We start from the raw sequence: 72,089 nt of genomic DNA, 5'->3' as shown, positions 1-72,089 counted from the left end.
GATTTCATTTCCTTTGTTATTCTACCAATGAACTGCATTACGCCACGTGCTTTACCTCTGACAGGTTCTGTTTCATATCCCTTCAGATTGTTTCACCCAGGTGTCTGGAAGAGTTGACTGATCCCAACTGAGTCATTGATATTACAGAATACCATGTTTTTCCTACTTGTTCAGTGCACAATTTTACATTACTGAATATTCAAAGTATGTACCAAAGGTTTCATGATTTTGAAAAGATTTCAGGATATGACTGAATACTTCTACAGCTTCTTTCAGACTACTTAACTATAGATAAATGCACAATCTGACGTTAATACTGATAACACGTGACAGTTAATTAGAATACAACATTAACAGCGAGCTAACTTCCTGTGTTGTACCTACCATAAAATCCCTAATCCAGTCATAACCTTTTCTCAGTTCCTCACATGTTCATGCTTAGATATTAAGCTTAGATGTGGTATTGAGTCAATAACTTCTCAGAAATTCTGCATCTACCTGACTTTCTTGATCCTTGGCTTGCAGTATGTTGGTTGCGTAAATTGTGAGTTGGGTTTCATATGGTCACTGTTTCTGGAATCTGTGTTGATTTTCATGGAGGAGATAAGTCTATTAGAGATAATTATTATGTAAGTCAGAACATGTTCTAAGATTGACAAATGGCTGTACATTGAGCAAATTGTGAAGGAAATAAACAAGAAATTTGAAAAAAAAAAAAAAAAAAAAAAAAAAAATATAAGTTCAGAGACAATAAATAAAAATTTGGAGGTTTGCATATGACACGGTCATTGTGTCGGAGATAGCAAAGAATTTAGAGATGATGTTGAATGGAATATTAAGGTCCTTGAAAAGGGATTGAAAGTTGAACATCCACAAAAGTTAAACAAGGGGAATGAGGTGATGTTGAGTGAGTGAGATTAGTGAATTTTTCCTAAACGTATGAATTTGTTTTGCAATTTTGACAGAAAAATAAATGACCACAATAGAGAGGATATAAGATGCAGACTGGCAATAGCAAGATAAGCATTTGTGAAAAAGAGGAATTTATTCACATCTGATGTGAGCTTCACTGTTAGGGACTTCCATGCAGATATTATTCTGGAGTAAATGGAAATGAGGATGATAGGCAGTTAAGACAAGAAGTGAACAGAAGGTTGTTAAATGTGGTGCTACAAAAGCATGCTAAAAATTAGAAGGGTAGATCGAATAACAAATGAAGCATTGAATTGCATTGAGTAAATGAAACTTATGGTATAATTTGACTAAAACAGTTCAATATTATCAAAACCGCTCTTTGGGAGACACTGATGCAAAGAAACCTATTCTAACAGAAAGAGAATGTGTCATATAATACTAACATTTCATTTTGCTAAAGAGCGAGATATCTTGAAGAGAGCTTATGAAGTTGGTCAATAATAAATATTTACCAAAGTGTTGTCAGCATTGTAACAATGGTTTGAGTTATACAGATACAGTGACAAGTTTGAAAACTATTTTTTATTCACTATTACTACAGTGATAGTGTCTTCTACTATTGACACTTTGTACAGTACCTACATTGAAACTGGTCTCTGCGATTACAAGGCACTAGTACAAACAATGGTCAGCAAACTACAAAGGGCAACAAAAATAGGTACAAAACTTTTTTCATACAATGGTAATCCAGGACTGGGTAACAACTACGTTATGAAAAGGATGGGTTGCTACTCACCATGCAATTGAGGTGCTGAATCACAGATATGCACAAGAAAAAGACTACTAAACACACAAGCTTCCACCAGAAGGCCTTCTTGTGAAGTAGACCACATGCATAAGCACGCATGTATCTGATTATGCAAATGCTGGTCACACACGTCTCTGGCTGCTGAACCATACTGCGAGTAACTGCTCATGATGGGAAATCAGTCTGGGTGGTAGGCATGAGGAGGAGGCTGGGGCAGGTAGGGCAAGAGGGAGAGCAGAGTACAGGTGTTGGATGGTAAAGTGCTATTTGCAGGAGCATACAAAAATAAGGTGATGAGGGGGTAGGGCAGTTATGTGCAGTAGGAAGTTTAGCTGGTGAGTGGGAGGGGGTGTGGGGAAGGAGAGAAGGCAAGATACTTTGGGTGCTCTTGAGAAATAGAAGGTTGTGTGGAGATGGAGTGGGAACAGGGGAGCAGTTAAGTGTGTGAAGGACAATGACCAATGAATGAAGGTTGATTGCAGGAGAGTTATGGAAACATAGGCTATAGTGGAGGGAGAGTTCCCACATGTAAAATTCAAAAAACTGGTTTCGGTCTGGTGTCCTGGTCTGAAAGTTTGGACAGCCTTCCAGACGACAGTTGCGAGGCAGTGCCCTTACAATGTGCAAGCTTGGCTGTAACCACCAAAGCACTGCGTGCTGGCTGTACCTGCTGCACCAGCCTGTCTGCACTGTCCACTGAACGTTGTCAAAGTTCATTCCAATGGCAACATTTTTAGCCTGGATGCTTTTTCAGTGTACGGGTTCTCCATCACAGATAAAGTACACATCATCTTTGACATTGTTCCCTTCCAGGAACTTAGTGACTTTTGTGCTGCTTTCGCACATGTTTGAGCCTGGTTTTGGGTGCGCCACACATTTCTTTACATCCGGATGCAGTGCCCTCATCCTGTCATGTCCGTCCTCTTTGTCTCCTTATGGGCGGCCGTTAAGCTAGAGCTTCATTGCCCTAAAGATGCTGGGGTCATATAATTGATCAAAACCAGTGCTTTGCCCACACATCTGGTTGTAGTCCAGCAACCAAATGGTTCCCTCTGGCTTTGTGGAGATTTTACGTTGGCAATCAATGCGCAAGCTCTCATGGAAACCTACACCATACTCCGTCAACAGAACATCTTCTCTCAGCTTGTTGGAGGTGAATGTTTTTCTAAAATAAACCTCACTGATCCTTGCTTACATATTCAACTCGATGAGGAATTGCAATACATTGTCATCAATAAGCCTTTTGACTTTTACAGTTACAAGTGTTCACCTATTGGAATCTCTTCTGCTTGAGTGCTCTTTCAGAGATACCTGGTACAGTTAACTATGTCCATCCCAGCTTGTTAAAAATACCTCGATGACTTAACTGTTATGGGAGCTATGCACCAAGACCAACTCCATAGCCTCCATACCCTCTCTACTACACTGTGTGATGAAGGACTAAAGTACCATTTGCACAAATTACAGTTTTTCCAGGACTACCTGGGCCATTTTCTCACCAAAGAAAGGGTTCAGCCCACTGATGGTAATGTTTCTGCTGCTAATTATCTCCTGCATCCAAAAAATCTCCAGCAGTTGCAGGCTTTTTTGGGGAAAGTGAATTATTATTCAAAGTTCCTTCTACAAGCAGCACATATGAGGCACACTCTCGACCAGTTGTGGAAGAAAGGCATTCTGTTTCACTGTCAGCATCCTGTGAGCAGGCCTTCACACAGCTGAAGCATATGTTAAGTTCCACATCCTGCCTTTTTCTCTGTCGTGCCCCCTTGTTTTGGCTTTGTATGTTCCTCACTATGGCATTGGTGCAGTGCCGTAATGATGATTGTATGGAGCAATCCATCACCTATGTATCCAAAACAGTGATGCTTGCGTAACACAATAATTGCCATATTGAGAAAGAGGCACTGGCAATCAACTTAACTGTGAAGAAATTCCATGTGTGTGTATTTGGGTCCATGGTTACACTCATTGCAGACCATAATCCACTCTTAGCGCTCTCTGGGCCTTGCTCTTGGCTTCCCAAGTGGATGGCCCAGAGGCTTCAGTATTGGGCTCTTTTCCTTGCCTCCTACAACTACACTATCAGCTACAAGCACACAGAACAACTTGCAAATGCAGATGCCCTCTACAATTGCCCTCAGGATGAGACCCGTTGTTTGACCAACTGGTGCTCTCCTGTTTTCACATCAACATGGATCAACAACATAACTTGGGAGAGTTTCCCATTGCCACTACTGATGTGATGGCAAATACACTCCACAACATTATCTTGCAGTTTTTCATACACTATGTCCTGCATGGGTAGCCAACTTATTTTTCAAAGTCTGCTGCTCACTAGCTCTGGGGAGGGCTCGCCTCTCTCACAGCTTTCCCATCTTCTCTGATGGCCTCCTGCTGGATGCAGGGACAGGTATCCCTCATGCTGTCATCCTGACGACCTTAGATACACACGTCTTGGACCTCCTCCATCGTGGACACTGGGGTATGTCCCAGATGAAAGCCTGTCCCAGGTGACATGACCACTGTCCTAGTCTGACAAAGGATGTGGAGGATATGGTGAGCTACTGTTCTGTCTGTGCTAAGCATAGGCTGCTCCACTCCAGTCTTCAGCCTCTGGCTGACTCCCAGTGGCCCTTGGGATTGCATTAATTTAAATTTTGCTGGCCTCTTCCTTGGCGAGATGTGACTTATTGTTGTAGATGCTTATTGAAACTACCCTACATGGTCAGCACGGTGGCCACCACCACTGCGGCCACACTCAATGCCGTTCCACAGATTCTCACCATTGAAGGGCTTCCCTGCACCATCATCGCAGACAATGGGCCCCAGTTTTACATCTACAGCATGGGAACAGTTCTGCACTGCTAATCGCATCAAACATCTGTGTAGCCCTCCATTTCACCCCTTCACGAATGGCAAAGCAGAGTAGCTGATGCACACACTTATGCAACAAATGTTGAAGGCCATGGGTGCATATAAGAAGGCAGCAGCTCTCACAATGTTCCCAATCCCCCTGCAGGTCCAGGGTAAGAATAGGCCCGAGATATTCCTGCCTGTCGTAAGAGGCGACTAAAAGTAGTTTCAACCGTATCGGCCTTCCATGTGATGGTCCCCCTTGGGGTTTGACCTCCGTTTTTCAAACTTCTACAGAAGTACAAGCCTTTTGGGGAAGGACGCCTTACGTGGTGTACCACTGGTCCTCAGTGCACTAATACCTTGGCACTCAGCATTGTAACGGTGTTGTAACCACACCCACTATTCCTCCACTTGGGCCTAAACGCCTGATGGGTTGCACAAGTTACGCCCATAGTGTGTCCCCATGTGCACCTACGATCATGATGGACTTTCCATGGCACCCGAAATCCAGCACGGTAGCCAGCCCGTTGTGGTGGGGTCGTCATGTACCCTCTAGGTTGTAGCCCCCTGACTACACAGGGATTGTACTGCCGATACCTGAGCTGTACCCTCCCCACGTAGGCCAAGGAGTAGATGCCCGTCTCCTTGGAGCATCAGGACTCTCGGCAATGGTCATCCTGCCAGGTGGCCCTTGCTGAGGCTGGGTGGCGCCCGTGAAGAGAGCCCCTGGTCGGAGTGGGTGGTATCGGGGCGGACGTTTTGCAGATGAAACGTCAACATGTATCAGGCCGCTCTGCAGCCGAGTCTTTTAAAAAGAAAGGTACTGTCTCTGGTTCTGGTTCTCCTGCCCTTTCCCCCTTGGCCACTACCTGGGAGGAAGGACAGGCCCGCCGGCTTGGGGTGAAGTACTTCCCCCGCTATTCAGTCTGTTCTCGGACCGATGGGGGAACGTTTGCCACCTCCAAGCGCATGTTCTTTGTCCAGCATATCGAGGACATCTTCGGGGAAATCGAGGCTCTCAGTAAAATGAGTTCGGGGTCCGTTCTTATAAAGACCACCTCCACCACACAGTCGGCGGCACTCCAGGCGTGCGACCGATTAGGGGACATCCCAGTGTCCATTGTCCCGCATCTGGCACTGAATAGGACGCAGGGTGTTATTTTTCATTGGGACCTCCTGCTACAAACTGATAAGGAGCTCAGGGCCAACCTGGAGCGCCGAGGCGTGCATTTCATCCGGTGAGTCCAGCGCGGCCCCAAAGACCGTCACGTCGACACCGGGGCCTTTATCCTCACCTTCGAGGGGGACGTTCTCCCGGAGAAGGTAAAGGTGATGTGCTACCGGTGCGACGTGCGACCTTACGTTCCGCCTCCTATGCGCTGCTTTCGGTGTTTGCGCTTTGGGCACATGTCGTCATGGTGTGAGGCTGAGCCCCTTTGTGGCGATTGTGGACGTCCTCTTCGTGAGGAACATACATGCACCCCAGCACCTCGGTGCACCAATTGTCCTGGCATCCACTCGCCTAGATCTTTAGACTGCCCCGCGTATCAGATGGAGAAGAAGATTCAAGAATTAAAAACTTTGGATCGTCTCTCTTATTCTGAGGCCAGGAAGAAATATGACAGCCTCCATCCCGTGACATTGACAACTCCGTTTGCCTCAGTCGTGTCCACTCCTTCCACAGTGTCCTCACACCTATCCTGTCCCCCCTCCACCTCCTCACCCCATCCGAGGTCTATGCCTCCGCCTCCCAAATCCCTCCCTTCCAACTCCTCCTCCCCCGCGGCCCCCACCCCCCCTGCCCCAGGGGCCACCCTTCCTCCTCCTCCTCCCCCCACGCCACCTGAGAAGCGATCCTCTTCTCAGGCGTCCATCGGGGAAACGTTCCGGACCCCAGCTTCCGAGGTCCGGCGTTCCAAAACGGACCCCGCGCGTGAGGACCTTCTTCGGGTCCAGCCCACCATCCCTGTGCCTCCTCGGCCTTCCAAGAAGGCCTCCAAGAAGAAATCTCTCTCCCCCTCTCCACCCCGGCGCGTTTCATCTGACGCTTCATCCGTGAGTCGCTGCTCCCGGCCGTCCTCAGTTTCGCCAGGACGCTCTGCTGCCAGGCGTTCCGCCGGCCTTTTGTCGGCAAATGATGCGGCCCCTCCTACACAATCAGGGACAGCGGCCGCAGCTGGCGACGAGTCGATGGAACCGGATCCGCCTGCCGTCAGTTGTAGCGTTGTTGCCTCGCAACCTGGCCCTCCGCGGCCATCGAGGTGACCAGCTCTTCCCCGTCTCGTTCCCCCAACTTTTTGACTAGCAATGGCGTTGTTTCATTGGAACATAAGAGGTATTCGATCTAATCGGGAGGAATTACAACTGCTCCTCCGCCTGCACTGTCCGCTCGTCCTTGATCTCCAGGAAACCAAGTTGCGCCCGACTGACCGTATTGCCTTTTCCCACTATACCTCGGAGCGGTATGACCTCGCCCCTGTGGACGGTATCCCAGCTCATGGTGGGGTCATGTTGCTCGTTCGGGACGATGTCTATTACCATCCCATCCCATTGACCACCCCACTCCAAGCAATAGCTATCCGCATTACTCTTTCTGCTTTTACTTTTTCAGTTTGTACCGTCTACACTCCACCGTCATCTGCTGTTAGCCGGGCAGACATGATGCACCTGATCGATCAGCTTCCCCCGCCGTTCTTATTGTTTGGCGACTTCAATGCCCATCATCCCCTTTGGGGCTCTCCTGCATCCTGTCAAAGAGGCTCACTCTTGGCGGATGTCTTCAACCATCTTAATCTTGTCTGCCTCAATACCGGCGCCCCGACTTTCCTCTCGGACTCTACTCATACCTACTCCCACTTGGACCTCTCGATCTGTTCTACCACTCTTGCCCGTCGGTTCGAGTGGTATGTCCTTTCTGACACCTATTCGAGCGACCACTTCCCCTGTGTCGTTCGTCTCCTGCACCACACCCCATCCCCACGTCCTTCGCGCTGGAACATACTGAAAGCTGACTGGGGACTTTACTCCTCCCTGGCGACCTTTCCGGACTGCGATTTTTCCAGTTGTGACAGTCAGGTCGAATACCTCACGGCTGTTATTATCAATGCTGCCGAACGTTCCATACCTCGTACTACTTCTTCTTCACGTCGCGTTTCCGTCCCCTGGTGGAACGAGGCTTGTAGGGACGCTATCCGTGCTCGACGACGTGCTTTACGCACCTTTCGCCGCCATCCTACGTTGGCGAATTGTATTGAATAAAAACGACTCCGAGCGCAATGCCGTAGAGTCATCAAAGACAGCAAAAAAGCTTGCTGGGCCTCTTTCACGAGCTCCTTTACCAGTTTTACTCCCTCTTCCGTTGTTTGGGGTAGCCTGCGCCGGCTGTCGGGCATTAAGGCCCACTCCTCAGTACCTGGCCTGACCTCAGGTAATGAGGTCCTTGTTGATCCTGTGGCTGTCTCCAACGCCTTTGGCCGCTTTTTCGCGGAGGTTTCAAGCTCCGCACATTACCATCCTGCCTTCCTTCCCAGGAAAGAGGCAGACGAGGCTCGGTGACCTTCCTTCCACTCGCTGAATCTGGAGACTTACAATGCCCCCTTTACTATGCGGGAACTCGAACGTGCGCTTGCACTGTCCCGGTCCTCTGCTCCGGGGCCAGATGCCATTCACGTTCAGATGCTGGCACACCTTTCTCCGGCGGGCAAAAGCTTCCTTCTTCGTACCTACAATCGCGTCTGGACCGAAGGTCAGGTCCCCATGCGTTGGCGTGACGCCGTTGTTGTTCCTATACCCAAACCCGGGAAGGATAGACACCTTCCTTCTAGTTACCGCCCCATTTCTCTTACAAGCTGTGTCTGTAAGGTGATGGAGCGCATGGTTAATGCTCGGTTAGTTTGGATTCTTGAATCTCGACGACTACTTACTAATGTCCAATGCGGCTTTCGTCGCCGCCGCTCCGCTGTTGACCACCTTGTGACCTTGTCGACATTCATCATGAACAACTTTTTGCGAAGGCGCCAAACGGTAGCCGTGTTCTTCGACTTGGAGAAGGCTTATGATACCTGTTGGAGAGGAGGTATCCTCCGCACTATGCACAAGTGGGGCCTACGTGGTCGTCTGCCCCTTTTTATTGATTCCTTTTTAACGGATCGAAAGTTTAGGGTACGTGTGGGTTCAGTATTGTCCGACATCTTCCTCCAGGAGAACGGAGTGCCTCAGGGCTCCGTCTTGAGCGTAGCCCTTTTTGCCATCGCGATCAATCCAATTATGGATTGCATTCCACCTAATGTCTCAGGCTCTCTCTTTGTCGATGACTTCGCGATCTACTGCAGTGCCCAGAGAACATGCCTCCTGGAGCGCTGCCTCCAGCGTTGTCTAGACAGCCTCTACTCATGGAGCGTGGCAAATGGCTTCCGGTTCTCTGAAGAGAAGACGGTTTGTATCAACTTTTGGCGATATAAAGCGTTCCTTCCGCCATCCTTACATCTCAGTCCCGTTGTTCTCCCATTCGTGGACACAACTAAGTTTCTAGGGCTCACGTTGGACCGGAAACTGTGTTGGTCTCCACATGTCTCTTATTTGGCGGCCCGTTGTACACGTTCCCTTAATGTCCTCAGAGTTCTTAGCGGTTCATCTTGGGGAGCGGATCGCACTGTCCTGCTTCGCTTGTATCGGTCCATAGTCCGATCGAAGCTGGATTATGGGAGCTTCGTCTACTCGTCCGCTCGGCCATCCCTCTTACACCGGCTCAACTCCATCCACCATCGGGGGATACGTCTTGCGACCGGAGCCTTCTACACTAGTCCTGTCGAGAGTCTTTACGCTGAAGCTGCCGAGTTACCGTTGACCTACCAGCGCGACATACTGCTGTGTCGGTATGCCTGCCGGCTGTTGTCTATGCCCGAGCACCCCTCTTACAAGTCCTTCTTCGCTGATTCTCTCGACCGTCAGTACGGGTTATATGTGTCTGCCCTGCTGCCCCCCGGAATCCGCTTCCGTCGCCTGCTTCGACAATTGGATTTTGCCCTCCCTACCACCTTCAGAGAGGGTGAGAGCCCGACACCACCTTGGCTCCAGGCTCCGGTTCGTATTTATCTCGACCTCAGCTCACTCCCGAAGGAGGGTACTCCGGCTGCAGTGTATTGCTCACGGTTTGTCGAACTTCGTGCTCGACTTGCTGGTCACACCTTTATTTACACCGATGGCTCCAAAACTGACGATGGTGTCGGCTGTGCCTTTGTCATCGGGACCGCCACCTTTAAATACCGGCTCCTTGACCAATGTTCCAGCTTTACGGCCGAGCTTTTTGCTCTCCATCAGGCCATTCAGTATGCCCGCCGCCACCGCCATTCATCGTATGTCCTCTGCACTGACTCACTCAGTGCTCTTCAGAGCCTTGGGGCTCCCTATCCGGTCCATCCCTTGATTCAACGAATACAGCAGTCCCTCCATTCTTTCGCTGATAATGGTGGTTCTGTCAGCTTTCTGTGGGTTCCCGGACATGTAGGAGTGCCTGGGAATGAGGCTGCGGATGCTGCAGCCAAGGCTGCAGTCCTCCAGCCTCGGCCAGCCTCCCATTGTGTCCCGTCATCTGACGTTTGTGGGGATGTATGTAAGAGGCTTGTGTCCTTGTGGTGGGATGCTTGGTCATCCCTCCAAGGAAACAAGCTCCAGGCAGTCAAACCGCTCCCAACTGCTTGGTCAACTTCCTCCCGACCATCTCGGCGCGAGGAGGTCCTTCTGACCAGGTTGCGGATTGGGCATTGCCGGTTTAGCCACCGCTACCTGCTCTCTGGTGACCCAGCCCCGCAGTGCCCTTGTGGTCAGGCATTAACGGTGCGCCATGTTTTATTGTCGTGTCCCCGTTTTAGTCAATTTCGTGTTGTCCTGTCCCTGCCATCTACCTTACCGGATGTTTTAGCTGATGACGCTCGAGCAGCTGCTCGTCTTCTGCGTTTTATAACTTTAACTGGCTTGACCAAAGACATCTAACCTTTTTACTTATTTCATCTGCATCTTTGTCAGGTCCTTTTGATGTCCCCCCATCCCCTTGAGTTTTAGCAGGTTCCTTGTGCTCCAACACCAGTGACTGGGCGCTAATGACCTCAGCAGTTGAGCGCCCTTAAACCCTACCAAAAAAAAAAAAAATTGTGACTGGGCGCTAATGACCTCAGTAGTTGAGCGCCCTTAAACAAAAAAAAAAAAAAAAAAAAAGTTCCCAAGCCACCTACAGGTACACTCCTATCCATGACCACAGCGCAGCAGAACTCCTTCACAGTTGACAGATGTGTACACTCCTCCATCTTGTAGCACTCCAAATCAAGGAACCCCAGACCTGACATACTGGATGACATCCTCCTGGTTCAGCTACTAAGGCATGTTCGTATGCGACAATTACCTAATGGATGCCAGCTGCTGTGGTGGTGACTCACGTGCAACACCATGAAATGATTGATACCCCGAGAGGTTTGGTGATTCGGCACATGGACCGTCTTTGCCCTGCCTCCAGCCTACAACTTCAACAGAGGATAATTTTGAGTTGGTCTCCCTGCCCTCACACGTCCCTTCTCTTCATGAGTACTATTTGCACTCCAGAACAGTGTTAGCAGCTCCCGTAGGCATGAGTATGGAGGTTGAAACATCACCACTGCATCACTCTGCACCTCGGTCACCAACCACACCTCAGTACCCCAGCTCAGTGCTTAATGTCTAGTGTTCCTTCTCTCAGCTGGCGGCTTCCACTGATGGGAGACCAACTGTTCACCTCCAAAAGTATTCACTGGGGCCCTTTGGGCCCTATGCACACATTTTGAGAGGGGGCCTATGGTGTCCTGTTTAGACAATTTGGACAGTCTGTCAGAAGGCAAGGACATAAATGATAGCCACTAGGGGCCACCTTTATAACCAGTGAGTGCTTCTGTCACTGCCACAACGCTGTGTGCGAGCCACAGCTTCCATGCTGGCCTATTGGTACTCGCAGTGGCCCTGTAATGCTGGCAACGCAGTGGCTCTGTCAGTTGAGTTCTGACTGAGCTCTTGTCTTGTATACCTTAAGCACTGTTGTTTGTTCTCGAACCTCACCACGTTTCGGTTCTTGATCTGGTTTACTCTATAGACTTGTCTACTGCCACGTGAATTCATGGTGGTTGTTGTTATCATTTGCCATTTCTGTCTGTGGTTGCTGTCATTGTCCTGGTTGTCATCCATATCTACCTTAATATGGGTTTGTGGCCCTCACTGTCTGCACCCTTGGCCAGTCAGCCTGTGGCTTCTGATATGATCGCAATTCCTAGAGTTGGTAGGAAGCACATGTCAAATGCTATGATGCAGTCCTTAAAATAAATAACACAGTGTTGGGCAGCATGCTCAACAACTGTGTGATCCAGTTGTTTTTTGGCACAGTTGGTCATCTGACAGACAGCTTGTTGGTTGTCATGCTCAAGTAGAACACAGCACATTTCTTGCAGTTTAGCTTGTATATCACAGTACTTGGTTCACAGGTAGCCTTGCCTGTGATGCTTCTGACAGGACTGGAATAGGTGGTGGTGGGAAGATGTATGGCACACGTCTAGCATCCAGTTACATTATAGGTATATGGGCCATTAGACAAGGGTTTGGGAGCAGGGGTTGCATAGGGATGGATGGAGGTATTTTGTAGGTTTGGTGGGTGGCAGAATACCGCTGTTAGAGGGCTGGGAAGTATAGTGGGTAGGACATAGCTCATTTCAAGCCATGGTGAGAGGTCATGTTGAAGGATGTGACTCAGTTGTTTTGGTCCTGTGTGGTACTGAGTAACAAGGAGAATGCTCCTGAGACTCAAAGAGGTGGTGGGTGACAGAAGAGGTGTAGTAAAGAAGATGTCTCCAGTCGCTCACCAGTTCCCAAAGTCCCATTGTACAGCCACAGAGGAGCATTCCCCTCATGTCTCAGTACCACCAAGAACTGGAACGCCCCCCTGCAGGTTCAAGGTTACAATAGGCCCGCAGTATTCCCACCTGTCGTAAGAGGTGACTAAAAGGAGTCTCAAATGTTTTGGGCTATATGTGATGGTCCGCTCTCGGGTTTGACCCCCATTTTTCCAAATACTTCCAAAGAGCGAGCCAATTGGGGAGGAGCACCTTTCATGATGCATTGTGTCCATCGTGCATTGAGACCTTTACACAGCTTTCTCGTCATCTCATTGTAGTCCCGCTCGTTCACCATCTCTTGGGCAAGAATGTGTTCCTGGATGCGATTTTCACCATGCACTGTGCAGTGTAGCTTGCAGAGATGACGATCATGGACTCCCTTGCACCTAATATCCAGCATGGTAGCCAGTCAGTTGTGGTGGGACCACAATGTGCCCTGTTGGTTGTAGCCCACTGACAACACAGGGATTAATCTGCTGATGCTTGTGCTGTTAACTCCCGACATATGCCAAGGAGTAGATGCCTATCTCCCTGGGGCATCCGGACACTTGGCAATGGCCATCCTGCCAGGTGGCCCTTGCTCAGGCTGGGTGGCACCCATGGGGAGGACCCTTGTTCAGAGTGGGTCGCATCACGGCGGATGAACTGCAATGAAGGGTGGTATATCATCTCTTGCTGGTGGCCAGCTACCAGCAGTCTCTAAGCATCCTCGAGCTCAATTCAATGTTCAGAAATATGATCCCAAATCGTTCCCTTCTCCGGCTGCACCGTGGGAGGAGTGTAAGGCTCAGGATTGCAGTTACACTTATTCGCCCAGGCTCCTAGTTTGTACAAGAGCTGATGGGGAATCTTTCATGTCAACAAAGCTTAAATTCTTCATAGGACAAGTTTGGGGAGGTGGAGGGCTTGTCCAAAATGCGCTCTGGATCAGTATTGATAAAAACAGCATCCTGTGCGCAGTCATAAAGGTTACTTAGTTGTGACAAGTTGGGGATGTTTCAGTTACCATCACAACCCATAAGGGTTTAAATATGGTGCAGTGTATTATTTTCCATAGGGACTTTCTTTTGCAGTCTGATGACGAGATAAGAGACAATTAAAGCATCAGGGTGTTCCTTTCGTCTGATGCTTTCCTTGGGGTCCGAAGGATAATCAGATTGCTACCAGTGCCTTCAGCTTGGCATTCAAGGGTGATACATTACCAGAGAAGGTCAAGGTGATAGTCTGCCACTATGATGTCAAGCCCTATATCCCTCCCCTGATGCAGTGCTTGAAGTGCTGGAACTTCTGCCATATGTCTTTCTGCTGTACTTCCAGCCTCACATGTCGAGATTGTGGATGCCCATCACATCCCAATACTCCATGTGCCCTGCCTCCCATCTGTGTCAACTGCAGATAGCCTCATTCACCTTGCTCACAAGACTGCAGGATCTTACAGAAAGAGCAAAAAATCATGGAATATAAGACCCTGGACCGACTGACCAATGCTAAGGCTAAGGAGGGGACCCTTGGGTCCCTCCCTTGCCAAGTTCCACAAGTGGGTAGGATGATGCCCGGCAGTGGCATAAGAGCCCACAAGCAGCTGGTCGTGGGGCTTCACGATCCTCCTCTGTCTCAGAGACAGAATCGGTGAAGTCCTCCAAGCCACTGAAACCCAAGGAGCAGTGAGAAAAGACCAAGAATAAGACCTCTAAGAAAGGAATTTTCAGAGGCACCCACTCCACTGCAACCTAAAAGCTCTGCGTTGGAGGGCAAGGTAGAGATTCTGGCGTCTGCTGTGGACCTAGGATTCGCTGGAATCTCAGACGCAATGGCTGTCACTCACACAGATACTCAAACAGTGGCAGCAGGTGACCCAGCGGCGTAATCTGCTCCTCGGTCCTTCATGCCTTTCTCGGCCATGGACAATGTCATCCTCCAGTGGAACTGCAGCAGTTTTTTCCGCTATCTTGCTGAGCTCCGACAACTTCTCAGCCTTCACCCTTTCCTCAGCATTGCTCTTCAGGAAACTTGGTTTCTGGTGACGTGAACCCCTGCCTTCCGTGGCTATCGGGGTTATTATAGGAACGGGGCAACTTATGAGAGGGTATCTGGTGGCGTCTGCATCTGTTTCCATCACTCCCTTCACAGCAAGTCTGCCCCTCTACAACCACCTTTAGAGGCTGTCGGTGTTTGGGTGTGGATGACTCAGGCCGTTAGTGTCTGCAGTCTCTATCTTCCACCAGAACGTAATGGAAATGTCGTGTGGCTAGGGCCTCCCGTTGGGTAGACCGTTCGCCTAGTGCAGGTCTTTCGATTTGACGCCACTTCGGCGACCTGCGCGTCGGTGGGGATGAAATGATGATGATTAGGACAACACAACACCCAGTGCCTGAGCGGAGAAAATCTCCGACCCAGCCGGGAATCGAACCCGGGCCCTTAGGATTGACAGTCTGTCACGCTGACCACTCAGCTACCGGGGCGGACACCAGAAGGTGATGTTCCACAACATGCCCTAGATGCACTGATAGCCCAATTGTCACCACCTTTTCAGTTACTGGGCAACTTCAACACCCATAACCCTCTGTCAGCAATGCTGCCTTGGCCTGTTGCCACTGACCCACCCTACAAAGTATTGGCACAGCTAGACCTTTCTCTCTTAAATAATGGTGCCGTCACACATTTCAGTGTGGTGCATGGCACGTCCTCAGCCATCAAACTTCCGATCTGCAGCCCTAGCCTATTACTGTCTGTCCTATGCGGTGTGCATGATGACTAGTGTGGTAGTGACCACTTTCCTATCCTTCTGTCACTGCCACAGCATCACTCTTCTGGGCACCCCTGCAGATGGACAATGAAAAAGGCTGACTGGGACTTGTTCACATCCATTGCCACTATTGAGCCTCTTTCCGATGATGCCATTAATGGGGTGGTTCACTCGGTCACCACCGGCATCGTTACTGCCCCGCCCTGCGGGTCCGGGGGTTAGAATAGGCCCAAGGTATTCCTGCCTGTCGTAAGAGGTGACTAAAAGGAGTCCCTCCCCCTCAAGGGGGTAGTTTGCGCCTGTGTCTGGAGACGGACGGTTCCACGACTTATATTTGTGGTCATTTTGGTTTTTCACTTATTCTGATTTCTTCCTTCCTTTGTTTGGTTCCTTTCTTTGTCCTTCTCCCTCTCACTGTCTTCCTTAATTTTTCCCTTGCCTTCTTCTCCTTGCCTTCTTCTCCTTGCCTTCTTCTCCTTGCCTTCTTCTCCTTGCCTTCTTCTCCTTGCCTTCTTCTCCTTGCCTTCTTCTCCTTGCCTTCTTCTCCTTGCCTTCTTCTCCTTGCCTTCTTCTCCTTGCCTTCTTCTCCTTGCCTTCTTCTCCTTGCCTTCTTCTCCTTGCCTTCTTCTCCTTGCCTTCTTCTCCTTGCCTTCTTCTCCTTGCCTTCTTCTCCTTGCCTTCTTCTCCTTGCCTTCTTCTCCTTGCCTTCTTCTCCTTGCCTTCTTCTCCTTGCCTTCTTCTCCTTGCCTTCTTCTCCTTGCCTTCTTCTCCTTGCCTTCTTCTCCTTGCCTTCTTCTCCTTGCCTTCTTCTCCTTGCCTTCTTCTCCTTGCCTTCTTCTCCTTGCCTTCTCCTCCTTGCCTTCTCCTCCTTGCCTTCTCCTCCTTGCCTTCTTCTCCTTGCCTTCTTCTCCTTGCCTTCTTCTCCTTGCCTTCTTCTCCTTGCCTTCTTCTCCTTGCCTTCTTCTCCTTGCCTTCTTCTCCTTGCCTTCTTCTCCTTGCCTTCTTCTCCTTGCCTTCTTCTCCTTGCCTTCTTCTCCTTGCCTTCTCCTCCTTGCCTTCTCCTCCTTGCCTTCTTCTCCTTGCCTTCTCCTCCTTGCCTTCTCCTCCTTGCCTTCTCCTCCTTGCCTTCTTCTCCTTGCCTTCTTCTCCTTGCCTTCTTCTCCTTGCCTTCTTCTCCTTGCCTTCTTCTCCTTGCCTTCTTCTCCTTGCCTTCTTCTCCTTGCCTTCTTCTCCTTGCCTTCTTCTCCTTGCCTTCTTCTCTTTGCCTTCTTCTCCTTGCCTTCTTATCCACCCTCTGGTCTCCGCCTCGGCATTTGAGACAGTCTGTCCTTTCTCTCCCTCTCTCCCTTCGTTTTTCCTCTTCTTCTTTCCTCCCTGTGCATGCCTCAACGCCGACCCACATGTTGGCATGTGTAGCCGGTGATGGGGTAACGCGTAATTCTCTGCCCTGGGTAGACAAGTAAAACACGCACATACCCCATGGTAAAGGCCAGGCCCAGGGAGGGGTGATTGCCTGAGCTGACACCTTCCAACCATGCCGATTGGTCCCTCCATCCGTTTCTCGGGAGGTGTGACCTGAGGTGTAAACATTCACCTAAGGCGGGAGTGCCCTCTGAGAGGATCCCCACAAGGAAGGAGCCCACTATCGGAGATGCTGGCAATCATGGGGGATTCCTCCACAATGGATTTCTCTTCTTCTCTCTAGACTTCTGCCCAAAAACTGAAACTTGACCAGCCGCCAGTGACAAAAGTACTACTGCCTGCCCCAAAGTTCCTCGTAGTTTCTCGATCTGAGAACGGAAAGGATTTTTCATCTGTCAACCCTTTCGTTATCCAGAAGGATGCAGATTCCATAGCCGGATCTGTCAAGTCTTGTACCAGGATGTGTAACGGTACCTTGTTATTAGAAACTGAGAGCGCATTTCAGGAACAAAAACTGCTTCGGGGCACACTCCTGTACATGTTTCCTGTCCGGGTGGAGGCTCACCGCACTTTGAATTCGTCGTGTGGTGCGGTATATACTAGATCACTCGACAGATTGACTGCCGAGGAGATTCAGTCTTTCCTCGCTGAGCAGGGCGTGACTGCTGTCCATTGGGTCATTAAAAAGGTCAACAATGACCTTGTACTGACCCAGACACTTTTCTTGACGTATGATTGTGTTCAGCTGCTGTCGTGCATCAAAGCGGGCTAAGAGGTTATTTCTGTTTGCCCCTATGTCCCGACACCTACGCGCTGCTACCAGTGTCAGCATTTTAATCACACTCACCAGTCTTGTTCTAATGTGGCTAAATGTGTCACTTGTGGCAGGGATGCCAATGAGGGTGACTGTCCACCTCCATCTCCTCGTTGTGTGAACTGTCAGGGTGACCATGCAGCGACCTCCCATGACTGTCCCATCTACAAGGATTAACATTGTATACAGGAAATTTGGGTCAAAGAGAAAGTGTTCACCTCGGCTGCTCACAAGCAATTTGCTAGTAGGAAGCCCACGCTGATCCCAGCGGGGAAATACAGTACTGTCCTCACCTCTCCTCGGACTACCAGGGAGGTGGCAACGCAGACATGTGATCTGACCTTCAGCACTACGGTCGTCCATTCGGCCAGTGCTATGATCACCCGGTCAACGTCTCCTCTTCCTCCCGTCACCCCTAAGACACAAGCACCTTCATCAACTTCTGCCAAGATGAAGACCCAGAAATCAGGTGCACGGGCTTTCAAGAAGTAACCGTCCCATGCAGACTTCCTACGTACCTTGAACTACCAGCCATTGACCAGTACTTCCACTTAACGACCTTCCAAGAAGGCTCATAGGCAGCAAAGTTATCCTTCTCCGCCACAGCGCGTTTCTTCTCCTGCGCCACGCAGCAGTTGCCGCCCCAGGCCATCATCCGTTTCGCCTGGCGGCACCACTGATAGCCAAACATCTGGTCGTTCACCGGCGGAGGAAGCTCCCCCTCCCGGCCATCTTAACAAGATGGCCGATGAACCTATTGAACGAATGTATGATGACTCTCCGCCTATTGACAGCGGCGGCAGTGCTCTCTCGAAGCCAGGCCCTCAGCGGCCTTCAAGGTGACCCCTTCTTCCTTTTTCTTCTCATGATGGCACTTCTTCACTGGAATATTCGTGGCATTCACTCCAACCGAGAGGACTTGAAGTTGCTGCTTCGCTTGCACTGTCCCCTCATCATAGCTCTCCAGGAAACGAAGCTACGCCCTAGCGATCAAATTGACTTGGCACACTATACCTCTGTGTGTTTTGACCTACCCTCTGTGGCAGGTACTCCGTCTAATGGAGGGGTTATGTTGCTGGTCCGGGACGATATTTACTACGATCCCATCACATTGCACACCGGCCTGCAGGCAGTTGCTGTCCGAATTACTCTCCCCACTTTTACATTTTCCATTTGTACCGTTTACACTCCCTCGTCGTCTGCTCTTACCAGCGCAGACATGATGCAAATTATTACTCAGCTCCCTGCACCATTTTTGTTAACTGGAGACTTCAATGCCCACCATTCCCTTTTGGGCTCTCCAGCATCCCGCCCGAGGGACTCCCTGTTAGCAGACCTTCTCAACCACCTCAATCTTGTCTGCCTCAATACTGGCGCCCCTACTTTTCATTCGGACACATCTCGCACCTATTCCCATTTAGAACTCTCTATATGTACTTCCCAACTTGCACGCCAGTTTGAGTGGTATGCACTTTCTGATACATATTCGAGCGACCACTTCCCATGTGCTATCCATCTCCTGCATCAAACCCCCTCTCTGTGCTCAACTAGTTGGAACATCTCCAGGGTGACCTTTGAGGATCAAACTTTCACAAGCTGCGATAGTCAGGTCGCACACCTCACAGAAGTCATTCTCACTGCTGCTGAATATTCCATCCCTCACATTACTTCTTCTCCACGTCGCGTACTGGTCCCCTGGTGGACCGCAGCATGTAGAGACGCATTACGTGCTCGTCAAGGTGCTTTACGCACCTTTAAACACCACCCTACGGTGGCAAATTCTATCAATTATACATGATTACATGCCCAGTGTCGTCGTATTATTAAAGAAAGCAAGAAAGCCAGCTAGGCTGCTTTTACAAGCACCTTCAACAGTTTTACTTTTTCTTCTGTTGTCTGGGGTAGCCTGCGCCGGCTATCTGGCACTAAGATCCACTCACCAGTTTCTGACTTGACAGTCGTGAATGACGTCCTTGTGGCCCCTGAGGATGTCTCCAATGCCTTCAGCCGCTTTTTCGCAGAGGTTTCGAGCTCTGCTCATTACCACCCTCCCTTCCTCCCCCGAAAACAGGCAGAGGAGGCTAGGCCACCAAACTTCCGCTCCTCGAATCATGAAAGTTATAATGCCCCATTCACCATGCGGGAACTCAAAAATGCACTTGCCCAGTCACAGTCCTCCCCTCCAGAGCCTGATTCTATTCATATTCAGATGCTGAAGAACCTTTCACCTGCGGGTTAAGGTTTTCTTCTTCGTACTTATAATTGCATCTGGATTGAGGTTCATGTTCCCATGTGCTGGCACAAGTCTGTTGTTGTCCCGATTCCTAAGCCAGGGAAGGACAAGCGCTCGCCTCCCAGTTATCGACCCATCTCCTTTACCAGCTGTGTCTGTAAGGTGATGGAGCGAATGGTTAACTCTTGTATGGTTTGGCTGCTCGAATCTCGATGCCTACTTACCAATGTACAATGTGGATTTCGTAGGCGCTACTCTGCTGTTAACCATCTGGTTACCTTGTCGACCTTCATTATGAATAACTTCTTGTGGAAGTGCCCGAACACAGCTGTGTTCTTTGATTTGGAGAAGGCTTACGACACCTGTTGGAGGGCGGGCATTCTCTGCACCATGCATACATGGGGCCTTCGCGGTTGCCTCCCTCTCTTTATTCGTGCATTTTTAATGTATCGACAGTTCAGGGTACGTGTGGGTTCTGTCCTGTCAGACACCTTTCACCAGGAGAATGGGGTGCCGCAGGGCTCAGTTTTGAGCATCGCTCTCTTCGCCATAGCGATCAATCCAATAATGGATTGCCTCCCAGCTGATGTATCTGGCTCCCTTTTCATGGACGATTTTACCATCTATTGCAGCGTGCAGCGTACATGTTTCCTGGAGCACTGTCTTCAGCGTTCTCTTGACGGTATTTACTCCTGGAGTGTCGCCAATGACTTCCGTTTTTCTGCTGAGAAGACGGTCTGTATTAACTTCTGGCGCTACAAAGAGTTTCTCCCACCATCCTTATGACTCAGTCCCATTGCTCTCCCATTGTTGGAGACAACAAAATTTTTAGGTCTTACATTTGGCAGGAAACTTAGCTGGTCTCCACATGTGTCATATTTGGCTGCCCGTTGTACCCGTTCTCTAAATGCCCTCCGTGTTCTCAGCGGTAGGTCGTGGGGAGAGGATCGGACAGTCCTACTTCGCCTATATCGGTCAATCATCTGCTCAAAGCTGGATTATGGGAACTTTGTACATTCCTCTGCACAGCCGTCCATCTTACACCTCCCCAAATCTATACAACATTGGGGTTTACGTCTTGTGATCAGAGCATTTTATACTAGTCCCGCCGAGAGTCTTCATGCTGAAGCCAGTGAACTGCCACTCGCCTACGGGCGCGATATACTGCTTTGTAGGTATGCCTGTCGGCGACTGTCAGTGCCCGACCACCCGTCTCATCGTTCCTTTTTTGATGACTCTCTCAACCATTAATATGGGTTATATGTCTCTGCCCTGCTACCACTGGAGTTCACTTTCGTCGCCTCCTTCAACACCTAGATTTTCCACTCCCTGCAACCTTTAGAGTGGGTGAGAGCCATACGCCACCTTGGCTCCAGGTTCAGGCTCGCGTTCATCTTGACCTCAGCTCGCTCCCAAGGCAGGTTACCCCTGGTTCGGTATATCACTCCCGTTTTGTCGAACTTCAATCGAAGTTCATTAATATGACCTTCATTTATACAGATGGCTCTAAGACCAATGGCGGGGTTGGGTGTTCTTTTATTGTCGGGGCACACAGTTTCAAATACCGGCTCCATGGCCATTGTTCGGTCTTCACAGCTGAGCTATTTGCCCTCTACCAGGTTGTTCATTACATCTGCCACCACTGATATTCTGCTTATGTCATCTGCTCCAATTCTCTGTGCGCCATCCTGAGCCTCAGTGATCCGTATCCAGTTGACCGTTTCGTGCACCGGATCCAAAGCTCTCTTCAGCAGCTGGTGGACAATGGTTCTCCGGTTAGCTTTATGTGGGTTCCTGGCCATGTCGGTATCCCTGGGATTGAGACTGCAGATGCCGCGGCCAAGGCTGCGGTCCTCCAGCCTCGGACAGCTTCATGTTGTGTCCCTTCATCAGATTGCAGCAGGGTCATTTGGCAGCACATTTTATCGCTGTTGCATGCAGATTAGATTAGATTAGATTAGTTTTTGTTCCATAGATCCGTGCCGAGGAGATCCTAGTGGATGTGGAACAAGTCAATTTTTTTTTTTTTTTTTAAAGCTGAAATAACAATACTAATAGTATGAATACATCATTTGTTTCTATTAAAAAATTCATCGATGGAGTAGGAGGAGTTGGCCACTAGTAAGTCTTTCAGGCTCCTTTTAAACTGATCTTTATTTGTAACTGAATTTTTTATGTTTACTGGCAAATTATTGAAGATGAGTGTTCATGAGTAGCGGACCCCTTTTTGAACTAAAGTAAGTGCTTTTAAGTCCTTGTGCAGACCATTTTTGTTCCTGGTATTGTATATATGAACTGAGCTGTTTGTTGGAAAAAGAGATGTATTATTTAGACAAATTTCATTAATGAGTAAATATACTGAGAGGCAGAAGTTAGTATACCCAGTTCTTTGAAGAGGTTTCTACAGGACGTCCGTGAATTTACTCCACAAGTAATACGTATTACACGCTTTTGGACTCTGAAAACTTTTGTCTGACTTGAAGAGTTACCCCAAAATATTATACCATATGACATTATGGAATGAAAGTAGGCAAAGTATGCAAGCTTTTTCATTTTTATGTCGCCTATGTCTGCTAACACTTGAATTGCAAATACAGATTTGTTAAGGCGTTTCTGCAGTTCTGTGGTGTGCTCTTCCCAACTGAATTTATTATCAAGATTGGGCTGCACATACGGACAACAAGCTTCGGGCCTTGAAACCTCTTCCCGCAGCTTGGATGTCCTCCTCACACACTTCTCAGCGGGAGGAGGTCGTTTTGGCCCGGTTACGAATTGGACACTGCCGGTTCAGCCATTGCCATCTGCTGACGGCTGCGCCGGCGCCGTTGTGCCCATGTGGGCAATTGCTGATGGTCCGCCACATTTTAACGTCCTGTCCGGATTTTAATACGCTGCATCTTGATCTTGGTCTGCCATGTACTCTGGATGCCATTTTAGTGGATGACCCAGGAGCAGCTGCTCGCGTTCTTTGTTTTATCAACTTGACGAACCTGTCTAAGGACATTTGATTATGCTGTTTCTAATCCTCTGCCTATCTGTCTTTTATAGTATTGTCCCTTTTAGTTGCTGTTTTAACCTTGTGCCTCGTGGTACATTCCTAACTTAGTCTGGGCGCTAATGACCATCATAGTTGCGTGCCCTTAAAAAAAAAAAAAATTATACTCATCCCTTATCTGTTTGCAACTAGGCTTTGGGTGTTTCATTTATTCATCTGCATATCCCTCCATCTTAGATGATCGTTAAACAGTCCACCGTGGCCAATGGCGACCTTTACCTGACCCCAGTTGAGAGTCTCTTTGCAGAAGCTGTTGTACAACCACTGTTTTACAGGCATAATGTCTTTCTCAGGGGATACTCATGCTGTTTGTCTGCCATGCCCCGCCACACATCCTGTGTTACCTTTTTTAATGATCCCTCAACCACCAGTATGAGGTGTGGCCTTCATCACTGTTATATCTTGGAGTTCGCTTTTGTCTACTGTTCTGGCAGCTTAACTTCTTGCTACCTGTAGTTTTCCCAATGGGTGTGAAGCCCTCACCACCTTGTCTTCATGTGGCAGCCCATGTATATCTCAGACTTAATTTGCTTACCAAGGACACTAGTTTGGAATAAATGTACAGCCCGCATCTCGTGGTCGTGCGGTTGCGTTCTCGCTTCCCACGCCCGGGTTCCCGGGATCGATTCCCGGCGGGGTCAGGGATTTTCTCTGCCTCGTGATGGCTGGGTGTTGTGTGCTGTCCTTAGGTTAGTTAGGTTTAAGTAGTTCTAAGTTCTAGGGGACTGATGACCATAGATGTTAAGTCCCATAGTGCTCAGAGCCATTTTAGCCAATAAATGTACTGCTGCAAATTTCTCAATCCTTGCATGCAATTTATCGATAGTACCTTCCTGTATACTGCGATGGCTTGAAGAATAATCATGGTGTTGGGTGTGCCTTAGTCATTGGCACTGACCATTTTCGGTCAGCTTCCATCACACTGCTCAATTTATACTGCAGGGCTCTTTACCCTCTATTAGGCCACTTACTACACCTGGTGACTCAGGTTTTTTAATTGTATCATAAGCTCCAATAGCTCTCGGTACCATTCAGAGCCTCATTTTGCTGCACATGGTCCATGCCTTGGTGCAATGAGTCCATTAAAGCTTAAACTTGCTCACTGTTGAGAGATGCACTGTGATTTGCATAAGAGACCCCGGTCATGACAGTTGGACAAGAGATCAGCTTGCTGATGCTGCTGCCATGGCTGCATCCTCCTAGATCGGTCATTCCTTTCGCTGATCTCGGTGTTGCTGTCTGTCAGCAAGTGGTGTCACTTGGGCATCACTTCCAGTCTTTGCTTCATGGGAAACAAGCTCCGGGAAATTAAATAGCTCCCAATAGTTTTTGTGACCTCCTTTTGGCCCTCTTGTCTCAAAGACATAATTTTAGCTAGCTTGCATATTGGACACTGTCTCTTTAGCCATCACCATTTAACTAGTGATCCCCTACCACTTCATGCTTATTGTCATCAACCTTTGATGGTTTGACATTTCTTGACCCAGTGCCATTTTTTGAAGAGCTTACATTTCAGTGCACATTTGTCATCTGTGTTATTGGTCATTTTAGTAAACAATTCAAAGGCTGTTGATCACGTTTTACTGCTTCGGTCACAGCAATACTGCAAAGGACATTAAATTTTGGGTTAGGGACCTCTGCTTTCTCTACTGTGTATTTTATGGACCTTTCTCAAATGGGAAGTCCTTCTTTTTAGGTCTTTCTTTCCATTGATTGGGCTTAGCATATAGTCACTATTAACTTCTTTTACGTATTGGTGTATGAAAGTTGTGACCTGGGTGTTTATGACCTCAGTCATTTTTGTGCCCCAATGCAAAAAAGGCAATAGATAAGGAAATAAGTGCTGGCCATTGTAGCCAAGTGGTTCTAGGTGCTTCAGTCAGGAACTGTGCTGCTGCTATGGTCGCAGGTTTGAATCCTACCTCAGGCATGGATGTGTGTGATGTAAGTAGCTGCTATCCAAATCCAAAACTTTATTGTATCACAGGGGATTATTCTGTGCAATCAGTTTGGCCTCCCACAAGGGAAAAATACAACAAATGCCATAAATAATTTCATAGAAAAAATTAGCACAGCTCTAGACAAAAACAGTAAGGTAGCCAGAATTTTCTGTGACCTACAAAAGGCATTTGATTCCGTAAATCACTCCTTGCTAATCCACAAACTAGAAGAATATGGGAGTAAGGGTGCAGTACTTCAGTGGCTTACTTCTTACTTATCTAATAGAAAACAAAGAACAATCATCTCTTCATATGGTGTAAACTACCATTCAGAGTGGAAAACAATAACACAGGGTGTCCTGCAAGGTTCCATCCTCGGTCCAATTCTCTTTCTATTGTATATCAATGACTTACCATTAAACACAAATTCACCATCCATTCTCTTTGCTAATGACACAGCTGTCTTGATAGAAAGTGAAGAAACAGAAACAATTCCTGATAGTCACTGGTACATTAGTTAGGCTAGAGTCATAGTTCCATTTAAATGGTCTGAAGCTTAACATATCAAAAACAAACTTGATTCAATTCAGAACCAAACACTTAAAATACCAGGAAATTAGTATAAATCATAAAAGTGAAGAATTAACAGAAGTGCATTCCACTAAATTTCTAGGTCTACACCTCAATAAGAATTTAAACTGGAACACACATATTGAGTACCTGTGCAGCAAACTGAGTAGCTTTGCATGTGCCATGCATGTATTATCAAGTGCTACTAACATGTCCATTCACAAAGTAGCATATCTAAGTTACTTTGAATCAGTGATAAGATATGGCATTATTTTCTGGGGGAGCTCCAATAATATATCTCATGTTGTAGTAACATGATTCACGTTTCCGTCGCACTTCACCTAGTGTAGACTGGGAACTGTATGCTAGACCTGCCCAATGTGAACTGACTGGGCCCGGCCCGTGCTGCCGGAGTTGTTGTTGTTGTTGTTGTTGTTGTTGTTGTTATGCGTCCAAATTCTCGCATGCCCTCTGGTGGATGGGACTCTACTTGCAGCAACTACCGTCCGTGATGTGCCGTGCCAATGTGCACCTCCCGCGATCTTTCTGGTGGCTACAGCACTCCTCCTCCTTCGGGGGGTGCAGCCACTGTGATCCACTGCGTCGGAAGGTGGAGCATCGGGCCGGAGCGATGACCTCCACATCCATTGGATGGGCGGAGTCGAGGGGATCTGCCAACCCTCGAGCCGGAACCTTCGAATACGGCTGGAAGTGACCCACACGAAGAGGCCCCTGTCGTCCCACAACCGGAGCCCGGGACAGAATGGGCAACAAGCTGTCGAACGCCGGATCCTGTTCCACCTCGAGAGGGGCAAGACCCAGTGGCGGGGACGAAGGGGAAGGGACGACCCCAGGTGAACCAGCCTCCTGAGAAACCGGGCCTGCTAGGGGGGGCCGGCTCTTGCTGTGGCATCTCGAACGATGGTGATGCCGGTGCTGGAGCTACTGGAAGCTGCCAAGGTTGAGAACCATCGCAGTGCGGCAGAGTCACAGCGGGGAGAGGAGGTAACGTCCCCTGTGAAACCAAAACAGGTGCCGGCAATGGGGAAGCCGGTGTCCGAGAGGTCGGAGGGTGGGTGCCTGAACGTGGACGTAGCTGATTTTGGTGACGACGTACCACCCGGTCCCCCGCCTGCAAGGTATAGAGCCGGCGGCCATGTCAGTGCAGGACCACCGCCGGTATCCAACGTGGATTGCGACCAAACCCATGGGCCCAGACTGACATTCCCAGTGGAAAGCCAGGCACTCCGTTTTGTGAAGACTGGCGAGGACCAGGCCGGAGGAGGTGCAGCAGAGTCCTAGGTTGACGCCCACGGAGGAGCTCTGCGGGGCTGCGTTCTCCCATTGGTGTGGTCCGGTATGCCATCAAGAAAAACGTCAATGCTTCCTCCGCAGGAAATTCGTGCACATTCTTTTTCATCTGCGTCTTAAATGTGCGCACCATGCGCTCGGCTTCCCCATTCGATTGTGGATGGAAGGGGGGAGAGCAAACGTGCCGAATACCGAAGCACCTACAAAAATCCTGGAAGGTCTGCGAAATAAACTGCGGTCCATTGTCCGGGACCAGGGTGATTGGCAGACCTTCCACAGAAAAGATTTTTGCTAGTGCCTGGATTGCAACTTCTGAAGTGGTTGAGGAGCAGCAAACCACATATGGGAATCGGGAATAAGCAACAATGACAATGAGCCAAAAGCCATTGAGAAACGGGCCCGCAAAATCGATGTGAACACGTTCCCATGCTTGGGTTGCCGGCGGCCATGAAGAGAACGCTGCCCTGGGAGATGCTTGTTGGCTCGCACATTGGGAACAGGCGGCCACCAAGTGCTCAATTTCTCTGTCAATACCGGGCCACTACACATGTCTGCGAGCCAAGGTTTTAGTACGGGAAACACCCCAGTGCCCCGCATGTAATAATTTGAGGACCTCCCTTCGTAAACCTGCAGGAACAACCACACAAGGAGCTGTATTATTGGTAGCCAGAAGGAGAACTCCTTCCAAGACCGAGAGGTGGTCTCGTAGAATAAAATAATTACGAAGAGGGTCCGAGGCCCGGCCCGGAGGGCGGGAAGACCACCCCTGCTGAATGAGGCGAACTACTTGCCGGAGAACTGGGTCAGCCGCCGTTTCCCTGGCGACTCAAGAACTAGTGATCGGGAAGCCATCAACCGCGTGGCAGGACGCCACATCCAAATGAAAACACATAATCTCCTCTCAGTCGAATGTAGGATCCGGGCCCACCGGAAGACAGGAAAGAGCGTCGGCATTGGCATGCTGTCCTGTAGGGCAAAAATGAATGTCATAATGGTACTTAGAGAGGAACAAGGCCCAGCGCTGTAGTCTGTGGGCTGCCCTATCCGGAATCTGAGAGGCGGGGCCAAATAACGATATTAACGGCTTATGGTCAGTGATTCACCCTTTCTTGTATGGCACAAAGTTTCAGTTAAACTTGGTAACAGCGTAGACAATGGCCGAAGCCTCTTTTTCCACCTGGGAGTAATGGGCCTGTGCGGGACTAAGCGTTTTAGATGCAAACGCCAGTGGTTGCTCGGAACCATCTGCATTGCGATGGGCCAGGACCGCCCCCACCCCATACTGCGAAGCGTCTGTAGCCAGGACCAACGGCTTATGGGGATCAAATGTAGCCAAACAAGGGGCTGACGTGAGGAGGCCCTTCAACGAGGTGAACACTCGCTCGCATGCAGGTGACCAATCAAAAGGAACACCCTTGTGCAGAAGGCAGTACAGGGGGTGGGCTATAGTGGAAGCCCTGGGAATGAACCGGTGGTAATAGGCTATCTTGCCTAAAAAGGCTTGTAACTCTTTCAGCGCAGCGGGCCGAGGAAGGTTGACGATACCTTGGACCAAACTTCCTAGTGGCTGTATGCTGTGCCGAGATATGGTGTAACCCACATACTCAATGGACGGTTGGAAGAAGGTTGACTTATGCAGGGTGCAACGCAAGCCCACAGACCTGAATTTGAGAAAGAGGGTGCGAAGGTTGTGCAAGTGTTCCTTCATGCTGCGGCCTGTGACAGTTATGTCATCCAGGTAATTAATACAATGAGGGATTGTCGACGTGACATGCTCAAGATAACGCTGGAATATCGCCGGGGCACTGGATATTCCGAAGGCCAACCGCTGGTATTGGTAAAGGCCAAATGGAGTGTTGACGACCGCCAGCCATTTGGAGTCCTCATCAAGTGGTATCTGATGATAAGCCTCCGACAGATCGATTTTCGAAAAATATTGGCCTCCCGCCACAGCGGAGAACAATTCATCAGCACGAGGCTAAGGATAGGTGTCCACCACCAATTGTGAATTAATGGTGGCCTTGAAATCGCCACAAAGACGTAATTTTCCTGAGGGCTTCCTTACAACAACGAGGGGTGAAGCCCACTCACTGGAAGAAATGGGAAGAACGACCCCTAGGACTGTCAGCCGGTCTAGCTCTTCCTTTACTTGAGGGCGGAGAGCCAAGGGGATCTGCCTCGCGCGTAGAAAACACGGGCGAGCCGACGCCTTCAACGTGAAGTGAGCTTCAAATCTGAAACACGCCCCAGGCCCTCCTCAAAAATATCTGGAAAGTCTGAGATCAAAGATTCCAATGATTGATAGGGAACGTCTTCGGAGACCAACTGTATGGTGTCAGTGATAGAAAACCCGAAAGCTTGAAAGGCATCCAGGCCAAAAAGGGTAGCGGAGCTCCCATCACTGACAACAATAAAAGCTATAGGCCGAGTGACTGATTTGTAAGTCACGTCGGTAGTGAATTGACCCAACAGGGGAATGAACTGTTTACCATAACCGCGTAGACGCCAGTAAACTGGCGCCAATGGGGACGATCCAAGGTCGGAATAAGTTTGTGCATTCAACAACGAAACTGCCGCGCCTGTATCTACTTGCAGTTGCAACCAGCGCGACCAAACCGACACCTCGATAAAGAGTTTACGTGCCGATGCGTCGGGAGCCTGGCCCGATGAAATATCCTGAATGTCAACGTTTATGTCCTCTGCACCTGCTTCCTTCGATTCTTTTGAGGCTGAGCGGCAAACTTTAGCAATGTGACCTTTTTTATTACATTTGCGACAAACGGCCCAACGCTGGGGGCACTCTGACCGATCATGATGTATATATCACGACGCACAGGACGGCAACAGGGGCCGGCGGCCAGAATTTTGTTTACGCGCCTTGCGGGAGTGGCCGTAACTGCTGGATTGTACTGCTCACACGTCGTCTACCCCGGACACAGTGGACGCAGCCGCGCCGCCCTGAACATCCGCGACGTCGCACCACGCTTCCAGCTGTTGACCTGCTGCGTGAGAGACTTCATACGATTGAGCAATGGACAGGACTTCCTCGAGGGAAGGGTCTTCTGACTGCAGGGCCCGTTGCCGGACCTCCCTATCAGGGGCCGAACGAACAATGACGTCGCGTACCATAACGTGGGCATACGACTCTCGCGACTGCTCCGTGACAAAATGACACTTGCGACTAAGACCGTGCAGGGTAGCTGCCCACGCCCGGTAAGACTGATGGGGCTGTTTCTTGCATTGATAGAACTCGACCCTAGCTGCCACAACATGCGTGTGGCGGCGATAATATGAAGACAGCAGGGAACACAATGCATCAAAAGACAAGGACGAGGGTTCCTGCAACGGCGCTAGCTGCCGCAAAACGTGATACAGCGAGGGAGATATCCAAGACAAGAAGAGAGCACGACATACCTCCACATTGGCAACATGAAACGCCTGGAAATGCTGCCAGAGGCGATGTTCATATGCGTCCCAATCCTCCACCATCTCGTCATACGGGGGAAAGGGAGGAGGGAACTGCGCCGGAGCAGACGGCGTGGAGAGCAACGCCGGAAGCACTTGTTTCATGGTGGCCATGAGATCCATCTGCTGCACAACCAAAACCCGCACCAAATCCTCCGTGCCGTGGAGAAGCTGCGAAACTGGAACAACGACGCAACTCGCGAAAGAACGACCCTACTTGTCGCCAACTGTGTAGTAACACGATTCACGTTTCCATCGCACTTCACCTAGTGTAGACCGGGAACTGTCTGCTAGACCTGCCCGATGTGAACTGACTGGGCCCGGCCCGTGCTGCCGGAGTTGTTGTTTTTGTTGTTGTTGTTATGCCGGCAGAGGTCGCGTCCGAATTCTCGCGTGCCCTCTGGTGGACGGGACTCTACTTGCAGCAACTACCGTCCGTGACGCGCCGTGCCAATGTGCACCTCCCGCGATCTTTCTGGTGGCTACAGCACATGTACTGAAGCTTCAGAAGAAAATTATCAGAAATATGTGCACTGCTCAGCAAAGAGGATCATGTCGTCCATTATTACAGAAAGTAAAAATTTTGGCTGTCCCCTCCCTATACATATTCCAGCTAATGATATTTTTACACAACAAACCGGAATTGTTCATTAAAAACCAATTTGATCATCCATACAGTACAAGGAATAAAGATATTTTATGCTTCCTGCCCATAGATTGAAATTATATGCTCAGACCCAACGATATAAGGGCATGGAAGTCTACAACGAACTTAAAGGCAAAAACATTCTAAACATGGAACTAGGAATACTAAAAAAGAAGTTACATGAAATTCTTTTACACAAATGATATTACTCATTAGAGGAATTTATGGAAGATGAACTGATAATTTGTGGAGAATCCAACCACAAATTAGCATTATATAGTGGGGAAAAAAAATTGTCCATTATCAAGAAAGATATTTACCCAAGCTGGAAAATAAGAAAACATAGATACTGCTACGTAGACTAAATATAGTTTTAAAAATTAATATTACATTCTAGTTTGTAATTTTTGACATGTTTCCTGTACCATAACCACATGATTTGTAAGTGTATGTTATGAGACTAATAAATCACAATTCACAATAGTGAGGTATATGTAGTTCCATGTCTTGGGGACTGATGACCTCAGATATTAAGTCCCATAGTGGTCAGAGCCATTTGAACCATTTTTAAGGAAATAAGTTCTGGCTTGCATGAAGGGAATGTGTTAGGATCCTCAAATTTTATGGTAATGAGTAGAGAAACAAAATTAATAGACATTGTCTTTTCACTGGTGAGATATCTGTGATGTACTGCATAAATATTGTCAGGTGTTAGTAAACTTTTGAAGTGATGCAATGATTGCCAAATTGCTTTGAATGTGACATAGTATAATATTAAGTAATTTTTGTAAGTTTTCTAATTTTTTTTCATATAACTTATATAGAACCAATTTGTTTCAGAGATACGAAATCCTCCTCCAGGATTGGTACCCAGTACTAATAGAGGGACAACTCCATTTGGAAGTAATCAGGTATAGTTAAAGAATGCTACATCTGATGATGACCATTCTTAATTTATTTATTTATTTATTTATTTTTTTCCCCCCCCTTGGATACAGATGTGTATTTAGAAATGCTTGCTGTTTTTCCTCTTACCTCCAGCCCATTTTGCTGATTAGCTTCAATGTTCAAAAAGATCACAAATAACTGTGATGCTGTGTGGACAAAAATAAAATTGAGTTGATCACAATCTTAACCTCTCTTCAAAAGGAGCCTCACATGTTGTTGGGGTTCCATGATGAATACTGATGCCACCTATTAAAAAAGTAATTCGCTTACCAAAATGAATATGTTTGAATAATTAGTTATGGATATTCAGGACAAAAAATGGGAAAAAAAGGAAAAATATTTCTAATTTTCTGGAATAGTGTGACTTTTCTAACACTTACTTACAGCAAGGAGAAGAGTCTGTTGATATGGAATTCCACTGTACCCATTTGTCTGTTTACGTCCAAACTGATAATAAAAATACAGGTGTGATTTTACAGTGTTTGGCAATATCTTAGATTTTACAATAACTGCCAGTACTTGACTACAAAGGGAAATTATCATTTGTTCATCACTGAAACAGAACAAGGAGACCGATGGTGTGTATGCAAGTGTTAAGGTACGCATTGGATCTCTTGCATCTGGAACTTTTCAAATCTACCTTCTTTGCGTGTAATATCTTTGCCTATTAGTATAGTGCATACATATGAGGCACTCTCCATTTTGGAAGCTATCTCAGTAGTCCTTTGATTACTGAAGAACACACTCTTGTAGCAGCAGTCTTCCTTTATCAACAGCCATGTGATAATATTTTTGGGATAGAGAAAGGAGTGAGCATGATCACTATTAGTTCTTGTTTCTATTAAGACCTACATTAGAAAATGGCAAATCAGGGTAAAAAATCTATAATCAGGAACAAAAAGAAACCACTGCAGCAAAAACATTTCATCATTACATACTGCTTCTGGATGCTGTTCTTGCAATATGTGTTGAATTCACTGTACAGATATAACGGTATACAATTGATAATTTGTCAACATATATCATAGCAAACAATAATGTAAAAATTTAGCTATGTTAGATTCACTTGAATGGTATAGTTCCTAAATGAACCAGCAGGTAACTTTTATATTATATTTTACTCAATCTTATTTTTTTGTGAAAAACTTATTACATTGGATAATCACTAAGACTGGTTGTGGGTAATAGATGTGGTAGTGAATGAGAATTTCCAGGTTTAATTTAAGAATGGTTTGTTCATGGCACAATTTCACAATGAAATTTTGTCTGGATAGCCAGTGAAAGATCATTCATGATCACTTGAGAGTAATATGAATTCTGAGGGAAGCCTCATCCTGAGTCACTGTTAGGTGAGGTGTCCACGGGGTGGGGCAGGGGGCAGGGGGCAGGGGTGCTGGAGCACACTGTGTGGTTTACTGTGGAGTAGTGTGGTGGTGGTGGTGGTGCAGTGTAAAATGGAGCATCTGGGCTGGTCCCTGGCAGTTGAGATTGATGGTTATGAGGCATAGCCTGTTCATGGCCTGGCACTGAGGAAACAATTGAATACTGTCACAGGAGCTTGCACTTCACGTTAAGTATCCATCAGGTGGAAGTATGTACTTTACAAAGTCACATGCAGAAGGAGTGTGCTTCCTCAATAGCAGTGCCACCAGTTTCCTGAAGCCTGTACTGCTCGGAAACCTGACCGGTGCAACCAGGGCGCGCCTGTATCTACTAGCATATCAACAAACTGTTTGTACTGTATCATGTCCACAACATACGATGCCTTTGAGGTATTTATAAGTACTTACTGGTGGAGAGATGCCTTTGGGGTGAGGGTAGGCAAACTGTTTTGGGGGAGACATAGTGCTGGAACTATAATGTAGTCAGCTTGCAGCTGATACACAATTGTTGTAAAGAAGGTGATGAGATATATGATTAAAAGTAATAAACATTGTCCAGTTTGGAACCACACAAAAATCTATACATATGATTGGTGAGGATGAAATTAAACATCACCAAAAATGAGAATCTATTGTGGCTTAGAACACAACCTTTAGTGCACTCATAAATGAACACATGTTAAAATACAGCTAACCCTATGCCCTACTTAAATGTCATTGAAAAGCACTGTAAATTATTGTTCAAAGTCATCAGTCTTTGAAAAGAACTCAGGCTGAGCACTTCTGTGTAATATATTTTCCATGTGAATCAATGATTTGACTCGAGTAGTGGCAAGTTGTACATAAACAAGTAGTATGCCTTTGCTTCATTGGATGTGAAGGATTAAGACAAATGTGAAAACAGATTTGAGCAAGTCCAGTAATCAATACATAGTTACGAAATGTATTTGATAGAAGATAAAGAGAAGTAATAACCAAATAGTTTTCTGTAAATCAAAGTAGTTAAAAGGAGTCTGTCCCCTCTAATGTGTCCACAGTATGCTGACCATTTACAGCCCTGTAGTACAGCATATGAACAATGACTCTAAAAATACCTAACCAGCAGAAACTTGAGGTGTGTATCATGCCTTGTCAGTGATATTTTATTTCAAACTTGACTGGAGTAGCTGCTCCTAGTAAATGACATTCCACATACGGGCAGTTTTTTCTGCTTTTTAAACCCACCACTGGGGTACAATTTTTGTAGATTGCAACAGACCTCTAGTGACTTCTGTATTTTTCCTGGCACCATTACTGCTATGAAAGGGAAAACTGTTGATTTCAGTATCTCTCTCCTGCAGGATAGGTATGATGTTCTAGCAAAGCATACAGCATCTGGCAACACAAGAATACAGCATGTAGGGTGCTAATGCGACTGGTTATAAAGTGCTGCTAGTGTTCAGGATCTGCACCAGGTCAAACTATAGGAAGTAACATCAAAGAAGTTTAGAGGCAGGCTGCCAGATATCTTACCAGTAGACTCACACATGCAAGTGTACGTGTTACAGAAATGGTTTGGTAACCCAAATGAGAATCCCTGGAGGGAAGGACCATGAAGACAACATATGAGAAACTAGGTATCATATGAAGGCATATAGAGAATAGAGTAATTCTTCCCTCTAACTGTCTGTGAGTGGAACAGGAATCGAAACAACTAGTAGTGACACAGGGTACACTCTTCCATGCACAGTATGGTGGCTTATGGAGTATGTTTGTTGATGTGGATGTAAATGTAGAACCTGTCTCACTCCCTGCTCAACCATTGATTTTGTAACTGCCATTTTGTTTCTGCACAGATTTTAAATAAGCTTTTTGCTCCTTGTGTTTTACCCCCTACTACCTTCAGAATTTCAGAGTATTCCAGTGAACATTGTGAAAAAAACTTTTTCCAAGTCTAAAAATGCTGTAAATGTAGGTGTGTATTTCATTAACCTCTCTACTAAGAGAATTTGTAGCGTCAGTATAGCCTTGCATGTCAGTGTATTCATCTGCAATCCAAACTGATGTTGTCCATGGATGGCTTCTACCAAGTTTTCCATTATTTCATAAATTGTTTGTTTAGTATTTAGTAACTAAACTGACAGTTCAGGAATACTCACAACTGTCAGCACCTGCTTTCTTTGGGATTGAAAGTATTGCATTTTTCTTGAAGTCTGAGGGTATTTCATGAGTACCATAAATCCTGCACACCCGATGGAGTAGGTAAGTCGTAGATGGCTCTCCAAAGGCTATCAGCTCCTGGAAGTTTGTGGCCTCAATCTGTGATAATCTACTGTACTCAAACCTTCCATCCAACAGTTTCCATCTCCTCTATCATATTATTTCCTCGCTATTATCTCCCACCCTCTCATGTGCTACTGTCTGCCAGTGCACCTGCTGTCTTTCCGCTTCCCTGCTCCACTCCATTCTTGCTCATTTCTGCCCCCTCCCTCCCTGCCCCACAAGCTAAAAGTTCCCAACACTGTGCCTGGTACCTGCACACTCTGCCAGACAGTGCTCTTCTCTCCTCACCCATGCACTACTTCTCCCTTCAACCCCACCCCCCACTTGTCCACCCCCCCCCCCCCCCTCCAATTGGCATGCCCCACCCCCGTCGGCAGCCGCACTCCCACCCCAGTATTACTTCAATGACATGGTAAGACATTGCTTTGTTATAATTAATGCCATCATATTGAGGACATGAGAGAATGCATCAAGCATAGGATTGTCATGTCCAGAGTGTGACTTCAGGCAACATGAATGCACACAAAACAGATAAACAGATGTGGGTGTATGCTGGCCAGATGAGCCATGTAATGTTGCTAGAAGTGTAATAGTGACTCCTACATGGCTAGTGGAATGGGAATACAGCTGGCAGTAAGAGAATGAAGTTTCACATGAGGGGAAATGTGGGTGATGGTAGCCACTGTGTGGTGCGGGTGGCACTGAGGGAGGTGACAGGGTGGAGAGGAAGTGGCCTGGACGAGTGCAAGGCACATGACTTGAAGCTATTGGTAATAACAAGAATTTGACTGTTGAATAAGGTCACAAAGTCAGTGTTCAACAGGCCTCAAAGTGAATAGCATAGCCCTTTAGGAGCGAAGCTGCAATTAGCTATTGGGTTTGAAAATCACAATTGGTCTCCATAAGCAAAGTGCCATCACACAAACAAGAGCAGGATTTTACAGTGCCCGCAATTGCATCAACACATTTCTGAATAATAAATGGATTAACTGTAGCATAGGACTGACCTCCTCCAGTATGTGATCCATTAGCAAATGAGGTGCATCTGGGAGATTCCAAGAATCTTAGGCTTATTCTGTTTACTTTTACAAGACGTAGACTGAGATGTAAACGTTTTCCTTTCCCCCTGTTGTATCTGTTGAAATGGTGACCAGGCAGTCTCATTCTGAGAATGTCTGATGTACCTCAATGAACAGGCCATGCAAGAGATCTGGGTAAAGGGGGAAAGTGTCTTACCTCATCATTCGTGAGTTGTTAGTTAGTCAAAAACCATATGTCTTACCACCTGGGGCTAGCTTTACCATTCTTTCTGCGCTCCCTGAAAGACATTGCCATGCAAACTTGTGACCTCAAATTCAGCACCACAGTTGTAAAATTGTATAGTATCAAAGTACCATCCCCGTCTCCTTTTCTTCCTCCTCTTCCTCCTCCTCCTCCTCGTACTACTACTACTCCTACTCCTGCTGTGCAACAAGCCACTAAATCCTCACTCAAGCAGTAAAATGACCTGATATACAACTGAACAGCCAGAGAAGACAGAAGGAATACCCCCTATGAAGACTTGTTTGTTGCTCGAGCCAACAAACACCTGAGTTTTTGTCTGCCAACTACAAAGGCTCCAAGAAATCAAACAAACGATCCTCACCTTCCCCCAACTTGGAGATCTTCTTCCACTGTATTGCCACATGATACCTTCACATGGACAACCTCAGTTTTGTCACATGATACCCTCATCCAGCCAAGCTCAATTTTGCTGGTGTGCATCGCCTACCAGTTCTGTCCTCAAATCCTCAGACTGGGCCAAAGAGAATACTGACACCTCTGTAGATCTCATGGAACAGGATCTCCCAGTAGCAATAAGTCTTTAAGGCAGCCATCAAGGTGACTAGCCTTCCTTTGTTCTCTCTCCCCAAACCCCATTATGATTCTTCTAAAATGGAATGTTGTTGTTGTTGTTGTTGTTGTTGTGGTTGTGGCCTTCAGTCCTGTGACTGGTTTGATGCAGCTCTCCATGCTAGTCTCTCCTGTGCAAGATCCTTCATCTCCCAGTACCTACTGCAACCTACATCCTTCTGAATCTGCTTAGTGTATTCATCTCTTGGTCTCCCTCTATGATTTTTACCCTCCACACTGCCCTCCAATGCTAAATTTGTCATCCCTTGATGCCTCAGAACATGTCCAACCAACCGGTCCCTTCTTCTTGTCAATTTGTCCCACAAACTCCTCTTCTCCCCAATTCTGTTCAATACCTTCTCATTAGTTATGTGATCTACCCATCTAATCTTCAGCATTCTTCTGTAGCACCACATTTCTATAGCTTCTATTCTCTTCTTGTCCAAACTATTTATTGTCCATGTTTCACTTCCATACATGGCTACACTCCATACAAATACTTTCAGAAACAACTTCCTGACACTTAAATCTATACTCGATGTTAACAAATTTCTCTTCTTCAGAAACGCTTTCCTTGCCATTGCCAGTCTACATTTTATATCCTCTCTACTTCGACCATCAGCAGTTATTTTGCTCCCCAAATAGCAAAACTCCTTTACTACTTTAAGTGTCTCATTTCCTAATCTAATTCCCTCAGCATCACCCGACTTAATTCGACTACATTCCATTATCCTCGTTTTGCTTTTGTTGATGTTCATCTTATATCCTCCTTTCAAGACACTGTCCATTCTGTTCAACTGCTCTTCCAAGTCCTTTGCTGTCTCTGACACAATTACAATGTCATTGGCAAACCTCAAAGTTTTTATTTCTTCTCCATGGATTTTAATACCTACTCCAAATTTTTCTTTTGTTTCCTTTCCGCTTGTTCAATATACAGATGGAACAACGTCGGGGAGAGGCTACAACCCTGTCTCACTCCCTTCCCAACCACTGCTTCCCTTTCACGCCCCCTCGACTCTTATAACTGCCATCTGGTTTCTGTACAAATTGTAAATAGCCTTTTGCTCACTGTATTTTACCTCTGCCACCTTTAGAATTTGAAAGAGAATATTCCAGTCAACATTGTCAAAAGCTTTCTCTAAGTCTACAAATGCTAGAAATGTAGGTTTGCCTTTCCTTAATCTTTCTTCTAAGATAAGTCGTAAGGTCAGTATTGCCTCACGTGTTCCAACATTTCTATGGAATCCAAACTGATCTTCCCCGAGGTTGGCTTCTATCAGTTTTTCCATTCGTCTGTAAATAATTCGCGTCAGTATTTTGCAGCTGTGACTTATGAAACTGACAGTTCGGTAATTTTCACATCTGTCAACACCTGCTTTCTTTGGGCTTGGAATTATTATATTCTTCTTGAATTCTGAGGGTATTTCGCCCGTCTCATACATCTTGCTCACCAGATGGTAGAGTTTTGTCAGGACTGGCTCTCCCAAGGCCGTCAGTAGTTCTAATGGAATGTTGTCTACTCACGGGGCCTTGTTTCGACTCAGGAATGTACGCAGCATTAAATCCAAAAAGGAGGAATTAAGACTGCCCTTCGAATTGCAGTGTCCACCTGTTCTTTACCTCCAAGATACAAAATTGTATCCTTGTGACCACTTTGACTGTCTATGTGTCTCCATATGAAACCTGTTTTCTTGTACCTTATCTTTGTAGTCCTGATGTGAAATATATGTTGGCAGCAGTAGGATCATTCTGGAGTCAGCTTCAGATGCTGGTTCTGGAAACTTTCACAGTAGTGTTCTTTGAAATGAATGGCTTCTTCCTTACAGGTATTCTCACTTGAGCTCTAAAAGCAGATCCGTAACACTTGTATGCTGATTGAACCTATCAGTAACAAATCTAGCAGTTCCCATCTGAATTGCTTCAACGTCTCCTTCCAATCCAGCCTGGAGCAGATCCCAAACACTCAAGCAATACTCAAGAATAGGACACACAAGCATCCTATATATATGCAGTCTCCTTTACAGATAATAATAATGGCGTGTGACGAGGGCCTCCCGTCGGGTAGACCGCTCGCCTGGTGCAAGTCTTTCGATTTGACGCCACTTCGGGGACTTGCGCGTCGATGGGCGTGAAATGATGATGATTAGGACAACACCCAGTCCCTGAGTGGAGAAAATCTCCGACCCAGCCGGGAATCGAACCCAGGCCCTTAGGATTGACAGTCTGTCGCGCTGACCACTCAGCTACCGGGGGCGGACTCCTTTACAGATGAACTATGCTTTTCTAAAATCCTCTCGGTAAACTGAAGTTGACCATTCGTCTCCCCTACCATATACCTCTCTCTCATGCTCATTCCATTTCATACTGGTTCGCAACATTGTGCCCAGATATTCAAATGATGTGACTATGTCAAACACAACACTATTAAATATAATAGAGGGGAAACATTCCATGTGGGAAAAATATATCTAAAAACAAAGATGATCTTAACACACACACACACACACACACACACACACACACACACACACACACACACACACACACACACACATTTGTAAAGGCAAAGAGTTTGGGCAGAGATGTCAGTCGAGGCGGAAGTACAGAGGCAAAGATATTGTTGAAAAACAAATGTCTGCTAGTGTCTGTGTATGTGCGGATGGATATATGTGTGTGTGCGCGAGTGTATACCTGTCCTTTTTTCCCCCTAAGGTAAGTCTTTCCGCTCCCGGAATTGGAATGACTCCTTACCCTCTCCCTCAAAACCCATATCCTTTCATCTTTCCCTCTCCTTCCCTCTTTCCCAAAGAAGCAACCATTGGTTGCAAAAGCTTGAATTTTGTGTGTATGTTTGAGTTTGTTTGTGTGTCTATCGACCTGCCAGTGTTTTCGCTTGGCAAGTCGGAACAACACCATTAAAGACATATATGAACATTATGGGCTTGTTTTTCCTTCTCATCTGCATTAACTTACATTTTTCAACATTGGGAGCCAGCTGCTATTCATCACACCAGCTAGAAATTTTGTATAGGTCGTCTTGTATGAAGCTACAGTCACTTATCTTTGACACCTTCCCGTACATCACAGCATCATCAGTGAAAAATCACAGATTGATTCCAACCCTGTCTGCTGGATCATTGATGTATATAGAAAATAGCAGCAGTTCTATCACTCTTCCCTGCATCACTCCTATGTTACCACAGTCTCCGATCAGGACTTGCCATTGAGAAAATCTTACTCGGTGCTAGTACTTAAGAAACCTTTGAGCTACTCGTATATCTGGAAGCCTATTCCGTATTCATGTATCTTTAAGTCTGCAGTGGGGTCTATGTCGAATGCTCTTTGGAAATACAAAAATACAGAGTCTGCCTGTTGGTCTTCATCCATAATTTGCAGAATATCATGCAAGGAAAGGGCAAGCTCAGTTCTGCATGAGCGATTCTTTCTAAACCCAAGCTGATTTGCAAATATGAACTTTCCAGTCTCCAGGAAATTTATTATTTTTGAACACAGAATGTGCTCTAGAATTTTGCAGCAGCTGATGTTAAGGTTATTGTTCTATAATTTTGTGGATCTGTTATTTTACCCTTCTTATATACAGGAGTCAACTGTGCTTCTTTGCTATCACTTGGCACTTTCCTCTAGTCAAGAGATTGGTGATAAATGTAGAATAAGGGGCCAATGACACAGAGTACTCTTGATAAAAACGAAGAGGGATTCCATCTGGACCTGGTGAATTATTTGTTTCCAACGCTTTTTGTTGTTTCTCTATGCCAGGGATGCTTACTACTGTCATCCATACAGGATTATGTGCAGTGGTCAAACAATAGTACATCTGTTAATATTATACTGTGTGAATGATTTCTTAAATGTGGCATTTAAAACTTTTGGCTTCCTTTTGCTGTCTTCCATTGTCAAACCAAACTGGTCAACAAGTGAGTGAATGGAAGCATCCACTTAGAGATTCTACGTATGAGCGGAATTTGTTCCCCATCAGATCTTTAGCCAAGGTATGATGGTGATACACTATGTGCATAGAGCTTTTCATAATGTACGTGTCCTAATTGGTACTTCCTGGGGAGTGGATTGGACTACCCTCCTCCATTTGGACTTATCCATTGTCCGTTCAGAACTGGACTATGGTTGATTCTGCACATCCCTCCATCTTATGCTGTCTTAATGTAGTCCACCATCATGGCATCCTTTTGGCCATTGTCACCTTTTAAACTAGCCTAGTTGAGTCTCCATGCAGAAACTGCTGAACTCCTGCTGTCATACTGGTGTGACGTCGTCTTCTGCAGGTGTGTGTGCCATTTGCCTGCCATGCTTGGCCACCCATCCTATACCTTGTTCTTAAATGATTCCCCTGACCACCAGTATGGGGATGCATCTTCCTCCTGTTACCTCTCGGTGATTGGTTTTGTCTATTGCTCTGGCAGCTTAACTTCGTACTACCTGCCACTTTCCCAATGAAGTGAACACTTCACCAGCTTGGCTTCATGCAGCAGCCTATGTACCTCTTGAAATTGATTCACTTCCTAAGGAAACTACTCTGCATTTGATCTGTTGTTGTAAGTTTCTCAACCTTCACACAGAACTTAGTAATAGTACCTTCATGTATCCTGATGGCTCTAAGACGGACAAGGGTGCTGGATGTCCCATCATAATTGTCACCAATTTTTGGTATTGGACTCCAGAACATTGCTCAACATTTATAGCAGAGCTCTTTGCCCTCTATCAGTCCACCCTGCACATCTGACAAGACAGGCTTTCTAATTGTCATATGCTTATATTCTTTCAGTGCCTCTGTGCACTGTACACAGTTCATCCCTAAGTGCAACATGTCAAGGAAAGCTTCCTTCGCCACTCTTATGTTTGTGGGTTCCTCATCAAGTTGGTCTGATGGGAAAAAGATGCTGGTTACAGAGCTACCAGGTCTACTGTCCTCCTACCTCGGTTGTTGCCATCTGGTAGCAGGTGGTACACTTTGGCACCACCACTGGTCTTCTCTTCATGAAAACTAGCTCCAGGAATCAAACTCCACCCAGCAGCTAGGCTGACTTTATCTTGGCCATCTCATCATGAGGAGATCACTTTAGCTAGATTGTGGACTGAGCATTGTTGTTTTAGGGACATTGGAAAAAAAAATTAGGCTACTTGACATGCAAAGTGCCTTTTCACCCATCTTAGCTTTTGCTGAAATTTATATGTAGAGTACCACATGTCCCATACTAATGCTGGTGAAGTTTCTGATTCTCCAGTGGACAAATTTGAATAAGTTGCAGAAGTTTCCAATGGGCAGTACCAGTTTTCTTGGCACTGTGCCGCCATGTTTGTTCAGATGCGTACTATTTTGACTTTGGGTGTTCTGTGGAGTCTATTGTTGTATTTGGTGCACTCTGTGGTGGTGGTCGACAACATTTCCTGAATCTACCACAAATTCTGAATGTACACCTAGTACACAGATTTTCAGATTCACACTGGTATTAATTTTTTGCAGTGTTGTTCACAAACTGTTGTCAAGATGCCACCATGTCTCAATTTATTCGAACAAAATTGGGCTTATTTCTGTAAACAGCTTATCAGAAGATGAAAAATTACTTACTATTTGTTGATCAGAAGTTTAGCTTCTGGACAATGACCAGATCTGCTTGCATCACCAAGGAAATCACTGCCAAAAATATAAAATGAGCCAAAAGTCATGTTGCATTCCATTTGAAAAGCAGAATCCCATTGTTGAAGTTGGTTTGTTAAAAGTTACTTTACCCATATCCAAGTAATTGAATAAGGTGTCCAAATGAATGTAAAGCCAGGTCAGAAAATTTAAATAAAGTGCAAAGCAAAATACATTTCTATGGCTGAGGCCCCATCAACTTCATCTTCAGATGATTTTGATCCAAATGCTTTAGTTAGTTTGGATGAAAGCTTGGGTGTTTTAGACACTTATCCATTGATAATTCAAAGAGTAAGCAGCACAGACAAAACTGGTTACTTGAAATGAAAGGTTGAATGTGTGCATAATAGAAGAGCAGAAAAAAGTCTCTCTCTGGAATGACTGAAAATAGTGCACAATGAACCACTGAGCTGAATGCAGTTCGTGTAATGATTACAGTGATCTGATTAAAGAAATGAGAGCAACAATTGAAATATCCAGTAGATCAACAGAAGTTCAATTACTATGGCCTTGAAATAAGGAAAGGAAATGCACATTTGGCATTTCTTAATGCAGGGTCAAAACAGTGTGGGGAGTTATGGCAGGAAAAGGTATTGGTGCATTACTTGATGCAAAGGTTGTCAAACCATTGCCAAACAAAGTCTCTGATAGATTCAACAATTTATGTGAAGCTGACAAATACAATGTGATATGTCCTGGCAAAAAGACAGTTTCAGTTCAGTTTGGTGGTATTAAATTACAAAAACATACCTGCTGTGCAAACTTGAAGAGCTTTATGTTGCATATTACAAAAAATATGGAGCTGAAATTAGTTTCTCCAAATTCTTAGATCTCAAGCCAAAGTGGGGTGCAACTGTTGGTGTTTCAGGCATGCATTGCATTTGTGTGTTCACCATACATCAAAATGTTAAGCTCGTACCGCAGAGTGCTAATATGAAGGATGACTATAAGATGCTAATAGAAATGCAGTGTTTGATCTGTGTGCCAAGGACTGTATTCTGCATCATCATAAAAGCTACCCTGGTGAACATGTAGTTAAACTTTACTTACTGGGATGCAAAGGAATTAACTGAGTTCAAACAGTGGAGTCACAGTGCCTGTGAAGCACTAGAAACTAAAGTCTCAGCGGGGAGAACTTTATTGAAAAGCTCGCAGGCATGTTTTGTAAGCTGACAGGCCAGCATTTTGTTGGAAAACACCAGAATGTGTACTTGAAGTCACTGAAGATTACTTAAAAGAAACAGATTTGATTGTTCTGATGGACTTTGCCAAAAACGACTCATTTGTAGCCAAAGATGCTGTCCGGGGCTACTATTTGGATAATTCACAGGCACAGTACATACATTTGTTGCTTATGATGTCAATAACATTGGCACCTTGCAAGTTGTTAACTGTTGCATGGTTTCTGATAAACTGAATCACGATAGTGTACTACATGTGTTGAATAAAAGTGTTGAATATTGAATTTTTGGTGACTCGAACAAATGTTAACAAATTTTAGTGGTGGCACAGCAGCACAATATAAAAGCTACAAGAATTTTGTGAATCTATGCAACCATAAAAGTAATTTCAATATTGAGGCTGAATGGAACTTCTTTGGAAATCTGGAATTTGGAAACAGGAAATCTCCCTGTGATGGAGTTGGTGGTACAACTAAATGGTTGACTGCATGGGCAAACTTCCAAAGACCTTCATCTAAACAAATATTAACCCCACAGGATCTCTTTGACTTTTTTGATCAAAATATAAGTGGAATGAAATATAATTTTGCCACAAAAACTGAAATTGAAGAGAGCAGAAAGTTTCAAGAAGAAAGATGGTGAGAAAGCAACACAGTAGCTGGTATGAGAGAGCATAACCAACTTGTGACAGTAAACGCAAACTCGATTTGTGTCTGCAAAATTTCTGATACAATATATCTACTTGACAGAATTTCTGATACCACTATTATGTATTTGAAACTACCTGAGCTTCCCCTCGGTCGATACATTGCCTGTATTTGTGTCAATGAATGTTGGATTGGCAGTGTTACTGAAGTTCCAGTTGAAGAAAATGATTCACTGATAAAATTTATCCATCCACCAGGTCCTGTTCATTTATTTATTGGCCAGAAATGTAATACATACATTGGATTCTGGAGCAACACCTGATTTGCAGACTCCCAGCTCTTTGTCACATTGTCTGGCCAGCAATTTCAGTTTCCAAAAATGGGAAGATATATTACTGTCGATTAAAATCGTGCTGTGGACATCAGCGCAGGAACCATGAGAGATATAAAGTTTGGTATTGACAATGTAGGAGATGATGTTTAATCATTGGCTTTGGAAACAGGTAGACACTCACTGAAGGCCTTGGAATCTCCAGTAAGAAACCTCATTACAGGCTTGGGAACCTGGACTAAGAAATCCACCTGTGGCTGGTATCACATAGCTATTGGCCTAGGGGTTGACAGCTGGTAGCAATGATGTCACTATGGAACAACACAATAGAATACTGATAATATCCCAATAAAAAGCTTTAAAATAAGTATGAAGCAAAAAAGACATAATTTGAAGATTAAAATAAAAGCTGTTATACTGAAATGTTCCTTACTTTGATCTTTTGTTAGGGCACTGGATGCCAGTGTTCTTCAATCAAATCAACTCTTATAGGAGATTCAGAAGTGCTCTACCTCATGAGAGTGGTTCTAGAATGTTTCTAGAAGATACTTTTTGCAACATGGGATTGGAAAAAACCTATTTTTAGCCTTTTTACAATAATTGTAAATGTTACTCTAAATTCTTAAAGTAACAATAAATTATATAAGAATAACTTCCTGAGATACTATGCATAAAATTTGACATCTATTATTTAATTAGTTACATGCAACTTTGAACTTTCAAAATTTTAGAGTGACAGTTTTATGGAAGACTTTGATACAATTTATCTACTTCTGGTGTACATTGAAATAATTATTACTATTATTACCATTAAATAGAGCACAGAAGTTGTATGAACCAACTAAGTTTCAAATTAAAAAAATGAGATAGTAGGTCTCAATATTGATGAAATCTGTGTCATACTGTATGTGGTCAGGGTACAGGGTCAAACAAACAGCTGTATCTTGGCAAGTATTCCACTGGTGAATCCAAAACTTAATCAAAGTCAGTTTGAAACATGTGGTACTCTACATACAAAGTTTCAGCAAAATCAGATATGGTTGATCAGGGAGCCCTAGACCACTTGACACAGAACAATCCTTTATCCATTGCTTTTTGATAAGTCATTGTGCTCATTGTTGACAACCTCCAACAGTTTGCCATTTCGTGACTGAAGGCCCTTTTTTTTTTAAATGCGTAAGTTACATGTAGTTTTGCCTTCAGAGCTATCGGCCATTTTAGTGAACAGTGCATGGTCTGTTGACTGTGTTTTCCTTTTTATCCATCATAGCATTATGGAGAAGGACATTTAATCTTTTTTTTTTTGGGACCTTTGCTGTCTGTGCTGCATATTTTATGGACTTCTCTCCATGAAACAGTCCTCTTTAGTAGCTGACTTTCCTTCTTTCAATTGGGCTTAACTTACTCAACTTAAGATTCTTTCAGTTCTCAGTGATCTAAGGTTATATCAGGGTGCATGTGACATTAGTTTGTTTTGTGTCCTAAAACAAACAAACAAAACAAACATTGTCATGCAAGAGTGTAATGCCTCTTATCAACATCCCATGTGTTTCACTCTGGATCACTGTCTTCAGATTTTTGTACATTTGACAATACAAGTCAGCATTTACAGTCTCCCCTCATGGTAAAGACTCCTACAGGAGGAAACCATGTCAATCCCAGAAGGCATTGAACATCTGTTTTTGACACACTCTGTCTGCTTAAAATTGGGTTTTACATGTGAACCACTAAGCTGCCAATGTGTGGATTGTTGTATTGTTTGTGGTGTGCCATTTGACACACATTTCATCTGCAGTGACAATACAGTCAAGAAATTTGTCATCTCTTTCTGCATACCACTACATTGCCTCGGCACAAATCCTGCAATCACTGTAAGAAAACCAAGCCACCAGGAGACAATTCACTACATTGCCTCGGCACAAATCCTGCACTCACTGTAAGAAAACCAAGCCACCAGGAGACAATTCCACATGACGATGAGTGAGACATTTTGGGAATTGGCGAGAGTCCTGAAACAGTGAAGCATCAGTTCCACAAAATTTCCTATCACACTTTGTACCAGTTCTTGTGTCACTGTGGATGGCTGACCACTACAGTCTCTACCATGAGTATCAGTTCACCCTCCAGTGAACTGCCCATACCACCATCTGACTGTACTGTCACTCATAATGTCCATAAATGTGGCACAGTCGGTAATGGATTTCTGCCAGAGGCTTCTTCTGAGCATGCAAATATTGGATAACTACACAAACATCACAGCTGGCAGGAGGTAATGTTGAGCAGTCATTTTATCCTAGGGCTGTTCAGTAAACACTGCTGTCACAAGGCTGAAAATGCACTGCATTATTCCCCCATACTTCCTCTCTACTCCTGTGCATGTGCATTCCTATCAGACTGTTTGCACCATGTGTGGACATAATCGGAACATACTTTCTGGATGCACCTTGTTTGTTGTTAATCCTTAGAACCACACATATTCAAGCTGAATATTATGACATTAATAATCACTTTCACCTCCATCATAATGTGCCAGGAAATACTCAAATATCCTTGGCTGCTCTCTGCAGATAACAGCCAAAAGACATCATCTGCATTGACGTAGAAGCATCAGGGAAGGTAGGTCACTGGATTGTGTTTGTGCATTTCCTCGGCAAACTGAAGACGGAGCCAGTGATTCCCACTCAATCTACCCCACTATGTCACAAGAAGCAACTATGGGCATTCCATAAAGTTATACTGACCCTCCCAATGCACCTTACAAATCTCTAGCATCACAGTGCACAAACATGTCTAGGGAATGTCTATTGCTCAAAAAATGTGTTAATACTACATTGAAAGGGAGCTATCAATTCCTAGTAATACTAGCATAAGAAACACACACAGATACAATCTGTGTAAATATCTGCACAATGTTCTATAGTGCTAGATCAGAAATTGAGTTTTAGCCATCCATTACGGCAGCTTAGTGTTTTTTCCAGGAAGGCAACTTCCACCACTACAAGGGGGTGCTCAACTGACAGTTCACAAACTACATCTCCCCAGAAGTTCCTGTTCAGTTCTCTTATCTGAGTAGACAAAGCAACATCACTAAGCTCATGTTCATGTAGTGTTGTTTCCAGTTTTTTGAATAAGTATTTATTCTACATCTGTATTTACATACGTACTCCGCAAGCCACCATATGGTGTGTGGCAGAGGTCTTACTTGTGCCTCTGTTCCACTAACAAATTGTGAAGAAAAAATGACCACCTGGATACCTATGTATGAGCCCTTACTTCACATACCTTCACAGTCCTTACACAAAATGTACATTGGTGGCAGTAGAATCTCTCTACAGTCAGCTTCAAATGCTGATTCCCTAAATTTTTTCAGTACTGTTCCTTGAAAAGCATGTCCCTTCTCTCCGGGAATCCTCATTTGAGTTCCCAAAGCATCTCTGTAATACTTGTGTGCTGTTTGGATGTAATGGTAACAAATCTAGCAGTACACCTCTAAATTGCTTTGATGTCTTTCTTGAATCTGAACTCCAGCAAATCCCAAACACATAAGCAGTCTCAAAAGCAGTTTGCACTGGTGTCCTTTAGGCCTCCCATTTATAACTGAATCACACTTTCCTAAAATTCACCCAGTAAACTAAAGTCAGTCATTCAGTTTCCCTATTACAATCTTTCCATGATCATTCCACTTCATATCACTTTGTAACATTACACCCAAATACTTAATCAACTTGACTGTGTCAAATAGCACACTATTAATATTGTATTTGAATATTATGAGGGACTTCTTCATACTCATCTGCATTAACTTACATTTTCTACTTTTAGAGCCAGCTGACATTAATCACACCAGCACTTCATCTTGTGTTCTCCTACAGTCACCCAGTGATGACACTTTCCCATACCCCACAGCATAATCAGTGAACAGCCTCAGATTTGATAGGACCATTATAATTTTCTATATACGTAAATGACCTTTTGGACACGGTGAGCATCACTTCCCTGGGCCACACATCGCTACACTGTTGTCTCTAACGAACACTCACCATTGAGGACAGTTAACTGGGTTCTGTTATTCAAGAAGTCTTCTAGTTTGTTTCACATGAGTGAAGCTTTATAATACAGTACTGATTTGTGAACAGAACTTTTCCATCTGGAAGAAATTTGTGTTAATATTATGGAAAGGACAGTTGCTACTCACCATATACTGGAGATACAGAGTTGCAGATAGGCACAACAAAAAGTTTCTTTCTTGTACCTATCTGCAGTTCCGAATCTCCACTACATGGCTAGTACCAACCATCCTTTTCATTATATTGTCATTATTCCATCCTGGATTTTCCATTGTTTAAAGAAACCTATTATATTCAACTTGAAAATATATTCAAGAACTTTGTAACAAAGCAATGTTATGGATATTGACCTCTAATTTCGCATCTCTGTTCTTCTACCATCCTTATATACAAGTGCCAACAGTGCATTTTTTCTGTTGCTTGGGAATTTGTGGCGGGCAAGAGATTTGCAATAAATGCAAGCTCAGTAAGGGACCAGTGTCATAGAGTACTTCTTGTAAATCGAAATAGAGATTCGATGCAGTTCTGGTGACATACTCATTCTAAATGCTTTCCATTGTTTCTCTATGCCAGGATGCCTATTACTGTGTGTTCATTGTGGGAGTCTGTGCAAAGGCCAAACAAAGTTGCTGGTATGTTTAAACAATACTTAAGCATGCACAATTTCTTACATACGAAATTTAAAACTGTGTGGAGGTGGGGGGCAGACAACTGTCCTCGTGAGAATCCCTACTGCAAGTAACATATTTGGCCATGTTTTGATAGGACGTAAGGGTGTGGTTGTAACACTGATGCTGGTAGCAAAGCATCTTGTTTGGAATGTATGGGCAAACCATGAAGACTTGATAGCCTGCTTTGATCTTCAATGGAAGCACTACGCGATCTAACATAATTGGGTCTAAGCATACAGTTAGACAATCATCATATTCACACGAATGTGTACCAAATGTGAGTGGAATAAGACTAATGATTCAAAGACCCTCCCAGCTGCACCACTGTTCACAGTTTCATGTATGAAGATGGTCAGTCCTTCACTATGTTAAATCCATTTGTTCTTCAGAAAGGTGTTCATGCAATCTCTCAGCTTGTGAAATCCTGCACTTGTTTACATAATGGCACTTTGCTTTTGGAGGCTACTCCTGATTCTTGACCACAACTACCACTTGCAGCTGCACACCTCCATGGTTATTCTGTTCCTGTCATGGCCCATCGAATGCTGAATTCTTCCTGTGGTGTTATTTACATTAGGCTGCTAGATGGTCTGACTGAGGAATAAACACAAAGGTACCTCTGGTCAGGGTGTCATTAAAATCCAACAGTACTGTGTATTCATGACAGATTTCAGGCATTGCATTTCTTCCCAGTCTGCCTTGTCCTTCTCCCAGATGACAGCATTCCATCTCGTGAAGAAGTCCTCTGGGATGATGTCCGTAGTTAACACATCTCCTGACTACCCAGCTTAAAGCTGTTGAACTCCACATTTTCCTTCCTCAGTTTACCTTTTCCCTTTTCTTCTTTTCCCTTTGCACTGTTTACATCCCTCCATCATTCAGTGACACCAGTGCACACTTCCCCAAGCTTACTGGGCAACTCTCTCACCCATTTCAGCTGCCTGATGACTTTAATGACACCATCTACTTCGTGGCTTGTTCAGAACCTATCATAAAGGTGCCCTGTTTGCTGACCACCTCAATCAACTGAACCTCATCCACCTCACTATGGGAGCAACCACACTACTTTCAGCCACCACTCACACCTACTCCCATTTGGATCTCTCATCCTGCACTGCCCAGCTTTCCCATCATCTTGAAGGGTCCATTCTCTCTAACACATACTTGAGCAACAATTTCCTGTGTGCTATTGGATTGCTAAGTCCTATCACACCTATGTGCACACAAAAAGTTTAGCTTTCTAAGGTTGACTGGAGGCTTCTCACCTCCCGGGCAGCCTTAGACAAATATTTTACCAGTTTTGTTGACCAGATAGAATATCTTAAACATGTTACCCTTATCACCACAGAACATTCCATTCCTCGTGCTTAATCTATACCGTGCTGTTTTCCGGTCCCTTGGTGGACTGAGATGTGCCACGATGTAATTTGCATGCAAAGAAATGCTCCCCACATTCTTAATCATCCTACAATGGCCAACTGCATTCATTACAAACAGTTGCTTGTACATTGTTGTCGTGTTCTTTGAGATAGCAAAAAAGGTAGCTGAATGTGCTTTACTAGTTCTTTCAACACTTTCCCACCATCTTCAGTTGTGTGGGCCAAGCTCTGGTGGCTCTCTGGGACCAAGGTCCATTCCTGACTTTCTGGCTTGACAGTAGCAGATTTTGTCATTGTGGATCCTACTGCTATCTCAAACACCTTGGACCTCTATTTGTTGCAGATTTTGAGCTCCGCCCATTATCTACCTGCCTTCCTCCATTGGAAATGCATGGAGGAGGCTCAGGCAATACCCTTCTCTTCATAGAATCATGAAAGCTACAATACCGCCTTTACTGTGAAGGAGCTAGATCATGCTTTCACTTCATCCTGATCCTCCAACATGGGGCCAGATGTTTTTCACATTCAGATGTTGCAGAACCTTTCTCTTGTGGGCAAGCACTATCACCTTCATATGTATAATCGCATCTGGGCAGAGGGCTCATTTCCCAGTCAGTGAGGTGCTGCCAGTGTCATACACATACCTAGGCCCAGTAGGGACAAACTCCTTCCTTATAACTACTGCCCCATTTCTCTCACCACCTGTGTTTGCAATTTGATGAAACATATGATTCATGCCCAGCTGGTACGATGGCTTGAGTCTCACAATTTACTAACCACTGCACAATGTGGATTTTGACTGCACTGTTCTGAAGTTGACCACCTCATCACTTTTTCCATGCATGACATGAATGGTTGTCTGTGGAAATACCTGGCTGTGCCATGTTCTTAGATTTGGAGAAAACCTGCACTACCTACTGGAGGACAGGTACCCTCCATACTCTCTACGCATGCGGCTTCTGTGGCCACCTGTCCCATTTCCTTCAGGAGTTTTGTAAATATGTAGCTTTCAAGGTATGTGTGGGTTCTGCCTTGCAGACAGCTTTGTTCAGCAAAATGGTGTGCCTGAGGATCCCATTCTGAGTGTCATCCCCTTTGCTATCGCCATTAATCTTATTATGGCCTGCCTCTCACCGGCCATCTACAGCTCCATATTCGTTGACAATTTTACCATCTATTGCAGTTTTCCATGAACTTGTCTCCTTGAGTGGCATCTTAGATGACATCTTGATCATATTTACTCATGTATCATTGACAATAGCTTTCGCTTTTCCACTGACAAAATTGTTGTAAGACTTTCTGGTGGCTCTATGGGTTTCTTACACCATCTTTACATCTTGGGCTTGTTGCTCTTCTGTTTTTTTGAAAATGCAAAATTCCTGGTGCTCATGCATGATAGGAAACTTTCTTGGCACTCCCACATGTCTGACCTGGCTGTCCACTGTGCACAGTCCGTCAGTGTCATACATACCAGAATGAGATACGGAGTGTACGCTGATATGAAACTTCCTGGCAGATTAAAACTGTGCGCCCGACAGAGACTCGAACTCGGGACCTTTGCCTTTCACTGGCAAGTGCTCTACCATCTGAGCTACCGAAGCATGACTCATGTCCGGTCCTCACAGCCTTACTTGTGCCAGTATCTCGTCTCCTACCTTCCAAACTTTACAGAAGCTCTCCTGCGAACCATGCAGAACTAGCACTCCTGAAAGAAAGGATACTGCGGAGACATGACTTAGCCACAGCCTGGTAGAGCACTTGCCTGTGAAACGCAAAGGTCCCAAGTTCGAGTCTCGGTCAGGCACACAGTTTTAATCTGCCAGGAAGTTTCAGTGTCATACATGTTCTCAGTGGTACTTCCTGGGAAGTGGACCAGTCCACCCTACTCAGTTTGTATCAGTCCCTTGTCCAATCAAAACTAGTCTGTGTGTTTTGTTTATGGATCTGCATGTTTGCCCCTCTTACACTGTCTCAATAGGGTCCACCATCACGGCATCTATCTGGTCATCGGCAACGTTCACACTAGCCTTGTTGAGAGTCCGTATGCACTGTCATACTACCACAACTTTATCCTCGGCTGACATGCATGCCACTCGTCTGCCATGCCTGGCCACCCATCCTAAGCCTCCTTCTTTGATGACTCTTTTGATAGCCAGTTTGGGATGCATCCCTCCTCTTTGTTACTTCCTTGATTCAACTTCTGGGTCTTGCTCCAGCAGCTTGAGGTTACCTGCTACTTCACAGATGGGCGTGAACCTTTCACCACCTTGGCTTCATGTGGCAGCCCGAGTTCACCTCAGCCTTCTTTCACTTCCTAAAGGTACTGCTCCAGCTTTGCTCTATCACCATAAGTCACAAACTTCACAGGAACTTCGTGATAATACTTTTGTGTGCAATGTCTTTTGTGTCTGACTGTGGTTTCAATGTGCCTGTATCATTGGCACCGATGATTTTTGGTATCAGCTTCCAGAACACTGCTCATTATTTATGGCAGATCTCTTTGCTCTGTATCAGGCCTCAGAGTACATCCAGTGACACAGGGTTTTCAATTAGGTCATCTGCTCCAACACTCTGTGCCCTTTGGAGGCTCAGTGTGCTGCACACCGTCCATCCACTGGTGCTGTGGGTACAGGAAGGAAGTCACTTGCTCACTCTTGATTGAGTTACTGTGGTATTTATGAGGGTTTCTTCTCACCTCAGTCTGATGGGGAACCAATTCTGAAGACGCTGCTGCCAAGGCTGCAGTCCTCATACCTTGACCCACTAGTTATTCCACTACCTGTGATGATCTCTGTGTTGCTGTCTGTCAGCAGGCGGCGTCACATTGGTATAACTACAGGTCCTTTCTTCATAGGGATAAGCTCCAGGTAATCAAGCCTCTCCCATTGGCTTGGATGACCTCCTCTTGGCCCTCTCCATGTGAGGAGATCATTTTAGCTAGGTTGCATATTGGGCATTTTCTTTTTAGCCATCACCATTTGTTAAGTGGCGCTCTCCCGCCAATATGTGCTCATTTCCCTCAACCTCTTACGGTTCATCATTTCCCAGCAAACAGGTTGTGAGTCATGCTTGGGTACCTCAGTGAGTAGAGCACTTGCCCGGGAAAGGCAAAGGTCCCGAGTTCAAGTCTCTGTCTGGCACACAGTTTTAATCTGCCAGGAAGTTTCATATCAGTGCACACTCTGCTGAAGAGTGAAAATCTCATTCTGCACACATTTTGCTAACTGTCTAAACCATGAATGTTAGGCAGATGTGCAGTCAGAACCAATTGCAAATAATGTGTAATATCTGTTCTTCTACATACATGCCACAATCTGAACTGTTTCACTAAGAAATTAGTGATGTCTAAGTTTTAAGAACAAAAAATACATAAACACTGAATAACTACAGGTATTAGGATTTCCAGTGTAACCATGAGACGACCGGATCAACTCCGATAACAAATCGACTACTATATGGGAAATTACATGAACTGAAACTGCTATAATTTGAAAAAGGATGAAATAACACTCAAAAAGTGAAAATCATAATACTAAAAAGAAGGAAATGATACTACAGTAATAACTACTATTAAATAAATGGCATTCACTAAACTTAAAATTTATCTCAAAGGGTTGCCTGTAACATAAACATTACTTTAAAAAAATGGATAGGAAGTAATTAGGGTGACTAGGAGCTTACAAACAAAAATGTCATCAGGTGTAGATGAAGTCCCATTTCAGTCATCATGAAGACTACAGTGAAGATCGCAAAGCCTTTAGCAGTCATTGCAATGCCACCCATTAGTAAAGATGTGCTTCCTCAGCAGCTAAAGGTCTCAAAAGTCAGACCACTATTTAGAAATGGCGGCACACATAAAATAAACAAAAACTGTAGCATACCACTTTTCTCCTTTCTCCAAAATACAAGCAAAACTAATGAAATTTAGTCACTGTTTAGCTAGACAATAGTGAAATTAGAAATTCCAGTCAGCAAGGTTTTTGTAAAAAATAAAACACTGCACTGAAATTGCAGTCTTACACTATGCCCAAGAAATATTTAAAAATTTCAAGACAAACAAAAATGTAGTAGGCACCAGTTTAGATCTGTCTGAAGCTTTTGATTCCATCTTCTTCCTTGATTAGCAGGAATCAATTAGGTAGTGAGAGGAAGAGCTAAAATGTGGTTTGCCATATCTAAAGAAACAGATTTCAGGTTGAAGGTCTCACCATTGACAATCCAAATGAAACGAATGTCTGCTTCAAAAACAAAAGTAGTTCTCTTAGGAGTATCCCAGTCCATCATCTTATGACCACTACTCTTTCCCATACATGAGTATGATTTGTCGCTATAATATAATGTAATACAATCAAAATTGTAAATAAACTTTTACTGAATTCAAGGAAAACAAATTTCATAGTGTTTCGTAAAATGTTTCAAGATGGAGAAATTAATCTAGAACTAGATGATATATATGAGTTGGCAAAACTGTTACAAATGTGTATGTGTATAGACAAAGCTATGAACTGGAAATGTCATGTCAGATTCCTTACACACCGTTAGCTCAGCCAGCTTTGGGCTTAAGATTTACCACAGCTGTTCGTGCTTTAAAAGATATGAGAATGGCATGATTTGGATATTTTTGTTCCATTGCCTCATGTGGAATGACATTGTGGAACAGCTCAAAATCAAATGAAAAAAAAAAAAAAGTTAGAAATACAGGCTATTCAAATAATTACCCACAGCCCTAAACAAGCTCGCACAGACCTCTTTTCCCAGGAATTAGCAATACTTAACCTGCCAAAGCTTTAGATTTGCTTTAATTAAGAGTACACATTTAAATATATAAACAATCTCCACACAAATGCTTACTGCCCAACTATAACACTAGGAAAAGGAATGATCTCTACATAAAACAAATAAACAGAGCATGAACTTGGAAGCATGTAATCTATATGGGTATTAAGCTCTACAATTTATTGCCTCAGTACATTAGAATGTTACTTGTCAGTACATAAATACATAAAAGATAACAAAAATGATGTTATAAACTAATCTGTGACACAGGTAGTGCAGTTGTGTTATAAATCATGTTAGAAGGTTCTATTTTTGTGTTTCAGTTCATGCTATACTTCTATATTACTTCACTGTCTACACTACTATTTATTCTTATGTAGTTATTACTAAAAAACAAATTCTTTTACATCTTTCACATGAAATTAAATTTTAAATGTACTTTTATGTTCCAGGAAAATTAATTCTGTACACTCAACATTTTTAGTTTCTATATAAGACAAGTACACTATAAGCAGGAAATCAGGGTGTGATTCTTGCCATTGGTAAAAATTTTCATTCACTGCTTCAATGTAGATACATAATATTATGTCTGTATGATACCAGTAAGGTCCTATCCCCATGAACCATGGACCTTGCCGTTGGTGTGGAGGCTTGCGTGCCTCAGCGATACAGATGGGCGTACCGTAGGTGCAATCACAATGGAGGGGTATCTATTGAGAGGCCAGACAAACATGTAGTTCCTGAAGAGGGGCAGCAGCCTTTTCAGTAGTTGCAGGGTCAACAGTCTGGATGATTGACTGATCTGGCCTTGTAACATAAAACCAAAATGGCCTTGCTGTGCTGGTACTGCGAATGGCTGAAAGCAAGGGGAAACTACAGCCATAATTATTTCCCAAGGGCGTGCAGCTTTACTGTGTGGATAAATGATGATGGCGTCCTCTTGGGTAAAATATTTTGAAGGTAAAATAGTCCCCAATCGGATCTCCAGGTGGGGACTAGTCAAGAGGACAACGTTATCAGGAGAGAGACAACTGGCGTTCTACGGATCGGAGTGTGGAATGTCAGAGCCCTTAATCAGGCAGGTCGGTTAGAAAATTTAGAAAGGCAAATGGGTAGGTTAAAGTTAGGTATACTGGGAATTAGTGAAGTTCAGTGGCAGGAGAAACAAGACTTTTGGTCAGGTGAGTACCAGGTTGTAAATACAAAATTAAATACGGGTAATGCAGGAGTTGTTGTTGTCTTCAGCCCTGAGACTGGTTTGATGCAGCTGTCCGTGCTACTCTATCCTGTGCAAGCTTCTTCATCTCCCAGTACCTACTGCAGCCTACATCCTTCTGAATCTGCTTAGTGTATTCATATCTTGGTCTCGCTCTACGATTTTTCCCTCCACGCTGCCCTCCAGTACTAAATTGGTGATCTATTCTCTTCTTGTCTAAACTATTTATCGTCCATGTTTCACTTCCATACATGGCTACACTCCATACAAATACTTTCAGAAATGACTTCCTGACACTTAAATCTATACTCGATGTTAACAAATTTCCTTTCATTAGAAATGCTTTCCTTGCCATTGCCAATCTACATTTTATATCCTCTCTACTTCGACAATCATCAGTTATTTTGCTCCCCAAATAGCAAAACTCCATTACTACTTCAAGTCTATCATTTCCTAATATAATTCCCTCAGCATCACCCGAGTTAATTTGACTACATTCCATTATCCTCATTTTGCTTTTGTTGATGTTCATCTTATACCCTCCTTTCAAGACACTCCATTCCGTTCAACTGCTCTTCCAAGTCCTTTGCTGTCTCTGACACAATTACAATGTCATTGGCAAACCTCAAAGTTTTTATTTCTTCTCCATGGATTTTAATACCTACTCCAAACTTTTCTTTTGTTTCCTTTACTGCTTGCTTAATATACAGATTGAATAACATCGGGGAGAGGCTACAATCCTGTCTCACTCCCTTCCCAACCACTGCTTCCCTTTCATGCCCCTTTACTCTTATAACTGCCATCTGATTTCTGTACAAATTGTAAATAGCCTTTTGCTCACTGTATTTTACCTCTGCCACCTTTAGAATTGGAAAGAGCATATTCCAGTCAACATGTCAAAAGCTTTCTCTAAGTCTACAAATGCTAGAAACATAGGTTTGCCTTTCCTTACTCTTTCTTCTAATATAAGTCGTAGGGTCTGTATTGCCTCATGTGTTCCAACATTTCTACAGAAGCCAAACTGATCTTCCCTGAGGTCGGCTTCTACCAGTTTTTCCATTCGTCTGTAAAGAATTCGCGTTAGTATTTTGCAGCTGTGACTTATGAAACTGATAGTTCAGTAATTTTCACATCTGTCACCACTTGCCTCCTTTGGGATTGGAATTATTATATTCTTTTTGAAGTCTGAGGGAATTTCGCCATCTCATATATCTTGCTCACCAGGTGGTAGAGGTTTGTCAGGGCTGGCTCTCCCAAGGCTATCAGTAATTCTAATGGAATGTTGTCTACTCCCAGGGCCATGCTTCGACTTAGGTCTTTCAGTGCTCCGTCAAACTCTTCACGCGGTATCATATCTCCCATTTCATCTTCATCTACATCCTCTTCCATTTCTGTAACACTGTCCTCAAGTACATCACCCTTGTATAGATCCTCTATATACTCCTTCCACCTTTCTGCTTTCCCTTCGTTGCTTAGAACTGGGTTTCCATCTGAGCTCTTGATATTCATGCAAGTGGTTCTCTTTTCTCCAAATGTCTCTTTAATTTTCCTGTAGGCAGTATCTGTCTTACCCCTCATGAGATAAGCCCCTACATCCTGACATTTGTCCTCTAACCATCCCTGCTTAGCCATTTTGCACTTCTTGTCAAGCTCATTTTTGAGACGTTTGTATTCCTTTTTGCCTGGTTCAGGTACTACATTTTTGTATTTTCTCCTTTCATCAATTAAATTCAATATCCCTTCTGTTACCCAAGGAATTCTACCAGCCCTCGTCTTCTTACCTATTTGATCATCTGCTGCCTTCACTACTTCATCCCTGAAAGCTACCCATTCTTCTTCTAGTGTATTTATTTGCCACATTCCTGTCCATTGTTCTCTTATGCTCTCCCTGAAACTCTGTACAACCTGTGGTTTAATTAGTTCATACAGGTTCCACCTCCTTAAATTCCCACCTTTTTGCAGTTTCTTCAGTGTTAATCTACAGGGATGCAGGAGTAGATAAATAATAAAATAAGAGTGCGGGTAAGCTACTATAAACAGCATAGTGAACGCATTATTGTGGCCAAGGTAGACACAAAACCCATGCCTACTACAGTACTAGCTCTGCAGATGATGAAGAAATTGATTAAATGTATGATGAGATAATAAATTCTTCAGGTAGTGAAGGGAAATGAAAATTTCATAGTTATGGGTGACTGGAATTACAGAGGAGGAAAAGGGAGAGAAGTAAACATAGTGGGTGAATATGGATTGGGGAAGAGAAATGGAAGAGGAAGCCATCTGGTAGAATTTTGCACAGAGCATACCTTAATCATAGATAACACTTGGTTCAAGAATCACAAAAGAAGGTTGTACACATGGACGAAGCCTGGAGATACTAGAAGGTTTCAGATAGATTATATAATGGTAAGACAGAGATTTAGGAACCAGGTTTTAAATTGTAAGAAATTTCCAGGGACAGATGTGGACTCTGATCACAATCTATTGGTTATGAACTGTAGATTAAAACTGAAGAAACTGCAAAAAGGTGGGAATTTAAGGAGATGGGACCTGGATAAACTGAAAGAACCAGAGATTGTACAGAGTTCAGGGAGAGCATAAGGGAACAATTGACAGGAATGGGGGAAAGAAATCCAGTAGAAGAATAATGGGTAGCTTTGAGGGATGAAGTAGTGAAGGCAGCAGAGGATCAAGTAGGTAAAACGATGAGGGCTAGTAGAAATCATTGGGTAACAGAAGAAATATTGAATTTAATGGATGAAAGGAGAAAATATAAAAACGCAGTAAATGAAGCAGGCAAAAAGGAATAGAAACGTCTCAAAAATGAGATCGACAGGAAGTGCAAAATGGCTAAGCAGGCATGGCTAGAGGACAAATGTAAGGATGAAGAGGCTTATCTCACTAGGGGTAAGATAGATACCGCCTACAGGAAAATTAAAAGGGACTTTTGGAGAAAAGAGAACCACTTGCATGAATATCAAGAGCTCAGATGGAAACCCAGTTCTCAGCAAAGAAGGGAAAGCAGAAAGGTGGAAGGAGTATATAGAGGGTCTATACAAGGGCGATGTACTTGAGGACAATATTATGGAAATGGAAGAGGATGTAGATGAAGATGAAACAGGAGATATGATACTGCATGAAGAGTTTGACAGAGCACTGAAAGACCTAAGTCGAAGCAAGGCCCCGGGAGTAGACAACATTCCATTAGAATTACTGATAGCCTTGGGAGAGCCAGCCCTGACAAAACTCCACCATCTTGTGACCAAGATGTATGAGACAGGCGAAATACCCTTCAAGAAGAATATAATAATTCCAATCCCAAAGAAAGCAGGTGTTGAGAGATATGAAAATTAGTGAACTACCAGTTTAATAAGCCATGGCTGCAAATTGCTAACGCTAATTCTTTACAGACGAATGGAAAAACCAGTAGAAACAGAGTTCGGGGAAGATCAGTTTGGATCCCACAGAAATGTTGGAACACATGAGGCAATACTGATGCTACAACTTATCTTAGAAAATAGATGAAGGAAAGGCAAACCTACATTTCTAGCGTACAGAAATCAGATGGCAGTTATAAGAGTCGAGGGGGCATGAATGGGAAGCAGTGGTTGGGAAGGGAGTGAGACAGGGTTGTAGCCTGTCCCCAATGGTATTCAATCTGTATATTGGGCAAGCAGTAAAGCAAACAAATGAAAAATTTGGAGTAGGTATTAAAATCCATGGAGAAGAAATAAAGACTTTGAGGTTCACCGATGACGTTGTAATTCTGGCAGAGACAGCAAAGGACTTGGAAGAGCAGTTGAACAGAATGGTCATTGTCTTGAATGGATGATAGAAGATGAACATCAATAAAAGCAAAATGAGGATAATGGAATGTAGTCGAATTAAGTTGGGTGATGCTGAGGGAAATAGATTAGGAAATGAGACGCTTAAAGTAGTAAAAGAGTTTTGCTATTTGGGGAGCAAAATAACTGATGATGATCAAAGTAGAGAGGATATAAAATGTAGACTGGCAATGGCAAGGAAAGCGCTTCTGAAGAAGAGAAATTTGTTAACATAGAGTATAGATGTCAGGAAGTCATTTCTGACAGTATTTGTATGGAGTGTAGCTATGTATGGATGTGAAACATGGACAATAAATAGTTTGGACAAGATGAGAATAGAAGCTTTAGAAATGTGATGCTACAGAAAAATGCTGAAGATTAGATGGGTAGATCACATAACTAATGATGAGGTATTGAATAGAATTGGGGAGAAGAGGAGTTTGTGGCACAACTTGACAAGAAGAAGGGACCGGTTGGTAGGACATGTTCCGAGGCATCAAGGTATCACAAATTTAGCTTTGGAGGGCAGCATGGAGGGTAGAAATTGGCGAGGGAGACCAAGATATGAATACACTAAGCAGATTCAGAAGGATGTATGTTGCAGTAAGTACTGGGTGATGCAGAAGCTTGCACAGGATAGAGTAGCATGGAGAGCTGCATCAAACCAGTCTCAGGACTAAAGACAACAACAACAACAACAACAACAACAACAACAACAACAACAACAACCAGTAACGCCTCTGAAATTGTCATTTCAAGTCCTATATCATTTTTATGATGACAGGGATACTAAATAAATCAATAAAAATAAACCAATATGGGTGAGGGGAGAGAAGAGTGCTGTCTGGTGTAATGTGGAGGGGCTAGATCACATTACGATAATTCTGCCATCAAGCACAGGGTCATGTGGATGTGTGGCATTTTTTCCTGCACCACATTTATATGTAAAGACACGCAAAACCAAATATACCCACAAATATGCAAAAATTTGTGCAAATGGACAAAAGTGCATAGAAAACATACAAAAAATTAGAAATGAAAGTGTTGGATGAGGCATAGCCATGTGAGGGAAAGAGTAGGGGATGGAGGATTGGTTAGGTCAGTGTTCACAAGGCTGTGTAAATTGATAGGTTTGGAAAATAAAACACAAAAATCCCTGAAGATGAAAGGGGGGGGGGGGGGATTGGATTAATGAAAGTACTTATAATTATTGGTGGGAAGAATGTGTGACCTCAGATGCTTCACCGGCAATCTGCCCATCATACAGCTAGGTCTTGAACTCGGGTGAGGTCGTCGATACACAGTGGTTCTGATGTCTGAGCATGTGCGGTTTGAAAGGTGATGAATAAACACAAGAGAAAAAGGGAAAGAATGGACACTGGGAAGAGTAATGCTATAGAGAACTGTAACAAAAAAAAACATCATGGGGTCATGGAATGGAAGAGAAACCATTTGGCACATAATCATACAAGGAAAATCCATGTTGAAATATTGACAATAAAAAGAAAAGAATAGATTTCTGACTTGAAGATAACATATTTAGTTGCAGACAGGCACTATTGAAGGACTGTTACCCATTTAACTTTTGGCCAAACCCTTCTTCAGAAAAGGAAATGCACACATTCATGCTCGTGTTCATGTGCACATTATGATAGACTGAAGTTGCTAGAAATTAGTGCATCTGTAAAGATACATGTGAGGTATATGACTTCCACTGTAGTACTTTTGCAAAAGAACTTGCAGAGAATCTGGGAAAATTCTGGTCCTATGTAATATTGTGACCAGTCTGATGTGGCAATAGAAGACAGCAAAAGGAATGCTGAAGTTTCAAATTTTGTTTGAGGAATCACTCAAAGAGGACACACACACACACACACACACACACACACACACACACACACACACACACACACACACACACACAGAGTTGTTTAACTGTTGCACATACTCCAGTGTAGAGAACATTTACATGTTTCCCTGGTGTACGGAAGCAACTGAAAGGGTTGAAAACAAAATAGTTAGTAGGTCTGAATGGAATCCCTTTCCAGTTTTACAGATTGTACTCTGTGACATTGGCCTCTTGCTTGACTTGCATTTGTCACAAATCTCTTCTCTAGCACAGTCCTACACGACTGAACATAAATATAGGTGACATCTGTGTCTAAGAATTGTAAGAGAATGGATCATCAAACTTACAGACCAGCATCTTTGTCATAAGTTTCATGTGAAATTCTTGAACTTACTGTGTGTTCAAATATTGTAAGTTTCCTTGAGATGAAACAGCTTGTGCCTGGAAAGCAGCATGGATTTAGAAAGTGAAACACAGGTTGTCCTTTCTTCACATGGTATCCATAAATGTGGATGAAGTGAAACAGGCAGTTTCCATATTCCTACGTGTCCAGAAAGCATTTGATATTGTGCCACACTGCAGAATGGTAATGAAAGCTGGAGCATATGTATTAGGTTCCCAGATATGTGAGTAGCTCAAAGACTCTTAAGTAATAGAACCAAGTACATTGTCCTCAACAGTATGTGTTCTTTAGACAAGGGTAAAGAGTATTGTCAAGGGTGCTTCACAAAAATGTGATTGGACTGCTATTATCTATCTAGCTAGGATGAAATTTCTAGTTAGTGTGATGAATGGCAGCTGGCTCTAAATGTAGAAAATTAAGTTAAAGCAGATGAAGAGAAGAAATGCCCTGTAGTGCTCAAATATGGTAGTAGTGTTGTGTTTCACACAGTTATGTCAATTGAATATCTAGGTTTAACATTGCAAAGCGATGTATATTTTAGTAGGGAAGGCAAATGGTAGACTTCTGTTGTGTTGGCAGAAGATCCAACATCGTGTTACTAGAGGAGGCTGAAATGCACGCGTTTTAGCTCACACAGGCTGGCGTGAGGAGGGAAGAACTATGCTGACGTGTGGTCTGGAACATGACAAGGAATGAGAATTCAGAAAGCGGACGTAATTAGTTTCATACTTAACTTTAATCCATTAATGATGAACATTGGTCTTGACAGTACAAGAGTCACAATATTATCTGTTCAGAAGACATAGTAACTGAATATGGCGCCTTGCTAGGTCGTAGCAAATGATGTAGCTGAAGGCTATGCTAAAATGTCATCTCTGCAAATGAGCGTGTCTGTAGTCAGTGAACCATCGCTAGCAAAGTCGGCTGTACAACTGGGGCGAGTGCTAGTGAGTCTCTCTAGACCTGCCGTGTGGCGGCACTCAGTCTGCAATCACTGATAGTGGCGACACACGGGTCCGACGTATACTAACGGAACACAACCGATTTAAAGGCTACCACCTAGCAAGTGTGGTGTCTGATGGTGGCACCACAACTTCCATTCATTGGGATAATTTTGTGGAAGTGTAAATCATCTGTAAAAGAGACTTCTTGGGGGTGTTCAAAAAGTCTTCCCCACAGTGCCTTATGATTGTTAACCATGCGTGCCGTATGTCTTGGTGAATATACTGAAATGAAACTTGGTGAAATATAATTTACTAATTTATTGAATATTCATTATTTTTTACTTTCAACGTTTAATGTGAAAATTTGTAAGTGTCCCCCACTAGAAGGGAAGTAACCCAGGCAGGTGAACAATCAAATGGCATGTGCAGCTAACAATCACACGGCACTGCGGACAGACTATTTGAATACCCCGTAGAACACTACTGTGATCCATTTTTGAGTACTGATTAAGTGTTTGGGATCCCCATCAAGTCAGATTAAAGGACAATCTGAAGCATTTGTTACCTGGCAGTTCAGTCAACACACAAGTAATACAAAGATTGTTCATGAACACAAATTGGAATACCTGGAGGGAAGACAATTTTTATTTCATAAAACACTATGAAGAAAGTGTAGAAGCAGAGTTTGAATCTGACTGCAGAACAATTCTGCTGCTGTCAACATAAATATCATTTATGGACCACAAAGATAGAAATGAGCCCTTGTATGAAGGTATATAGATCATTGCTTTCCCCTCACTCTATTTGCATGGGGCCTACAAAATAATAAACTGGCTGTGGTAGAAGGTACCCCCTGCCACACACTGTTTGTTGGCTTCAGGAGCATGGATGTAGACATAGACTTTAATGACAGTGAACTATGGGTTAAAGCTAACCAGTTTTATTTTTTTTTCAGAGTTGTATCAACAGGACTTCTGGTAGTGAATGAAATTAACTTTAATAATCAATACAGGTTTCTGGGTCAGTTATGAGCATAGTTCATTTTCAACATAGGAAGCAGTATATTACCTGCTGTCGTCTTCAAAGATGCCTTAAGAGGACTGCCACTCCCTTCATCTTACATATCTATTTATGTAAATGAATTGGTAAAGAATCTACTCAGAAAGTGGCAGAAGGGGAACACGAACACAGAAAGGTTTAACTTTTACAAGCTTCCGGAGGCAGTGGCTGCTTCTTCTGGCAGAACATTTTAAGGGGAAGGAAGAGGGGTGAAGGAAAAGGGCTGGAGAGGTTTGCAGAAAGGGGTACAATTCAGATAAGTCACCCAGAGCCCCAGGTCAGGGGACACTTAACGGACAGGATGAGAAGGAAAGAAAGACTGTTGACTGTGCTGGATGAGATTTGAAAACTTGAGAGCTTGAAGGTGGAAGATAGGGTAAAATACAAGACAGAGCTTACTACTAAAAGAGCATGTACAATTTAATAAGTGTGGAAAGCTCAGTACACTGTATACGACAAAGGTGGGAAGGGGGACAGTAATAAATAACAATAGACAGCTCAGAAAAAGCAAGATGTAGAAAACTAAACAGGGTGAAGAAAGTAGTAGTTACTGTGTAGAAATGCTGAGACAGAAGGAATTAATGCACATAAATGCCATGAGGGTGGCAAGAAACAAGGACATGTTGTAGTACTCGTTCCCACCTGCAGAGTTCTGAGAAACTGATGTCTGGGGGAGAATCCAGTTGATGTGTGTGGTTAAAGAGGCATCAAGATCAGACTGTCAAGTTGTACGGCTTGCTCTGCAACATGATATTGTGTTTTGCCTGTATACATCCTCTGGCTATGCCCATTCACCCTAACTGATAATTTGGTGGTAGTTGTGCCAATGTAAAAGGCCAAAGGGTGTTCAAGTAAGAGCCGGTATATAACATGTATGTTTCACATATGGCTCTCCCTTTGATAGTACATGTTTTGCCAGTTACAGGGCTGGAATAGGTGATGAAAGAATAGTGCATAGTGCAGGGATGGTCACTGGGATAGGAACCATAGGGCAGGCAGATGGGTGCAGAATGAGCATAGAGTCTAATAAGGATATTGTGGAGATCAGGAGTGTAATGAAAAGCTGTTCTAAGTGTGGTGGGCAAAATCTAAGACTGAATGGATCTTACTTCAGCCCATGTTCAGTATTTTTACACTGGCACTCAGTTATGTCAGGATGAATGGTCATAGACAGAGGGTGGATGTGGGCAACACACAATATCCTGTTGCAAAGCATGCTTGTCATGAGCTCAGTGTCCGTTTCACCACACACTCTGCCTTGATTCTTCTCCCAGGCACCAGTTTCTCAGAACTCAGCAGGTGGGAACTAGTACACATGTCCTTGGTTCTTGCCACAAACATGGTGTTAATTCCTTCTGTCTCAGCATTTATCACTCCATTTTAGTTTTCTGCCTCTCTCATTTTCTGACCTGTCTATTTCTTGCTGACCTCCCTCCCACCTTCATTACATACACAACTGGCCATTAAAATTTCTACAACTAGAAATGCAGTTGACAAACGGGTATTCATTAGACAAATATAATATACTATAACTGACATGTGATAACATTTTCACGCATTTTTGGTGCATAGATCCTGAGAAACCAGTACCCAGAACAACCACCTCTGGCCATAACAATGACCTTGATTCGTCTGGGCATTGAGTCAAACAGAGCTTGGATGGTGTGTACAGGTTCAGCTGCCCATGCAACATTGACACGATACCACAGTTCATCAAGAGTAGTGACTGGCATATTGTGACAAGCCAGCTGCTCGGCCACCATTGAGCAGATGTTTTCAGTTGGTGAGAGATCTGGAGAATGTGCTGGCCAGGGCAGCAGTCGAACATTTTCTGTATCCAGAATGGCCTGTACAGGACCTGCAACATGCAGTCATGCATTATCCTGCTGAAATGTAGGGTTTTGCAGGGATCAAATGAAGGATGGAGCCACGGGTCGTAACACATCTGAAATGTAATGTCAACTGTTCAAAGTGCTGTCAGTGTGAACAAGAGGTGACCAAGACATGTAACCAATGGCACCCCATACCATCACACTGGGTTGTACGCCAGTGTGGCAATGACGAACACACGCTTCCAATGTGCGTTCTCCGCGATGTTGCCAAACATGAATGTGACCATCATGATGCTGTAAACAGAACCTGGATTCATCCGAAAAAATGATGTTTTGCAATTCGTGCACCCAGGTTCGTTGTTGAGTACACCATCGCAGGCGCTCCTCTCTGTGACGCAGCATCAAGGGTAACCGCAGCCATGGTCTCCGAGCTGATAGTCCATGCTGCTGCAAACGTCATCGAACTGTTTGTGCAGATGGTTGTTGTCCTGCAAACATCCCCATTTGCTGACTCAGGGATTGAGACGTGGCTGCACGATCCGTTACAGCCATGTGGATAAGATGCCTGTCATCTCAATTGCTAGTAATACGAGGCAATTGGGATCCAGCATGGCATTCCATATTACTCTCCTGGACCCATGGATTCCATATTCTGCTAACAGTCATTGGATCTCGATCAACATGAGCAGCAATGTCATGATACGATAAACCGCAATCATGACAGGCTACAATCTGACCATTATCAAAGTCAGAAACTTGATGGTACACATTTCTCCTCCTTACATGAGTCATCATGACATCGTTTCACCAGGCAATGCCGGTCAACTGCTGTTTATGTATGGGAAATCGGTTGGAAACTTTCCTCATGTCAGCACGTTGCAGGTGTTGCCACCGGTGCCAACCTTGTTTGAATCCTATGAAAAGCTAATAATTTGCATGTGACAGCATTTCTTCCTGTCAGTTAAATTTTGCATCTGTAGCAAATCGGCTTCATGGTGTAGTAATTTTAATGCCCAGTCATATACAATGCACTTAGCTTTTCACTCTTATTAAATCATGCACAATATTTTAGTAATAATGTCTGTTTCGCATATTGCCCTGTTTTCCACCTTGAAGCTCTTAGGTTTCCAAATCTCATCTGGTTCAGTCACTAAAAATCAGTCATTTGTTCTCATCCCATCCATTAAAATTCCCCTGGCCCAGGGTTCTGGGTGACCTTCTGGAACTGTACCTCTTTCCCTAAACCACTCCAGTTAATTTCCCTTAATCCTTATTCCTTCCTCTTCAAATATTCTGCCAGGAGGAGGAGCCACTGGCTCCAGAAGCTTGTAAAAGTTAAACCCTTTTGTGTACTTGTACCATTTCCACCACTTTGTGAGTAGATATTTTATTTATCCATTTACATTATATTGTCAATAATTGATTATTTTCATTTATATAGATAAATTTGTGTGTAAATCACCACAGGTCATATACATTGAAATTATCGTCACAGGTCCGATTCACTTCTCCAAATTATTTACTGGCCCAAGGCAGAAACATGCAGATTTACTGCTCATCACTCATGGCAATAAGCAGCATTACTCTGGGATAAAGTACATTTCTTGGCCTATTTCATCCCAATTAAGTAATCACCATGGTGGGCAACATTTGTTGTAGATGCTTGAATAAATTTTACATGTAAATATGTGATTCACATGGCAAACTGTGGCATGCAATTAGAAGTGAATGCATAAAATTGACAGTCCATATAATTATATTAACCCTTTTTTTATAAAAAAAAAGTTGCTTTTCCACTAGTCAGTATAGTTTTTAGTATTTGCCGACAGCTGACCCACAATAATTCTGGACGCTTGATAAATGTGTTACTTGTAACCCACATTACATTACACCCTCGTGATGACAATTCTACTCTCGCTCCACACTTGGCACACTAGTGAGTAACAAGGATGTCACTGTGTATGATGTATTCAAGTATCTAATTTAACCCAGAGTAATCCTGCTTAACACCACGAGTGACAAGCAGTAATTCTGCATGTTTCTGCCTTGGATCAGCAAATAATTTGCAGAAGTGAATAGGATCTATAATTTAATGTGCAGTTATTTTATCACTCATGTTCTATGCAAAATAAATAAATCTATATACATTAAAAAACAAAGATGCTGTGACTTACCAAACGAGAAAGTGCTGGTAGATACACAATAAACACACACACACACACACACACACACACACACACACACACACACACACACACACACACACACACACAAATTTCAGGCAACCCACAGTTGCTTCATCAGGAAAGAGGGAAGGAGAGGGAAAGACGAAAGGATGTTGGTTTTAAGGGAGAGGGTAAGGAGTCATTCCAACCCGGGAGCGGAAAGACTTACCTTAGGGGGGAAAAAGGTACAGGTATACATGCACACGCACACGCACACGCACAGGCACAGGCACACGCACATATACAGTCACAGGTACACATATGTAAAGGCAAAGAGTTTGGGCAGAGATGTCAGTCGAGGCGGAAGTACAGAGGCAAAGATGTTGCTGAGTGACAGGTGACGTACGAGGGGTGGCAATTTGAGATTAGCAGAGGTTGAGGCCTGGTTGGTAACGGGAAGAGAGTATATATTGAAAGGCAAGTTCCCATCTCCAGAGTTCTGACAGGTTGGTGTCAATGGGAAGTATCCAGATAACCCGTCCGGTGTAACACTGTGCGAAGATGTGCTGGCCATGCACCAACGCATGTTTAGCCACAGGTTGATCCTCATTTCCAACAAACACTGTCTGCCTGTGTCCTATGTGGGAATGACCAGCAACAAACTGTCCATTCGCATGAACGAAACCTTCACAGTGTAGGCAGGTCAGTTGGTAAATCACGTGGGTGCTTTCACACATGGCTCTGCCTTTGATCGTGTACACCTTCCGGGTTACAGGACTGGTTTAGGTGGGGGTGGGAGGGTGCATGGGACAGGTTTTACACCAGGGGGCGGTTACAAGGGTAGGAGCCAGAGGGTAGGGAAGGTGATTTGGGGATTTCATAGGGATGAAGCAAGAGGTTATGAATATATAATATGTATGTATGTATGTATATGTATGTATGTATGTATGTATGTATGTGTGTGTGTGTCAGTGTTTTTAAACACTGAAACATTGTTTGTGTGATATTTCTCGTGGCAGTTTGCATGTTCCTTGAAATTATTCTTGCGTGATATAAGAGACTCTATTCAGGAAAATTTATATTCATTTTGAACGTTAATAACGGCATGTTTCAATGCAACACCTCTCAGGAGTTTGCTATGTGGAGATCCTTCACTACGAAGGTTGGAGACGTATGTGAACATGTGAAACTGCAGCATTTAACTTAATATTTCAGTTGAATCTCTCACCTCAAACTCTGTTAACCTCGATTGTAAACAGTTATAAATAAATTTCTTGTACCAACAAGTGAATGAAGTGGTTTGAAATATTACCTTGTTTCTACTCCATAAATGTATGACAGTTAAGTCACTAGCAGCAGACATTCTTGTAATTGCAAACTTGCTGCCCAGAATTACTTTAAATTTAATGGAGGGCTATTGAGGATTCCCTCATTCACACATTATGAAACATACATTTACAAATATAAGAGTATCACACTAACTGGCCTTATTCTCAATTTGGACTTATGTTATTCTCTGAGCACACCCAGGTCACTGAATATTTTAATTGGGAGGCAGGCAATCCATTATTGAAATGCTACTGTTGTTACACCTTTCAACAACAGAACTGATTAAATGTGACACAGAGAGATAGAGATAGAGATAGAGAGATAGAGAGATAGAGAGATAGAGAGATAGAGAGATAGAGAGAGAGAGGGGGGGGGGGGGGGAGAGTAATAGGAGTAAGTTCTTTCTCTACCCCATTGAAGATTTGGAATATCTCTATATCTCCTTCTCAAATAAGCATGAAATCATCATGTGTGGTCATCTCCTCAAAATCGTCATCTGCGTCAAACTGTCAGCCAAAAACCTTCTCAGCTTTACACAGTTGTAGTCATTCTAAATCAGTATCAGACTACTACTTATACAGCTGTATACAGTTTTAGAGTCCTGCTGAATCAACATTTGCACGCGGGGGATGCAACTACTCTGTAATTTCTATAACAAAAAGCAATATACCCCCAGGGGGTCCACAACTCTTTTGTGGATACATGCGTGGCGAGCACGGGGCCCCGAGCCATTGCAGCCTTCTTTCTCTCCAGGGCTGCATTTCCTTTCCCTTCCCCTCATTTCCCCTCCTTGCTCCTTTCCCCTCGCCCTCTCCTCTACCTCTCTTGGTGTCCTTGCTTATGTTGTCCCCCCTATCGTCCTGGTTCTGTTGATTTTCCAATTCGGCTTTGTTGCATAATCATCTCCTCCTTTTGGCATTCCTTGGTCCCCCTCTGGGGTTTGACTTCCATTCCAAAATTTATCCTCCGTAGTGTGAGCCATTTGGGGAAGAGCACCTTACCTAGTGTCTCCGACGTGCGCCCTCCTAGTACATTCCACCTTTTCTTTTACGTCGTCGTCTGATACTAGGGTGCACAGCCAGCACGGTAGCCAGCCCGTGTGGTAGGGTCGCTATGTACCTTTTGGTTGAGCCCCCTGAACACACAGGGATCACACTTCTGATACCTGAGCTGTGACCTCCTCATGCATGCCTTGGAGTGGTTGCTCGTCATTCTGGAGCATCGGAACTCCCGACAATGGCCGCCGTGCCAGACAGCCCTTGCTGTGGCTGGGTGGCGCCCGTGAGGAGAGCCCTTGATCGGAGTGGGTGGTATCAGGGCGGACGTTATGCAGATGAAACGCATACGGGTCCAAAACTCTGGCCGTTCTTCTGCGGCCGTCTCTCTGCGTGGAACTGAATCCTCAAGTGCTGCTTCTCTTGCCCCTTCGGCCTTCCCTTCCATGGCTACCCCCTGGGAAGAGGATCAGGACCGTCGTCTAGGGGCAAAACCTTTCCCCCGTTATCTAGTTTGCACCAGGACTGATGGAGATATTTTCACCAGTGTCAAACCTTTATTCTTTGTGGAACA

General features: G+C 44.4%; 1 protein-coding gene across 1 annotated transcript; it reads right to left on the bottom strand.

Moving 5' to 3' along the window:
• Nucleotides 1–15,655: 15,655 nt before the first annotated feature.
• On the bottom strand, nt 15,656–33,142 carry LOC126413250 (uncharacterized). The gene is made up of 2 exons (XM_050083150.1): nt 32,980–33,142; nt 15,656–16,491 (listed from the first exon to the last, which is right to left on the bottom strand). Exons 1-2 carry the CDS (start codon nt 33,140–33,142, stop codon nt 15,656–15,658), a joined length of 999 nt encoding a protein of 332 aa, XP_049939107.1.
• Nucleotides 33,143–72,089: the final 38,947 nt, after the last annotated feature.

The sequence above is a fragment of the Schistocerca serialis genome, chromosome 7 (assembly GCF_023864345.2).
Source record: "Schistocerca serialis cubense isolate TAMUIC-IGC-003099 chromosome 7, iqSchSeri2.2, whole genome shotgun sequence".
NCBI classification, from domain to species: Eukaryota; Metazoa; Arthropoda; class Insecta; order Orthoptera; family Acrididae; genus Schistocerca; species Schistocerca serialis.
The sequence above is the reverse complement of the archived record's forward strand: the minus strand, read 5'-3'. Positions and strand labels throughout refer to the sequence as shown.

Excerpts from the sequence above, each read along its gene's own strand:
- LOC126413250 (XM_050083150.1), bottom strand. The coding sequence starts at position 33,142 with ATGCCTCATAACCATCAATCTCAACTGCCAGGGACCAGCCCAGATGCT. Across the intron at positions 16,492-32,979 it reads CGTGGACACCTCACCTAACA|AGAAGAAGGCAAGGAGAAGA; the intron begins GTGACTCAGGAT and ends AAGAAGGCAAAG.